Source organism: Megalobrama amblycephala, linkage group LG2 (assembly GCF_018812025.1).
Source record: "Megalobrama amblycephala isolate DHTTF-2021 linkage group LG2, ASM1881202v1, whole genome shotgun sequence".
Classification (NCBI taxonomy): domain Eukaryota; kingdom Metazoa; phylum Chordata; class Actinopteri; order Cypriniformes; family Xenocyprididae; genus Megalobrama; species Megalobrama amblycephala.
In genome coordinates, this window is record NC_063045.1 from 21,220,665 (window position 1) to 21,281,612 (window position 60,948).

General features: G+C 36.4%; 2 protein-coding genes and 1 long non-coding RNA gene across 4 annotated transcripts; all 3 read left to right on the plus strand.

The window, feature by feature from the left end:
- The first annotated feature begins 25,529 nt into the window (after window positions 1-25,529).
- Window positions 25,530-35,643, plus strand: cfhl3 (complement factor H like 3). Its single transcript, XM_048166595.1, has 10 exons — window positions 25,530-25,675; window positions 28,491-28,673; window positions 28,753-28,926; window positions 29,016-29,192; window positions 29,362-29,553; window positions 30,058-30,237; window positions 33,426-33,605; window positions 33,695-33,877; window positions 33,970-34,013; window positions 35,402-35,643. The coding sequence occupies exons 1-9, from the start codon at window positions 25,600-25,602 to the stop codon at window positions 33,987-33,989; spliced, it is 1,365 nt and encodes a 454-aa protein (XP_048022552.1). The 5' UTR covers window positions 25,530-25,599; the 3' UTR covers window positions 33,990-34,013; window positions 35,402-35,643.
- A 2,470-nt stretch (window positions 35,644-38,113) lies between these two features.
- On the plus strand, window positions 38,114-59,593 carry LOC125252944 (complement factor H-related protein 1-like). Of its 2 annotated transcripts, none has more exons than XM_048166630.1 (6): window positions 38,114-38,202; window positions 58,169-58,345; window positions 58,463-58,639; window positions 58,712-58,882; window positions 59,014-59,208; window positions 59,340-59,593. In XM_048166630.1, exons 1-6 carry the CDS (start codon window positions 38,133-38,135, stop codon window positions 59,576-59,578), a joined length of 1,029 nt encoding a protein of 342 aa, XP_048022587.1. In that variant the 5' UTR covers window positions 38,114-38,132; the 3' UTR covers window positions 59,579-59,593. The 2 variants fall into 2 exon arrangements, with proteins under 2 accessions (XP_048022587.1, XP_048022597.1); XM_048166640.1 differs by having other exon boundaries at window positions 59,014-59,193.
- LOC125253018 lies at window positions 45,715-55,163 on the plus strand. The gene is made up of 6 exons (XR_007181332.1): window positions 45,715-45,853; window positions 45,957-46,019; window positions 46,295-46,367; window positions 46,478-46,531; window positions 50,609-50,686; window positions 53,804-55,163. It is a non-coding gene; the product is annotated as an uncharacterized LOC125253018 (long non-coding RNA).
- Window positions 59,594-60,948: the final 1,355 nt, after the last annotated feature.

Consider the following 60,948-nt stretch of genomic DNA (forward strand, 5'->3'; position numbering starts at 1 on the left):
CGATTGCTCTATAATGAGAAAACAAGGTCTTCGCTAGCTGCCTGAATGACAATTTGAATAGGACCTTACTGAATCCCTCAGCACCACAGTAGGCAACAACAATCGAAAAATGTTCTTTATATCACTCCTTATAATGAGTCTACTGCATTTTAGATGATGGGAGGCACTTCCGGTTTGGGGACGTTCCAGTCAAATGACTGAAACAAATCATTTCAAATCACAGGGCTGTGCTACAAATAATCCATATCCATCAGTTTGACTGAATGGCTATTTATACGCAGGGGCAAACAAGCTTAACAAGTAACAAGACACACCTGGGGAGAATAATCAACATAAAAAACTACAATGAACTACAAATATGGCACTAGGACAGGAAATACATCAAAGGTCCTGACAAGACACGGGGAATATATGACAAGTGGATATGGACAAGAAAAAAAAAAGAAAAATCTTTTTTGCAAAGGAATTGAATCATTGCAATCCACTGGGTGACGTCAGACATTATAAGGTGAGAAGACAGCCCATTAGTGTAAAATTGAATGGGAAGAATCATAATTCCCACCCATTCCGCAGTTAGAATAACCAATAACGTATTTGATAATCAAAGTCCTGTTCTAAAGTTAAAAGACCCAATTGTTTAAGCTAAAAAGCACAATATAATGAAAATATATGACATTTAAGCATAACATTTGTTGTTTTTTCCTTTCAGTCTTTTCATTCTTTGCACTTACATGACTGGAAATAGTTGAACTGCCAAGTGAACTGACTTACCGCCTGAATTGCTGTTTAATCATCCAACGTCAACATTATTCCAATAGAAGTAAAGTTATACTCATTAAAATATCAACCTGTATAATGCAAAGAATATGTTTTCACTCATTCGTTAAATCAAAGAAACCTGATGTGAGATTTCAGATTTCTCCTGTATTCACAATAATACATCTGCAACTGTGCAATAACACTTTCAGCAAAATGCAGGAAAACACACACACAATTAACAAATTCAGACAAATCAAATTACATTAAAATCAATATAATACATAATGTTCATGCACTTTATCGACACATTTTTCCAAATTTTAAAAATCTAGCATACTTGATGTAAATGATTTAAAGGTGCCCTCGAATCAAAAATTGAATTTTCCTTAGCATAGTTGAATAACAAGAGTTCAGTACATGGAAAAGACATGCACTGAGTTTCAAACCCCATTGTTTCCTCCTTCTTATATAAACCTCATTTGTTTAAAATACATCCGGAGAACAGGCGAATCTCAACATAACACCGACTGTTACGTAACAGTCGGGGACTCCGCCCCCAATATTTGCATATGCTCATGATCCAGGCCAGGCGGAACCGCCCAGCGGAATCATCGGAAGTTCTGCAAGCAGAGTGAAGAAACAAGCCAAGCGAGGATAACAGCGAAAATGGCAGATCATGGAAATAAATGTTATGTTCCAGGCTGTGAAGGGGATGTGAAAACTTTTCATAGTCTTCCTCCAGAAAAAAACTGTCAAAAGGCATGGCTGATGTTTATCTATAACCGGATACCGGAACAATTTAACTCAAAGTTGTTAGTTTGCTCTGCCCATTTCACCACGGACAGCTTTTCTAACCTGACAATATCAAGCAGGCTTCGCTCAGCGTTTGACACTGAAGAAAGGGGTAATTCCAACTATATTCCCGCAAGCAGTAAGTAGTGCTTTTATCCACATCTTGGCTGTAGAAACTATTTCTGATTAAATGTAAAGTTTCTTAGTGAGCTAACAACATTAACGACCATGTACCCAGTGTTGTCTAGATCTAATGCAAGATGCTAGTACAGTAACAAATAGCAAAGTTTACGTAACTACTATTAACGGTGAGGTTAAAATTTATTACTGTCTTTGTTATATAAATCTATAACATAACCGTAGATACATATGCCAATTCTCTTTTGTCGGATATAATTATAATTTGACCTATATTTAACCAACAACACATTACACCGAAGCTAACTATGTTAGTTTATTTGCTTACAGATAGCTACAGATACTCGATCCTTCTAGCTAACTTTCTACACCGTTCAAACTGAAACGATAGTATTTGACAAGACATTTAGTCACTTTTTTTCAAATATTTTTATTTTTGAGAACTTGTATGACTTGTATGCGTACACCTGTGGAAAAAGATATTTATAGACGATGTAAGTTTTTGTTACTAATAGCTACATCGTAATCACACTACGGCAGCTGAGTAGTAAACATGACACTGCTTTTTTGGAATGTCTTCTATGCTTTACTTTGGTCGGCTAAATAAATCAAATTTAAAATCATATCGGTAATGTCAATATATTAGAAACAAATTTTCGTTCGTTGTTTAGAGTTGTTATTGCAAAGTGAAGAAGCTATCATTGTAAAACCATACAGCGACACATTATTACAATTTTTTTTTTTACAATGCTAAAAACAAAGTTGCAAATACTGACGTTATGAGTTATAGTGTAAAGTTAACGCTATATGCTAGTTCCATTGACGTAACAGTTACGTTTTGCAGGTGCATACTGAAAATAAAGACTAACTTACCACTCAGAAACGTCTATGGCCAATCGCAACAAAATTGGTTGTTCCTCTACATCTGCATCTTCGTCAGAAACAGGCTCAAACATATAAGGTTGAATACCAAAACTCTCCATCGTTCACGCCGTACAGTACAGATTTGTTCGCTATCAGTGTGAGCTACTGGAAGGAGCCGAACAGTGAAACAGCCAATCAGAGCGGAGCACCATATTACTATTCATAAGCCTTCCAAATAAGGCAAAAACAGACCTTTTCATTCTAGGGGCTATTTGTGGGGTTATAAATGGAGCTGTAAAACCATATCTGGACAATTTTCGGCCATAAAAAAGCCACATACCCTCTATGTAGATATCAGGGAACAATTTAAAATGTTTTTTCAAATCACTCAAGGGCACCTTTAAATATAAATTTTAATTTAACAATGGTTGTTTTTTTGTTTGTTTGTTTTGCTTTTTATAGCTAAATGATGGTAATCATGAATTCATAATGTATATAATTTAATATTTTATAATCAATCATCAGCTATTGGTCTTATTTTTCCTCTTCAGCCAACATTTCCGTCACAGGATTAATCAGTAGAGAGAACATAAAGGAAAACATCTGAATTTCTTGAAATAAAATCCTTCAAAATAGTATCTTCTAGTGCATACTTTTGAAATTAATAATTGAATCTTTTTCTCCTCATCTACTCTCCTCTGCCCTAATCACTCAACTCAACAGGTGTCTTAGCACTTTTCTCTCAACAAGATGGCCGCCAACTGAGCACAACAGGACCACTGTACAAAAAAAAATAAAAACTCGCCCTCTAGAGGTAAATAGGGTTACTGCATTTTCTTCCCCTCTTTGCATCTATTTGCTTTGAATCCAGATTATCTAGTGCTCTCCTAAAAGTTAAGAAACTAATATATTGCAGAAATAGACATGTATTTTGATGTCTTGTTTTGTCCAATCAGAAAGTCATTCTCCCTAATACTACCTGCATCTGACTAACAAGTAGCAAACCATGATGGTTCATGGCTGTGCCTGTGACCAAACTTGGTAATCCCTTCTAGAAATCTGCACTCATCACCTGATTTTATTATACATTAATGCTTAGCAGAGAATAGAGAAAGACCAGAAAAGAATTGTGTATTAAAATGTCATATACTGCTGTTGGTAAGCCATCTCCCCAATGTTTGACTGCAGGCTATTAATAATGTGTTGAATAAGACAACTTTGTTCATTAATTCATATGTTGTTGCCATGGCATATGTCTTGTGGGATCAAGATTTTGATAATTATTTATTTTATTTCTTTTTTAGAAAAAAAAAATATAGAAAATGGACAAAAAAAGGTTTAGATATGGGTTAAATCTTAAACTTAAAATATAATATACAGTCAAACCAAAAATTATTCAGACATTTTTTATATTTTTGATATAGTTTTACTAGTGGGTGCAGGACACTATTTCATTTATGTAAGTGAGGATAGCAAAATAAAGCGTGACATATTATACCCAAAAATTCTACATACAGTGGACTATCAGTAAAATTGATACAAATTTGGGACCAAAAATTATTCAGCCACTTTGACCTGACTATGTTTTGCTTAAGTGTTATCTGACATAATTAAGATGAATTATGCATATGTATATATATTTATAAATAAACAATGTTAAAATGCAAATTTCACTGACTTTTGAATAAAGCACAATCTATAATACTACATGAAAAATGCTGCACTTGTGTAGTGTATTTGTGTGTCTTATTGATTTTCATTGATTTCAGTTTGCCATTTAACACAACACACACTCAGGCAACAACAAATATAAACCCTACAGCTGAATCCTATGAGCAGCAAAGAATCATTGTCCATATAGGACTTGTGTTCTACCATTCTTTGCAATGAGTCCCCCAGGGCTCTGTACTAAGTCCAGTTCTGTTCACATTCTGAATGCACTGCTCAGCATTAAAGCATACCATCATTAACATTTCCTTTCCTTTCCATCACCTAGAATGAGATGTTTACTGCACTACTCCTGAATTTCAGCAGTGTGGCAAAGGAAATGCACATTATTTCAAAGACATGGAATAATAATAATAATAATAATAACAATAAAAAGGAAGTAAATTTCAAACATTTATATTCTACTAGAATATAATGACATATTTGCAATTCAAAAACAAACAAAAAAAACATGGATACTTTTGAATAGCGTCAGCAATCATAAGCAACAGAAAATGTAATCTCCAACAAATGACACTAATTGGTTAGACAAACACTAGACCTGCCCCAAAAACTAGCGGCACTGGCAAAGCTAATAGGTGTGTTCAACTTGAAGCGGGGCCGTCTGCTCTCTAATCGCTCTAGTGGTAATTTGATGTCATACACTGATCAATCTGCAGAGTGCCACTTCAAGTCAAACACATCTATAGACTGCGTTTAACTCTACTTTTACGCTCGCGAACTTCCCTAAGCATGTTCCCTCAGGGGAATCCCCACTGACATTTTGAAGTGCATTCAACTTCAACTTTATTTGAACATACCCTCGACTCCTCAATTTTGAGGCTACTCAATATGTTCACTTCAGGCAGATCCATAGACCACAATGCAACACGATTGTGATGTCACAGTAGATTGCACCTAATTTACCCCCACCCCAAAGAACTCTACATGAAACTGGAGTGATTTTGACATTTAACTACGTAATACTTGTAGCTACCCAAAGCTGACTGTTTTTTTACACAGTTATAGTTTATTGTATTGTTAAAATTTTTGTTTGTGTATTTTTTTTATATTTTCTCCAAGCATACAGGTCTATAGAATAGAGCATAAAACAAATTCATAAGGAAAAAACAGTAAATGATAAACTACATTATGGATTCCAAGTGATCAAGGGCACTCGTGCAACATAAATGTGATAAACACAAAGTATGTATACAATTGTTTTCTTTTTCCTTTTTCTCTGAATATGTATAAGTTCAATGATTGTATTATTTTATTATGCTGATGTGAAAATTAACAAAAAAACTGACCGTAGAAGGATTGACGCCTTTGAATTATGGTGTTGGAGAAGGGTACCATGGAGGATACCATGTACACCGAGGGTTTCCAACAGAGGAGAGCATCAAACCAGAGATGTCACTGGAGGAAAAATTATCAAGCTGCAGCTCAACTATTTTGGCCATGTGCTGCGAACAGCTTCTCTAGAAAATGCAATGATGCTCGGCATGGTTAGCGGAAAAAGGAAAAGAGGCCGCCAAAAAACACGTTGGCTCGACACCATCAAAAGTGACACTGGCTTAGGCATAGAACAGCTGAAAAAGAAAGCAGAAGACCAGAAAGTATGGCGAGAGCTGGCCCATCGGATCGCCAAGAGTCGGATTCGACTGAATGGCTAATCATCATATTGATTTATATGGACAGAAATAAAAAGGACTCTTATTTTGATATTCTGTCTGGAAAGTCACAAACAGACTGGTGAACGGTGCATGCTCCCTCATATCCACAGAGGTAAACTGTAATCTGTCTGACAGGTCTCCGTAGGTGGGGCCTGCAACAGATTCTTGGGGGCTCGTCCGGGATCCACTCCACGTGACACTAGGAGGCGGATCCAAAGATTCCAGATCCGTTGGAACCAGGCGGTGTTGGGGCTAGAGGCCGGCGGCTGCTACATCCACGGGCAACGAGACAACGGGGCATGTGCCAGGCAATCTGTGGGGCGGCTGTCTTCATCCTGAGGTCGAGGCTACCATGGAAGAGACGACAGAGAGCAACAGAGGAAGCGGCTGGAGTGGGGCATTGAGAGATTTAATTTCCTTACCTGCAGACAAACTATTCCGCATTGCCAAGGTTTTTGGACCAATACCTGGACACGGCACCAGTGAACAGGATCTGTCTGACAGGTCTCCGGAGGCAGGGCCTGCAACATAAACAATGACGTACATGCGAGTGAACCAGGCGGAGGGAAGGGCATAAAAATGGACTTAAACGCAGCCCTAATGTCACTGGGTTGGGTTGCAGAACAATGATAGCACTATAATGCTTAAACACAACCTACAAATTGCTTATACACTGTTGACTATGGATATTGAATTGTGATAGCCTACACAAAAATATTTTAAACACGGAAATGACAGACTTCAAAATTAAACGTTGGTATTTAGACCATTTTGCTTGAGAGGTTAAAGAATTTGGCAATGAATCATTTTAATCATTGAATCATTTAGAACCAGTTTTTACAAGATGTAATATAAGTCTAAGGTGTCCCCTGAATGTGTCTGTGAAGTTTCAGCTCAAAATACCCCATAGATTTTTTTTAATTAATTTTTTTAACTGCCTATTTTGGGGCATCATTATCTATGCACCGATTCAGCGCGCGGCCCCTCCACGCTCCCTGCCCATCCACAAGAAGGAGGAAACAATGGTGTTTGAGACTCACTGTATGTCATTTCCATGTACTGAACTCTTGTTATTCAACTATGCAAAGGTAAATTAAATTTTTGATTCTAGGGCACCTTTAATTAAAAAATGCTGAATCAAATAATAAAATATATATAGTACAAATAATATATTTTGCACAAAGTATATCTTGGGAAATATGTATTTCTTTTTTTTTTTTTTCTGAAGAATTAAATTATTTTTTCACTGACCTTCTTTCCTCATTTCCCTTCACGTGACCTGTGATAATTAACTACACACAGCCCTCCAGAGACATACAGATGTACGCTGTTGATTTCGCACGCTTGTTTTTTGCTTGTTCTATTGGTAGTGTGGAACTGGCTGTAGGCGGCCGGCAAATTAGAAATCCTCTGTAAGCTCAATAATTAGCTGTACACCCTTGAACCTGAGGAAAACTCCTCAGTGACATGAATGAATTTAAGTTATTTCCAGAAATCTTACCCAGAGAGTGTGGTGCTCTGCGAAGTAGAACCAACAGATGCCAGTCAAAACTAAGCTCATCGAAACATTTCAAGGACATCTGGACACAGTGGTATGTGCTATAGCAGCTTGGAAATGCTATATGGAGTGCATTGTTTTAACAAACAAACAAATGGTTGAACAGAAAATATAACCTGTAGTTGAAGCTTTAGAAAAAAAAATTGCCCTATTAGAAATATTATTTTACTCCGTCAGAAAGGAGAGGATGGGATTTACAAACCTTTGGTACAATTACCCAAAAATGTGAAATATATAGAGAATATTAAGAAGAAAACATGCTCCAGGTGGAAGTTTAATATAATTCTGAATTGGATTCCAATATAGAATTACACGAGGAAATGTAATGAGGGTTACATACTGCAAGCTAATAAGATAAAATCAATATTTCATGTTTAATTTATTTGGTAGGCCTAGTTATCAGAGGGATAATTGATCAGATTGATCATGTTTTGGTTAATTCATACAGTCAAACTGTTTGAATAGCAACCCAGCTAAGATGAATTTGTTTTATAATAATAATAATAATAATAATAATAATAACATATATTCCACACTCATGTAATTTAAAGACTCAATTTTACATCATTTCAATTTAATGGAATTTTAAATCGTTTCATTTTAGCCCATATTTTGCTATCCCAGTTCCATATATTCCCTTAAAGCTTCCTCAACTGTCCTCAAGTAAGGTAGTTGTTAGAAATCACTTTTCCTATATCTTACCAAAATGCCACTGTGGTTTGCTTAGGGTTTTATTGTACCTCTTCATCAATGCTGCCTCTTTGAGATAAGTTGCTCTCAAGGTACTCAGTTTAACAGTAACTTTCCCAATTTTCAACCCTTTTTGTATTGTTACAATCTCGATAGTATATGTAAATGAACAATGTTTACACACTCTGTGTTACCTGGACCAAGAAATGTTAAGTTTTCAGCAAAACTTTTGACAGCTCCAAGGCTTTCGTGAAAACTACATTTTGTATTTCCGCATTTTTTGTATACCTGCCCACGGACAGTCGGATTGACAGAGGGTTATCAACAGAACAGTTATTGTAAGGGTAGGTTTATCTCTGAAAATTGTAATGTACTATGTCTATTCTTTAAACAGCATTACGGAACAAATGGTACGCAACAGCGTTTTGCTTCAGGAAGTTGTGTGGAATGACGGTTTCTTTCTGTTTTTCTCCTATGTGTGGCCTAAAACAGTGTTTGTGGTCATTCAGTTTGACATGTTGACTACAAACACAGAGGTTTTTCAGATTTTCTGTCACGCCATTTTCTCTTCTATTTAAGATTCTTTGCAGCTTTTAGCGCGCTGGATCCTTCACTAAAAACTGAAAGTAACACACTCCCGCTAAATGTTTACACATTGATTCTTGCTCCCAGGAACAATACAAGTCAGCACCATTATGACTAAAAGTTTGCTAAGAAGTATTTCCTACTAAAGCAAGGCGTTATAGAGTGCCTCAGGGATGACGCATTTTTGTAGGCAAAACCCGGAAGCGAGTTAGCATTTTAGGACTTCTGACGCCGTAAAGTCTATGGGTTTTTTGAATGGGTTTTTGCTAAATCGCCTGAAATAAGGTCTGTGGTTAACAAAGCCTCTAAATACTTTCACGTTTTGATCTATGACACAAAACACACCAGTTATAACCCACTTGTGATTTTTTAAACTTTTACTGTGTCTTAAAATCGGCGGTTGCTAACAAATTGCTAAAAGGGACTACTTCCTTTGGCGGGGACTTTAGACGTCATCATTAAAAACGGGACATTTGGACAGCTTCAAGTATTCATAACAGCACAGATCATAATCAGCGCGCATGTTTATAAATAAAGTTGTTTTTTAAATACAGTTTGAGAAAGCTTGGTGGTGACGACGTTGATCTGCGACCATGGTGTGCTGTAGCCCGTTTATAGCCTACTGTTAGCCTTTTATATCTGACGACTTTATTTAGGCTTCAAAATCTATAAATGTTGTGTTAACTTGTAAAGATTATCTTGATAGACAAAACGTGTAAGTGTCATAACCCTTTGTTAAACACAGAGCTTATTTTCTGCGATTTTCCAAAAGTCTATGGGAAAAATGCATAGGCTTTCAATCGAGGGAACCCGTGCGCCGCTAACTTCCGGGTTGGCCTACAAAAACACGTCATCCCTGGGGTACTCTATTTGACTCTGATCAAGCCTATCCAATAGGAGCAGACTGGTGGGATTGGCCTTGAATGGCAACATGCCCAGTGCATTATGGGTGTTGAAGTTTTCCTGCCTATTTGGCAAAAGGAAAGACAACAGCCTTTCTTTTTCTCTCCATTATCTCTAGTCAGGTAGCACTGATTTAAAAAAAAAATTATACAGGTTTGGAACAACTTGAGGGTGAGTAAATGATGACAGAATTTTTTTTATTTTTGGTCGAACTATTCCTTTAAATGGAGTAACATATGTTTCTTAATATGTAGAAGACAAGCAAACTCAAGACATGAGAGATTATGAAAAAATGTTCAACATCAGTTTTAGCTGAAGCACAAGAAACTCTTTGGATGATTCTCAAATGATGATGAACATGATCATCAGATTTTATGCAAATTGTTCATACAGCTTGAGTGCTGCTGTCATTGAATTAAAAAGGGGAGCAAAACAAATACATTCTGAAATGCATGTAAAATTCTCAATTCAACAATATAATTAGCATGAAATCATTTGTATTAAGTTAAAAAGGAATGCAAAGTAGCAGCATTTTCACTTGACTTTTGGACCCCACTGTAAATAAAAATGCATCAATATGCTGAAAATATAAAAGATCCTGACCTCATGAATCTCTATTCTGCTGGAGATAGAAGAGCAGCCCTGCTTTAGCTCTGGCTCTGCTGATACCTTCGCTTTCTAAATTGCAGTGGTGATAATGGGAGCGGAGACAGTCGTTTTCAAATGGACTTGCACTTATCATATTTTCGTTTGCTCGGGATGTTGCTTCTCGCATTGTCATTCACCTCGCGCGTCAGTCTGGTGGGCTTTTGATCGCTGGGCTGTGGGCCAGGTCAGAGTGTGCTTTAAGGTTTCTTTCAAAGTTTAAGAACTCCCGGTACATTGGATTTTAGTGTGCCGAGAACTACTGGAGGTCGTCCGTGTGAAGAACGTGCTGTGTGCTGATGTATTTATGCCAACTAACACATCATTAGAAATGCACTCCACACGGATGAACTTTGATTGATGGTTTTAATAAGCAATAAGCTACTCGGAGCCATGCATTACAGTGAATTTTACCACAGTTTAGGGCTGTTAAAACCCCCCTTAATCATGGTAAAAATCAATGTAACATACGGGTTCAAGTGCCTTATGGCTTTCATTAAACAGAAGCAATGGCAGCATGATAAAAGACATCGATGTTCAATAAACCATTAAAAGAACTAATAATGCCAATAAACAATTGTTTTTCCAGACTGTTTGTTGGTGTAACTAGGCTGTTTTCAGTTGCCAAGCAACGTAGTAACTTGGCACATTAATATAGACATCAACTGATATGCTCACAGTTGTACACCCTATATATATATATATATATAAAAATTTTTAACATTAAAATTTTCCTTTATTATCATTTTCATGTTCATTCACATTTTCATTAAAATCCTACAATTCTTTTAGAGCTCCTTGGATTCAAGTTAATTTCATCTATTTGGAAATATTGTATTATACACTTATATATTGGATATGTAAAATTATTTAATTTTCAATTGTCATATTTGTGAATCTTTAATTTTTTTTTTTTATTGTTAAATTAGTCATGTGGGTTGTAGATTCTGACCATTAAATCAAATCACACTCATAATTTTATGACATCAATTACTGCTTTATTTATTCAGAAACAGCAGTAACTAAATGTTATTCAAATATTTTGCTTTTTATTTTATTAGTCTAACATCACCCCCTACATAAATAAGACCAGTTTTTGTGAATTTGTATTATACTAAATGTTTTTAGGCTACTGTTTTTCATACAAATACCACAGAAACCACGGTAGTGAGTTGCAATGCGTGGTTTTACCTGTGGTTAACATGATCCAAATACTATGGAAGACCAACTTTTACCCTATAAAATTTTAACCTTTTAAAAATTAGGTTGTTAAAATTTTTGCAGATTTTTTTTGTTAATGAACATAAATTTACATCTACATCCCAGCTAAAGCTTCTGCTATTGTCAACTCAAGGTGCTGTCAAATGTGCATTTCTGAGAGAAAAAACATGTAATATTAATTTGTGAATGTGAATGAACATATACAGGATAGCTTTTTCCAGACAATTGTATTTTTTATTTTAAAATTTTAAATTTGAAAAGCATGACACATGAGTACAAGAAATACTATGATGTACTCTACATCTCAAAAAAAAAAAAAAAATACTTTGTAAATATAAATCATCATTTCATTATTGTTCATATTATTGCACTTAAGTTTATATCACATTTTTTTAAATTCATTTTAATTAAAAGTAATTGTATCAGAAAAAGAGAGAAATTAGCTTTTTCACATTATTGATAATTAGGGAAGATAGGGGATGTGGTTAATTGTTATAAAAATAATAATATTTATAAAAAACAAAAACAAAACTTTTTGCCCCTTCTTTTGTTTTTGGGGTGAAATGTATCTGCCTTCAAGTCCTCTTGGGAAATCATTATAATATTATGTATTATATACTGTACCTCAAAAATATGCAAACTGAATACAAAATTTATGTTAATGTAATTAACATGATTGCAATTGCAACTTCACAACTGGCCTGTGTACTCAATTCATAAAAAAGATCATTCCTACGATCAAGGCAGCATAAGAACTGGACAGTTTAAAGGGTTAGTTCACCCAAAAATTATTACTCACCCTCATGTCGCTCTACGCCCGTAAGACCTTTGTTCATCTTTGAAACACAAATTAAGATATTATATAATATAATATTATAGAATTATATAATTACGCCTCCATTGCCAGTAATGTCACTGAACCTCTCAAGATCCAGAAAGGTACTAAAAACTAGGGGTGGGAATCGGAGGGTACCTCACGATACGATACGATCACGATAAATGGCTCACGATAACGATAATATCGCGAGTCAGCGATTCTGCGATAATCGATATATCACTAGACAATCCTATAATGATATATCGCGATATTTGTCTTAATATGAAAACAAAATGCAGGTGAAAAGGTTAAGTGCAGGTTAACGGATATATCCGATCTTATATGTAGATTTAATAGAGTTCACGTCACCGAAAGCAAGAAATATGAGGTGCATTTTATTGACCATCAGTTAATTTCAAAATCAAAGACTGCAATAGGAGAGAGCGGCAACAGCACTGGTAATGTCTCATTACTTTTAAAGAAGATAATTGTGTGTTATGCGTCTGCGACTTACTTTCACTTTCATATGCGGCAGTTTGCGCGTCAGTTTGCTGAAGAGATCTGCGGCGATGTGTGATGCAGTAGCACTGTCATATCTGACTCTCACATGTTTCAGTTTTAGTATTTTTGGGAGAAGTAAAATTTACATATGTAGTTTCAACAACCAGATGCATTTAGACTGATGCATAGACAGTTTTGACTGGAATGCGTCCCAGACGATCTCCTGAAGTGGTTTGAGCGATCGGATTTAAATCCGTCTCAAATGTGTTTCGGAGGGCATTTAGACCTGGTCTTTTCACGATCGGATAGCTATCTGATCAGAGAAAATGCATGAAGTGACCAGGTGCAAACAGACCCTTAGACGTTCTTCAAGCGCTTAGATATACACAGGAGCGTTCGAAAGCAGGCATCTATCAGCGGATCCCTAATATATGCTTTCAAACGCTCCCGTGTATATCTAAGTGCTTGGTGAAGAACGTCAAAGATGTCTACGTTTGTCACATCAACAGAATAAAAGTGCGTCAAGACTTTGAACTTAAACGTGGCTGGGGCATCTATTTTACTCACACTGCTGCATGCCATCCTGTTAATAACCTCTTTTTCTTAGGCTAGTTACCCAGCCAACACAGCATGGTGGGGCCCAGATGGGTGTCACCTGGGCTGCCTAACTGGGGCCCAAACATTTTTGTCCACGGTTTCCATGGAGGCCCCACATGGGTTAGCCCAGATGAACTGAACACTACTCAGTGTCCACACTACAGGCTGTTAAATGTAACACAGACACATGCTGGAGTTAATGAGATAATTAGGTGATAACGAGCAGAATCACCGAAGGACAGAGGAACAACAAGAACTACGACTTCAGCCACAGCCTTCGATGAAATCAACTGAAGATAAAATACATTAAATCACTCAAGATCTGATTAAACATCTCCACAAACAGCATTACCAGCTTCACTTATTACTAACCAGACTGACTTTATCTCTGTCACACGCTCTTATTGAGAATTACCAGAGGTTTAGAAGTTGATGATTTGTTGAAAATAAGTTTGGTTTGATATCACCGTGATCAAGGGCAGCGCTTACTTCAGTTAGGCAGTTTGACTCTTGCCTGTTTTGGTGTTAGTATTTCTCTGGCTGTTCTTGCTGTTTGTTATGGTAAGGGAAAATGTGTTTAGCTGTTGTCAGCTGTTTGATGATAAGAATATGATTGCTATTATGTAGTGGCTTTATTCACTGATCTAATGATTGATCTTTATATGAAAAAATGTGATTAACTTTGAGCTGGATCTCTTTTAGAATAACAACAACAAAAAAACATCAAAATAATACAACTGAAAAATACAATATACACTAAACTCTTCAAAACACCTGCAAGATTTATTCACACACAGACATCAAGAATCAGCGTATGAATCTCAACAATGGTGACATGCTTCATGCCGCAATGCATTCTGGGTGCCTCATACAAAACTCATCCATGACTCCCAGAATGCATTGCGGCATGAAGCATGTCACCATTGTTGAGATTCATACGCTGATTCTTGATGTCTGTGTTTAAGTAAATCTTGCAGGAGGTTTGAAGTTTAGTGAACAACGTGAGTTTTTTTTTTTTTTTTTTTAATTTTCTGATTTAGACGTTTTTATTGTAATTCAAGAAAAGATCCAGCACAAAGTTAAACACACTTTGCTCATAAAAAGCTCAGTCATTAGATCAGTAAATTAAGCCACTAAATCATGATTATACTCTTATCATCTAACAGCTGACCACATTGTCTCTTTCTTTTCTTTCCATAACAAACAGCAAGAACAGCCAGAGAAACACTAACACTTAAACAGTCAAGAGTCAAACTGCCTAACTGAAGTAAGCGCTGACCTTGATCACGGTGACAAACCTATTACCAAACTTATTTTCAACAAATTATCAACTTCTAAACCTCTGGTAATTCTCAATAAGAGCGTGTGACAGAGATAAAGTCAGTCTGGTTAGTAATAAGTGAAGCTGGTAATGCTGTTTGTGGAGATGTTTAATCAGATCTTGAGTGATTTAATGTCTTTTATCTTCAGTTGATTTCATCGAAGGCTGTGGCTAAAGTCGTCGTTCTTGTTGTTCCTCTGTCCTTCGTTGATTCTGCTCGTTATTACCTAATTATCTCATTAACACCAGCATGTGTCTGTGTTACATTTAACAGCCTGTAGTGTGCACACTGAGCAGTGTTCAGTTCATCTGGGCTAACCCATGTGGGGCCTCCATGGAAACCGTGGACAAAAATGTTTGGGCCCCAGTTAGGCAGCCCAGGTGACACCCATCTGGGCCCCACCATGCTGTGTTGGCTGGGTAACTTAAGTTCACGTTTCCCTCATTCATGTGTTGAGCGCTGCCTTGAAGTAGTGACGCTTTGAGCAAAGAAATCTATTTATAGCGCTTTATCTTTTTTATTAAAATATCGATATTTGGCGCAGCGATACGATTCTCGTATCGCACAGAGAAGGACGACGATATATCGCCATATCGATATTTTGTCCCACCCCTACTAAAAACATATTTAAAACAGTTCATGTGAGTACAGTGGTTCAACATTAATATTATAACGTGACAAGAATACGTTTTGTGCGGCAAAAACAAAACAAAACAAATTAACAACTTTTCAACAATATCTAGTGATGGCCGATATCTAAACACTGCTTCAAAGCTTTACGAATCTTTTGTTTCAAATCAGTGGTTCGGAGCGCCAAAGTCACGTGATCTAGTGGCGACTAAAGCTTCGTTTACGCGATCCATACCTAACCCTTTAAGAGAGATTCAGCCAATCATATCAGGTAGAGCTGATAAATGTTGGCAGATCTCTGAATGGTGATTCTATGAGGAGAGGGTCACTTTAAAGAGCGATAAACAAAAATGTGAAGCAGTCGCTGACAGCTTTGAGTAGGTACGTCTCAAGATGAAGTTTTTGTCATGCTACAGACCATAAAGCCCCAGGGACAGGAAGCCCAATGAACTACTCAGCAGGCCAGCATCATGTTCAAAGAGCAGTTATCTCACTTATGCTCTGTAACATGCTGTAAGCAGACACATAGCTGTCAAATGGTTTGACAGTAATCCCCTATAAGAGCCACTATGTGCGTGTGTATCAGGAGCTACATATGTCAAATGGTAGAAACTCCCACTGTGTGTGTTTATGTTGCTGCACCTCATGGACTCCATCCATGTTGGGAATTAAACCAACACTGCAAACTATTTTAATCACATGCAGCCAAACTTTCACATGCTCTGTTAATCTCATCAACAAAATGATACCAAAAACTGCAATGAGTGATTTTAAAATGTTTAAATCTTTTTTTTTTTCTTTTTTTTTTTAATGGTTTAATTTTTCAGCTTTTCATCAACTAAAAGGACCATATATCTTCAGTTGATTTTCATCAACTGAAGATATATGGCATGTTAGAGTAATATAGACTCTCATGGCAAATCGTAATTATTTAACATTTTGTCAAATTATTGGCTAATACAAGCCACTTTCATGGATAGGTTTTGGGGAGGACATTAATGCTTTCTTTCTTTTTTCCTAAAAATTGTACTTTTGAATCATAATCACACCGTGTTTGTTCGTTAGCCAGAGGAGAACTTGTTCCCTGACGGAGCCTGGTTTCTCCCAAGGATTTTTTTCCTTTTTTCTCCATTCTGTCAGCTGATGGAGTTTGGGTTCCTTGCCAGTGTCACCTCTGGCTTGCTTAGTTGGGAACACTTAAAGGGTTAGTTCACCCAAAAATCATTTACTCAGCCTCAAGTACTTCCAAACCTGTATGATTTTCTTTGTTTTGCTGAACACAAAGGAAAGATATTTGGAAGAATGTCAGTAACAGATCCACCCAATTGACTATCATAGTATTTATTTTTCCTACTATGGTAGTAAATGGGGGGGGGGGCGAGATCTGTTTGGTTATTGAACAGATTATACACTTTATTAAATGTTAGGCACTTTATTTCCACTTTTCTAATATTTTCTTCATTTTTATTAAATAAATGGCTTTCTGATCTGATATGTGATGGGAAAACGTCGATCGTGTCAAAAGATACTTCCACGAACCACACTCCCTATGGCCTATGTCACTGCAAATGCTGAGTGGCGTGTGTCTTTTCTTAATCTTGTGTCCCAACCAGACATTGGTGGGTGGAGTTAGTGTGACTAGCCTTTTTCAACAAGACAAGCTATTTACACGTATAGACCCCTTAATTGCCTACGTCACTGTGACGTCACCGCTCTAGCTGAAGGCAAAACATAAGGAAGAACTCATAGCAGACGCGCTAAAAGTTTGAGGTTTTAAAGGTGCCCTAGATTATGTTTTTAAAAGATGTAATATAAGTCTAAGGTGTCCCCTGAATGTGTCTGTGAAGTTTCAGCTCAAAATACCCCATAGACTTTTTTTTTATTATTTTTTTTAACTGCCTATTTTGGGGCATCATTATAAACGCGCCGATTTTATGCTGCGGCCCCTTTAAATCCCGTGCTCTCCGCCCACAGAGCTCGCGCTTGCCTTAAACAGTGCCTTAACAAAGTTTACACAGCTAATATAACCCTCAAAATGGATCTGTTTGTCATGCATGCGTCGGATTATGTGAGTATTGTATACTGTTATATTGTTTACTTCTGATTTTGAATGAGTTTGATAGTGCTCCGTGGCTAACGGCTAATGCTACACTGTTGGAGAGATTTATAAAGAATAAAGTTGTGTTTATGAATTATACAGACTGCAAGTGTTTAAAAATGAAAATAGCGACGGCTCTCTTGTCTCCGTGAATACAGTATTAACCGATGGTAAATTTAACCACATTTAACAGTACATTAGCAACATGCTAATGAAACATTTAAAAAGACAGTTTACAAATATCACTAAAAATGTCATGTTGTCATGGATCATGTCAGTTATTATTGCTCCATCTGCCATTTTTCGCTATTGTTCTTGCTTGCTTACCTAGTCTGATGATTTGGTTGTGCACATCCAGACGTTAATACTGGCTGCCCTTGTCTAATGCCTTTTATAATGTTGGAAACGTGGGCTGGCATATGCAAATATTGGGTGCGTACACCCCGACTGTTACGTAACAGTCGGTGTTATGTTGAGATTCGCCTGTTCTTCGGAGGTCTTTTAAACAAATGAGATTTATATAAGAAGGAGGAAACAATGGAGTTTGAGACTTACTGTATGTCATTTCCATGTACTGAACTCTTGTTATTTAACTATGCCAAGATAAATTCAATTTTTCATTCGAGGGCACCTTTAACTTTAAAATGTCGTCTTGTTGTGTTTTTGGCTGCCAGAATAGAAGGAACTACGGTGACCGGGAGGGGACATGATCGGTTCATTTAGTTTTGTCGTGGCCACAACATATTGATCAATGATTAGTGGGAACGTGATAATAAGTCGTTCCCTCACCATATCTCGAGGCCACGACATAAGGATGTTGTTACCTCAACAAAACGATCTTGTGGCCACGCGATGTAAAGTCGTGGCCTCGAGATCATATGGTGAGGGAACGAGATATTTTTCTCATGGCCACGACTTCATTATGTTAAAGGAACGACATCTATTTCTCATGGCCACAAGTTACAAGTGTGAACAACGCGCGCAATGTGCATACTATCCATCCTAAATAGTATGTGACATTAGTAATATTCAATACTATATAGGGCGGATAGGGTGGATAGTATGCACATTGGGATGCAGGGTAAGTGAACCGAACATGTCCCCTCCCTTCATGCCACTCCCGTGGCCGTATGGCATACGGGTCAAGCAGCCTGCTTCCATCCGCGAGAGTTAATTTACAAAAGTAGCTGTCACAGTCCTGCAGAGTCAGTGACTGTACATATTCGGACAGTTCCGAACCTTCTTCTGCATCCATGTTTAATAAATCCCGTGAAACGTGCTAGCTTACGCTTGTCAACATTGCGTCCAGCGCCTCTTTTTGCCTCCAGCTAAGTTGCAATGTTTACAAACTTTTAAGGGGTCTATATAGACACTCCGTTTCTTTTAGAGCTGCTGTACAGTCAACGAATCATTGACTTGACTTGACATTTCTATATGAATCACATCTTTCGAATTTATACGAAATCGCCTTCTCCTAAAATAGTTATGATTTCTCATGAGATTGGGTTGTCTTGGAAGCCATTTTTGGCTTAGACTGTTTCTGATTTACTTAGATGTTCTTTTGCTTGTCATAAAAAAGCAACGTTTCACTCAAAAGTGTTCTAAGTACCAACAGATCTCTGTGCATTGTTCATAGCATTTTTCACGTTGGCTGCTTTTCCTCTGTTACTGGTTTATAAAATTCAGTCGTGTTTAGCTGCAGCTAGCATGTGATTTTTCCTGTACCTAGAATCAAAGGCTAAAACCATCCACAGAGGCCAATTCAAGACAGTAGGATGCAGCAAGAGGATGGACAACGTCTTTTTCAGACTCCAGGTCTGTCAGATGGCCCCATGTAATCTGTTCGAATGAGGCTGCTGGGGAAAACAACAGTGCTGGTAATAGTTTTAGCATTAAAAATGTGTTATTATGATATTATAATGTGAAATAATGTGATATTATGATATTATATAATGTGATATATTGTCATTGTGAGACAGAAAGATATTTCTCTGCGTAAAGTTTCTGCTGATCTTATGTTCCTGAACGCTACTGCAACTTTTAATGGTCTAGATTAAGCCAAATACACTTTCAATGTCCACACGCTCATCAAACAACCAAACAAACTGGATCAAACCGGATCCAACTGAATCATTTTCACAATATACCTCTTGTCTTTTACCCGTCAAGCACTTTTATCCTAGTGGCGAGAAGTGTGGAATGTAAATGGACCGAATGGGACAGATTGAATTTCAAATTGAACTGCTGTTTTAATGGTTGGTTAGAGCAACTCTTTTGGTTGTGGCTAAAAAAAGTATGTGTTCAAGCTTTAGATCCGCACCACGGAGGGAAATGAGAATAGATCCTTTGAACACAGCTGCTCTGTCATAGTTTATTGCTCCACATCGCTGAGAACAATTTGATCACATCAAGCACAGTAGGTTGACTGAGGAGTTTTTAGTAAGCCCAAATGAATAAATTTCCATTTAATGTGACCCAATAATTGAGTTTAATAGCACAGATGGAAAAAAAAGCATATGAGATGCTGTGAGGAAAAAAAAAAAAAAAAAAAAACAGAAAACAAAAAAATTTTATTATAACCTTATGCATCAGCGATCAAATGTGAATTTGAAAGAAGCCACACTTGCAAGTTTGAGGCAATCTTTCATTTTGATTTCACTCTATTTCCAAGACATTTGTTGCATATTTAATGCATGTCCTCATTCTGAATGAGGGGAATAGCTAATCAGGATATGAATATTTAATTCCTTCAGTTTATTCACCTTGAATCCCAATTTACAGGGCATGGAAAGACACTGACGTGTCTAATAATTTATATAATTCCTGATTTGTAAAGAGAGAGAGAGAGGCTTTTTGTTGCATGTTTAGGTTGAGATAAAGAAAAAAAATATATAACAGAAAGCTATCAAGATATGTTTCTGCAAAACAGCCAGGTTACGAGCAGCTTTCCTCATGCACCTGCTGTTTCCATGGTGATTGTGATTGGATAGTTAGCACTAGGCCCAATCAGGGTCTATTGGTGGGGAGGGGTGCTGTAAGACAGTTAGCCAACACGCGGTTGACACTTCGATAAATCAAACGCCGGGCAATCAGAAAACGATCTGGAACTAATTGCTCTTGGTGAAGAAGAGACATGGAGAATCAATGATTTCTAGCAGTGGATGCAAAAAAGCCTTGTTAGATCTAAGTGAGGTTAGCTTAGCATGATTCATATGACTTCATTATGAACTTTAGGTTAAGTCTGTGATGAAGAGCATGGAAACCATCATAGTTTAAGCAAATAATTAGAAAAAAAGCTACAGAAGTGGTAGAAATTTGAAAAAGGATACAAATTTATGTTTTCATTTTCACACTGCTGTTTCGAGAAAAAAAATAGGGACATTTTCCAGCCTACGTCTTTGCCGATTAGATGACCATGTTGAAATATCATGGCTGTGACTGAAAAGAAAAGCACAATTATTTAAAAATCATTATGATTAATTTTTTTCTGCATATTGCAGTAGCCTACTTACACATCATGTTTTTTTAAAATTCATGTCCCTCCTAATCTTTCATCAAAATAACAACCCCTCTTCGCTGATCTGATGATGCGTTTACTGGCACGAGGGCAGGGCAAACTGTCACTCACGTGAAATCGACCAATAGCAAACCGCAACCATTCAAGCAATTCAATCAGTTCCTGATGGACAAAATCAAGGCCCGCCCTACATTTTTATTTGTTCCAGAAGCTGTTTCACTTGGATATGTCACAGACACAGTATATGTAAAAATTCATATTTTGAGTGCAGCTGAACTCATGGCAGAAGAAATATAGGGGAAAAGGACCTATAAGGAAGATGGCTGACTTCAATATTGCCTGATTTTGTTTGAAACATTTACATAAATATCTGACCAAATTTAAGGACACTAAGTTTTTTTTTTTTAAATATACCCCTTCCTTCTGATAGAACAACAGGTGGTTAATTAATTTATTATTATTAATAAAAGTTTATAATAATAGTTTCAGCTCAAAGTACCACATAGATCATTATAGCTTGTCAAATTTGTCCCTATTTGGGTGTGAGCGAAAACACGCCGTTTTTGTGTGTGTCCCTTTAAATGCAAATGAGCTGCTGCTCCCGGCCCGCTTTCCAGAAGAGGGCGGAGCTTTAACAGCTCACGCTTTGGTTGCTCAACAACAGCAAAGCTGGAGAATCTCACGCAGCCAAAATGACGATTGTGAGTAACATTCAGCCTTACATTGTTCAAACCGGAGTCGGACACTGATGGAGATACTCAGGAAAAAGTTACAACTTTTAGAATGAAACTGGACGTTTCTGAATGGTTAGTGGATACATTTATGTAGTTGTTGTGGAGTTGATTCAACTCATCGACTAGCATGTGCCATCATCTTAATCTTTTGTGCATATCCAGCATTGAATTGATCCTCATTTGTGAAGCATTTCGGCGTTGCGTTTCTGGGGGCAGGGTTTATGTAAATTTTAGGGTTTGTGATGTCACCAACTTAGGAAGAAGCTTGTTGTAGTCCCTACCAGCCGTTTGTTGTAGTCCTGAAAAAGCGATTTCTGTAAAAGAAAATATCTCCCTTTGCATTGAACTTTGAGCGTCGTAACTTTGCAGATGTTGTTTATGCTCAAACAGCAGCAGTACACACTAACTAAAGTTAAAAAAGTGAAATCATAATCAACCACCCCTTTAAAAGTTATTTTATTGTTCTTTTCCAATTTATTATGTATTTTAATCTACAACAGCTGGTGGTAATTTAGAAAATAAACAAAATACAATGTTTCATTTGTGTGAAGAACATTTCAGTGACCATCTCTGATTTCAAAGCTTAAATGTTACTATTTTCATATCTTAAAGGGATAGTTCACCCAAAAAAATGTAAATTCTGTCATCATTTACTCATTTTCAAGTTGTTCCTGTATGAATTTATTTTCTCTGCTGAACACAAAAGAAGTTCTTTTGAAGAATACGGGTAACCAAACAGTTGACGTCCATAGTATGGAAAACAAATTATATGTAAGGGCCCATTAACTGTTTGCTAACTGACATTATATCCCTCCATTGAACTATCCTTTTAAACTTGCTTTTCCCCCATCTCAAGAAAACATTAGCAGACCTTTGTAAAGATCGCTCCTGATCATAACTTCATAAACCCAATAGTAATTTTATCCATTTTACTGTAGTGTTCTCCTTTTTAGTGGATATATTAACTGAGAGCCCCAGATAACCGATCTGTTTTTCTCCATTCTTACTAAACACAAAACATTCAAAGTCTAAAATTACAATGATCATAAAAAGTAAAAATAACTGCTATGGATAAGATGGGCTTATCCAATGTGCAAAATCAGATGGTAGAAACGTTCCTCTGAGCACACAGAGAGACCACTGACCCATAGTGGGCTCTGATATCACTTTAATGACAAGCTTCCATGTCAACAGCGCTGGAGAGCACTTGACTGTGAGGGTGACTAAGAGATGGCCTCGAGGCCTGCGCCAGCACTGTGTTTTTCATTTATCTAAATGAGTGGAGGATGCATCGCGCTTCTGAATTTGCATTCCTGCCCCTCTCTGCTGTTCATTAATGGCTGATAAATGCAGCTGTGTACAAAAAAGGTGTGTTAAAGTCCTTTAGCGCGGCTCATGAATACTTTCTCGCTTTCATTTTCTGTCTCCTCCTCCTCTCATGGCGGTGTCTAATGTAGGTCATCTGTCAACCACCCACCCATTATTCTCTCTTACCTTTATGGCATAGAGTGAAGCAGGAGTTTTCACTCTGCCTCCGGCCAAAGGAAACCTTTAGAACGGGCCTGACGCCGAGGACCATCGTAGCCCAAACAGTGTGCAAATACCTCCCACGTCTACGGCTGCCTGGACTTTGATGGAGCTATTAATCTCGCCGTGCATTTAGCATTTGGCTACTGTGCATTACTTAGGCCATTGTTTTTAATTGCAGAAATGTAGAGTCATACAGACAAATAAAATGTAATCTAGGATTTCATTGTTAAAAATTACACTTAAAACAATTAACGACTCTTCGGTAATATTCCATGAGGGAAAAAAGACAGAACTTGCTATTATCCATTGAGAATTGAACAAAAATCTTCAATATAGGCTTTCAAAAGTAAATGCAGACTGACAAAATAGCTAATTTTAAATAGTGCAGTTTTGTTTTAATATATAATACAGTTCACTTTCAAATCTACACAATAAGAGGACATATACATTCACAACATATTTGTATAAACTGTGAAACATTTTATGACATGCTATTTTCTGTCTCAGATACTGTCAGTTCTTGTGGCATCAGGACAGTTTCTGAGGAGCCGATTCCAAAGGTCATTTCTGCCTTCTAGTGGCGGATCTAAAGTACTACAACAACAGAGAAGACAAATTAGCATTCCTCAGAGCATTCATCATAGTTAATCAACAACTAATTAGCATTACATTTGGGGACATTTATAAATGCAACATGGATAATAATAATAATTGTACAAATGTGTGTTTTTTTTTGTGTTTTTTTTAAAGAAATGTATTTTATTCAGCAATGTAGGGGCATTTATTACATTTTTCAACTTCAAATAACTTCTGTTCTACTGTATAACTACAGTTCATCGAAACAATCTTGAAAAAAAAGGAGGGTGGGTTTACATGGAGCATTGTAGGGATAAACCTTTCTATAAACCGAACACAATAAAAATTCTGCCATGTAAACGCGTTAAACCGATTACTTTGCGTCGGGGGTCGAATGCAAAATGGCGGCGGCAAAATCAAACTGGAGTAAAACCGAAACAACACATTTATTCACTGAAGGAACTCAGTGTATCATTACTAGTATGGACTTTCATCCACACGCTTCTGCTTTTCGAAGGAGGAAGGGGTATTGAGATGCTCCGAGGCACCAAAGCCACCAAAAAGGTCAGTTTCCAGTGCCCGTCTTTTCCTTATACCTTCCAGCAGTAATATGCTACAAATTCACGCTGTTGCTTGATTAAGAGCAACACTTTACATAAAAATAGCGCGCATAAGAAATAATGGAACTCCATGTTGACAGGAATAAAAGGCGGCAAACAGGACATATAGGCTAATGTGCGCATGTCACAAAGTCATTCAGATTGGAAGCGCCGGAGCTTGTAAACACCATATCGGATTAGATAACGTCTCATATAAACAGTCCACTGAATCTTTCAATCGGAATGACAAAAAGTGTAAACGTGGCTGTTTCCATAAATATTAATCAGAACAACTGTTCTCAACATTGATAATAAATGTTTCTTGAGCAGCAAAACAACTTTTTAGAATGACTTCTGAAGGATCATGTGACACTGACTGGAGTAATGATCTAGAAAATCACCGAAATAAACTGCATTTTAAAATATATTAAAATAGAAAATGGTTATTTCAAATTGTAATAATATTTCACTTTTTTTTTTTTTAGGCTACTGTATTTTTTGATTAAATAAATTCAGCCTCTGTGAGGACTTGATGATTTTGTTTCATGTCTTACTGAAGCCAGCAAAACATAATCAAAAATTGATTGCATCTTTAAGCGAGTGTCATTTTAAAAGTCAGTTGGACCAAAAGGGCCAGTAGTTGAAACACCCTTATATTTATGTAACAGTGGGTGATGCAACAAGTTTAATGTTTATTTGGTGTGGATGATCTAGGGCATTTATCAACACAGTATAATGGGAGAATTTAAGCCCCCTTACAATACTTTCTGCTGCCGTTAGTCAAAATCAATGAAAACAAAAAAAAAAGAAAGAAAGAAAACATATAGAAAAGAGAAGACAGACATTATTTTGTAACTTGCCCTTTGCTTTCTCTTCTGTTATTTTGTAATATGAAAATGTGAATCAAGAAGCTTGATTTCTCTTTAAGAGTCTTTTTGTGTGTCCCAACTGACAAATGTAAACATTAGATAAAACTTTATTTTCTTTTAGTCAAAATATTTCTTGTGCATGGCCATGGAGTAGGCTAGTCTGGTATATAAAAAAAAGTCCTCCTTTGGACTAAGTAAATGATTAACTTTTTGATCCCCCATCATACAACAGAGACCAAAACCAGAAAACAAAGCTACAGTCATTTGTGAGATGAAAATGAGAGTTCCAGTACAAATCATCTGCTTTTCCTGTTTCTTATTTTCTGTTACCTCTGTGCAAGGTCAAGGTGAGTTTATTATTTTTACTATGTAGAATGTTGTACATATTATATACACTTCCAACACTTTTTAAATGACGTAAAGTGGTTTTAAAGAGTGTTGACTCATACATCTTTGTGTGCGTTTGTTTGTGCTTCTCAGAATGTCTTCGATTGGATATTATAGGCTATATAAAAACATAGAACTAGTTGTGAAAGCTTCATACAACAATGATGAAACAGTGAACGTGAACTGCATGACAGGTTAAACAGGCTTTTATAGGATAAAGTGTAAAAATGGACAGTGGCAGACGTTCATTGCACTAAGCTGCTCAAGTAAGAAAATTGTCAATATGATGACCACATCATTTCCTCTCATTTAATTAAAATGTTCACTTTTAGAGTAAAACTTGTTTGATTTCTGCAGGGAAAAAGTGTGATCACCCAGGGGAAACATCAAATGGTTATTTTAAACTTAGAGAGGGGAGAGATTATACTTATAGAGCAACAGTGGAGTATACTTGCCAGACAGGGTAAATGTGAAAAAAACAAAAAAACAAACGTTTTCTTTATTCCCATCTGTTCTCTTTACTAATTTATAAAGTTCAAATGTGTCCTGTTTGATATGACACTGTTTCCACTAAAAAAGTTTAAATGCATCTGTTCATAGGTATAAGATGGCAACCAGAATGAACCAGAATCAGAATACTGCCTGAAAGATATCACTGAAATAACTGTTCTGAGAAATCACGTGATGACATTTGACTGTTTACATAGACTAGGGTGACAGCCATAAATAGGCTAAATGAAAGTAATGGAGCATTGGCCAAATTAGTCAGCAGGACACCGGGATTTTTCCTGACTGACTGTGGGGCTGCAGGCTGTGCACACATCAGTGCCGTTCATGTTTGGGTCCAGTCAGGTTCAAAAATAGGCTAGGCTAAATGCCGTTGGGTCGGGTTGGACTTGGGTCTAATTTTATCAAGTCTGCCTTCCGTTGGGTTTTTCTTTAAAAAAAAAAAAAAAAAAATTATGCACGTCAGGTTTGGGTAAAAAATGTTTTGGGTCGATTCTGGTCAAGTACAGAATTTAGGACCTGAGAAGACCTCTAGTGTAAACAGGGCTTAAAGGTGCCCTAGAACCCTATTTCACAAGGTGTAATATAAGTCTAAAGGCAGGAACACACCAAGCCAACGGTCGGCCGTCGGGCAGTTTTTCTTTGTCGGCCGACTAAGTTTTCTCAGTGTGTTCCGCACCGTCGGCTGAAGTTGGTCCTCGTCGGCTTTTTTCAGCCGATTCGAAATGTTGAATTGGCGTTGGAGCTCGTCGGTCCGTCGGGCCATCTGATCATTCTGATTGGCTGTTCAGCTACTGCCGCCTGCGTGAGATGAAATGCCTTTCCAAACCAGCAGGCGGGAGTAGCTGAACAGCCAATCAGAATGATCAGATGGCCCGACGGACCGACGAGCTCCAACGCCGATTCAACATTTCGAATCGGCCGAAAAAACTGACGTGCTACTTGGCCGTCGGCTGTTTAGCGTCGGTTTGGTGTGTCAGGGCAACTTTGGACACAGATGCTGCCGACGTGAGCCAACCCCGCAGTCTGCTTTCTTCGCCACTAGTTTGTCGGCGTCAGCTTGGTGTGTTCTGGCCTTAAGGTGTCCCCAGAATGTGTCTGTGAAGTTTCAGCTCAAATATCCCATAGATTTTTATTATACAATGTTTTAACTGCCTATTTTGGGGCATAATTAAAAATGCGCTGATTCTGTGCTTGTCCCCTTTAAATGCTCGTGATCCCCGCCCCCAAGCTCGCAACTCTATAATACATTGCATAACCAAAGTTCACACAGCTAATATAACCCTCAAAATGGATCTTTACAAAGTGTTTGTGATGCAGCATATCAGATAAGTATAGTATTTATTTGGATGTTTACATTTGATTCTGAATAAGTTTGATAGTATGCTGCGGCTAATGGGGCTAAAGCTAACATTACACACTGTTGGAGAGATTTATAAAGAATGAAGTTGTGTTTATGAATTATACAGACTGCAAGCGTTTAAAAATGAAAATAACGACATAGCTCTGGTCTCCGTGAATGCAGTAAGAAACAATGGTAACTTTAACCACATTTAACAGTACATTAGCAACATGCTAACGAAACATTTAGAAAGACGATTTACAAATAACACTAAATATATCATGTTATCATGGATCATGAACTGTTATTATCACTCCATCTGCCATTTTCACTATTGTCCTTGCTTGCTTTACAGTAGCCTACCTGCATAACTTCTGATGATTCAGCTGTGCAGCTCCAGACGTTAATACTGGCTTGTCTAATGCCTTGAACATGGGCTGGCATATGCAAAAGTTGGGGTCGTACATATTAATGATCCCGACTGTTGCGTCACAGTCTGTGTTATGTTGAGATTCGCCTGTTTTTTTGCACAAACCAAATTTACATAAGAAGGAGGAAACAATGGAGTTTGAGACTCACTGTATGTCATTTCCATGTACAGAACTCTAATTATATAACTAAGATAAATTCAATTTTAAATTCTAGGGCACCTTTAAGATATATGTAGTCCAGCTTTAATATGCAACTAAATGCAGTCAATGTGTGAAAATAGTTTCTATATTTGGTTTGTGTTGTGAGTATTTGCAGCACATGTATTGTCAAACTGATGAAGATGTTTTTTTTTTTTTAAATTTGCTGGTGTTTTTTCTGTTTGCATGTGTTTTCTTCAGTTGTAGTTTGAGCTCTTTAGCTCTTTACAGTACTTTTTGCTATACAAAACTGGTAATGTTACAAAAAATATGTTTTGAATCACTATGTCTTTACAGTAACTTGCCAGCTTGAGTTGACCGAATCTGAAGCAGTAAGAACCATACCAGAGGGAAAAACAATTTTCAAAGCTGGAGAAATGGTGGAAATGATCTGCTCTGACAAAAATCAGGTCTTTTACAAGCAGGAGATATTTACATGCACAGATAATGGAAAGTGGGATTACAAGCCAACTTGTGAGGGTAAGAATGTAGAAGAACACTTCTGGATTTGGTGTTGAATTCCTTGTACATTATCAAAAGCATGTGAGTCTTGTTTCAGAGATTAAATGTCAAGTTCCACACAACCAGCATGTATATCTACCAACATATTACTTCCGTGGAGATCTGAATTTGAATGTAAAAAGATCTTACAATTGTGAATCTGGATATCGTAAAATGACAGTCCAGGCCACATGCAAACGAGACGGGTGGACACCAAAACCACTGTGTGCTGGTATGTTTTACTGTAGAGCATTAACATCTTCACTACTCACAAAATCACTTAATATAAATTCTATGATTATGTGAATGTTTGTTTTCTAGAAATTATGTGTGACCAACCAAACATCACAAATGCAGAGATTGTGGGAGGTCAGAACCAAAAGTACAAAATCTCTTCAAGAATAGAATATAAATGTCGTCCTGGATTTGAACCAGAGGAGCTTGTACGAATCACCTGTGATTCCCAGGGCCAATGGACAGACATACAGACCTGCACTGGAAAGTTACAGCTTGATTTTGTTTTGTTGTTTGTTTTGATTTTATTGTATCATACATTTATATAGATATTTTAAAAAAAAATAATGTTCATATAAAAAGTAAGACAGACACTACAGTTCTGTTAATATATTGTTGAGTATTCAAATATAAATTATCTTCTTATATACAGATGGTACTTGTCAGGAACAAGAACTCAAAAATGTAGAAATTCTCTTTGGACATCCAGGCATCACTTCACCTTATAAACCTGGGCATATCTTAGTTTTTCGATGCACTAATGTCAACATGAGGTTTTACGGCCAACGGGCAATTGAATGCCAACCAGACGGGAGGTGGAATTATCCATATCCACAATGTGGAGGTACAGACATATATCGACTACAGGATTGTATTTATATTAGTAAAAACATTTCTATAAATCAGAATCAAAGCATTAATTCAAAACATTTGAAATCTTTATAATTAACTAATAGTATTTTTTAGGGCTGGGCGATATATCGCATGAGATTGTCACGTGCATTTCGTCAGTAAAGCCGGTTCCCTGATTACCGCTAAATTGCCATCACCTGCTTTCAAATGGAGCGGCATTTAATAGACAGAGCCGTATAGTTCACTGACAAGCCACGCAATATCACGCTCATTATCGAAGGCGATTCATCTGCGATATGAACACGATATTGCGTAGCTTGTCAGTGATCTACGGCTCTGTCTATTCAATGCCGCTCCATTTGAAAGCAGGTGATGGCGATTTAGCGGTAATCAGGGAACCGGCTTTACTGACGAAATGCGCATGACAATCGCATGCGATATATCGCTCAGCCCTAGTATTTTTCATATAATTTTTTGTATTGAATTGTTCCTCTAGGAATAGTTCAGTGTTCTCAACCAACAACGAACTTGGAATTTGTGACACTGTCAGATGAGAAAAATGTGTTCAGCAACTTTGAGATACTGACATACAAGTGCAATGAACCATACAATGAAAATGCAGGAGGAGTTTTGATGTGTCAAAATGGAAAATGGAACGCAACGTTTTTCTGCAAAAGTGAGTCCCCACAAAATCTTGCATTCACATTTAATTACTCGGCAGCAAATCCAACTTGAACTATGATGATTCAATCCCAAATGTGGATTATGGGTGCATCAAAAAGCATTACAATGATACAATTGTCAGGTTCATGTCTTGTTTGTCACAACACCGTTTTCAACTAAAAACGAAAAACTTTTTTTATATATTCAATGATAATGCCATTTTAGGGGCTTTAAAACACAAACTTTAAAACACGTTTAAAGTGCAAGTTTTCAAAACAATACTTTTGTTGTCTCCATGTAAACTAAAAATTAGTGAATTTGTGAAAATGGTGATCATGCGCATGCGTATTATGTGTTCATTCTATAGGTGCATAGTGTTTCCTGACAAAGTGACATCGCCAACTACTGGCCTAGCAGCATAATGCAGCATTTTCAGTCATTTTTTTGTGTTTCCGTGTGAATGGGGATTGTTTTGACAAAGTTGTCTGTATGCGAAACTTTTCAAAAACATAAAGGAAAAACATTGTTGTCATGCAAAAATGCAAACAAAACGTCAACAATAATGTACTTAAAACAGAAATGTTTTTTCCTTTGCGTTTTTCATGTACAGATGACAACTTTGTCAAAATGATCTCCGTTCACACGGATCCACGAAAACGATTGAAAGTAGTTGGCGATGTCTCTTTGTAAAGAAACACGTAATACGCATGAGCATGAGTCACTGTTTTCACAAATTCCCATTTTTGTAGAGACAGAGACAATCACAGTATCGTATTCAAGAACTTGCACTTTGAAACCCGTAGGCGCGTATTTCTTCTTTACATAGTGAAATCACTATTTACTGACAGCATAATATGTGTGAACGGAGATTGTTTTGACAATGTTGTCATCTGTATGCAAAAAACACAAAGGAAAAACGTTTGCTTTTATTACATCAGTAGCCACATTTACATACACTTTTTTGTCATTCCGATTAAAATCATTCCGATTGAAAGATTCGGTGGACTGTTTGCATGAGACATTATCTAATCCGATATGGTGTTTACAAGTGCTGGTGCTTCCAATTGGAATGACTTTGTGACGCACATTATATGTCCTGTTTGCCGCCTTTTATTCCTGTCAACATGGAGTTCCATTATTTATTATGCAAGCTATTGTTATGTATAGTGTTGCTCTTAATCAAGCAACAGCGTGAATTTGTAGCATATTACTGCTGGAAGGTATGAGGAAAAGACGGGTGGCTGTGCATCTCTAAGGAGCAATGCTACCCCTCAATACTCAATACTACCCCTCCCTCTGAAGAAAAGCAAAAGCATGTGGATGAAGGTCCATAGTAATGATACACTATGTTGCTTCAGTGTATTTAAAGGTGCCATCTAACGTTTTTTTACAAGATGTAATATAAGTCTAAGGTGTCCCCTGAATGTGTCTGTGAGGTTGCAGCTCAAAATACCCCATAGATTTTTTTTAATTAATTTTTTAACTGCCTATTTTGAGGCATAATTAGAAATGCGCCGATTCAGGCTGCGGCCCCTTTAAATCACACGCTCTCTGCCCCCTCCCGAGCTCTCGACTCTATCACTGCATAACCAAAGTTCACACAGCTAATATAACCCTCAAAGTGGATCTTTACAAAGTGTTCGTCATGCAGCATGTCTAATCGCGTAAGGTATGGTATTTATTTGGATGTTTACATTTGATTCTGAATGAGTTTGATGGTGCTCCGTGGCTAGCGGCTAATGCTACACTGTTGGAGAGATTTATAAAGAATGGAGTTGTGTTTATGCATTATACAGACTGCAAGTGTTTAAAAATGAAAATAGCGACGGCTCTTGTCTCCGTGAATAAAGTAAGAAACGATGGTAACTTTAACCAACAGTAGCCTACATTAGCAACATGCTAACGAAACATTTAGAAAGAAAATTTACAAATATCACTAAAAATATCATGTTGTCATGGATCATGTCAGTTATTATTGCTCCATCTGCCATTTTTCGCTATTGTCCTTGCTTGCTTACCTAGTCTGATGATTCAGCTCTGCACATCCAGACGTTAATACTGGATGCCCTTGTGTAATGCCTCGATCATGGGCTGGCATATGCAAATATTGGGGCGTACACCCCGTAACACTGTTACGTAACAGTTGGTGTTATGTTGAGATTCGCCTGTTCTTTGGAGGTCTTTTAAACAAATGAGATTTATATAAGAAGGACGAAACAATGGAGTTTGAGACTCACTGTGTGTCATTTCCATGTAATGAACTCTTGTTATTCAACTATGCCGAGGTAAATTCAATTTTCAATTCGATGGCACCTTTAATAAATATGGTGTTTTAGTTTTAATTTTGCCGCCGCCATTGTGCATTCTGACGACCCCTGGCCTCTTGACGTGATGATGTAGAAGCAAAGTAATCGGTTTAATTTTTATTTTGTTCGGTTTATAGAAAGGTTTATCTCACCCCTCTAAAACCGATTACAATTTAATTCGGTTTGGGCATTTTTATTCCGACTGAGGTGTTCATATGGAGCATTTTCATTTGGATTGGACTTTCTTTTAAACTGATTACAATGCTCCATAAACGTGCCTATTGTTGTGTAAGCACATACCCTCAGTTTTATAGTCCTAATCTGTTTAGTTTGTCATGGTTTTCCCTGTCACTGTTTTATCTGAGTTCTAGTTCATAGTTTGTTTCTATGGTTTCTGATTGTTGCACACCTGTTCCCTGTTTCTTTTATTAGCATCCTTTGTGTATTTAGCTCTTAGTTCCCATCAGTTCATTGTTCAGTGTTGTTAACGTTTGTGGTATATATTTCCTGAGTTAATTAAAGTCTCAGCATGATTCACCAGTGTATTGTCAAGGGAAGTCATCATTATATACAAATATGACATGGTATGTCTGAATACTTGATTCTGTTTGGGTAAATGTACATTCAAAACATGTAAAGCACAGGTAGTTCCAGTCAGTTTAATCGCCGTTCTTTATTAATGTGCTGCTTTAATGAAGCACAAACACACACACACATACACACACACACACACACATACAGTCACTCAGAGACCAGAGATCATGCTTCGAACACAGAAACATTCAGGAGCACAGAAACTTGTTGTGAAAGCTGCCCCAAGACTTTTATAAGTGCAATTACAGACACTAAACTCTGTTTAAAGATGTATGTAAATGTAATATTTTTATTTGTTTAGGTGAGACCTGTCCACCACCTCCATATCTTCAACATGGAGATTACAGCATCATCAAGAGTACGGAAAAAAAAGTGATTACAGAGGTATCTTACACTTGCCAGTCTTACTATGTATTGGATAAGCAACAGGAATCTTATAAGTGTGTGGATGGAATATGGGAGGCTCCTCCGAAATGTCTGAGTGAGTCATTATAATATATAACAAGTAAACAAGGGGCAAGTATCTAATAGTTTTCTACAGTTTTTCACTGGATGTTGTCTCTGTCATAGGACCTTGTGAAATTAATGACATAGTTGAGAAGTACAATATGCAGCTCCCTACAGAAAAGGTCTATATAGCACATGCTAACAAGTATAGACTGAACTGTACAGCTGGATGGAATACTGGAAGTGAGATGAGAGCGTATGTGGACGTGTCGTGTTCTAATGGAAATCTACAGATTGACAAAAGTTGTGAGTATTTGTCTCGTTTTCAGAACCTGAATTAGTCATGTTGGTGTTCTGGACATTTATATATTTGTTTGTTTGTTTCTTTCTTTCTTTAGGTGATACACAAAATAATTGAATGTAAACTGGAGTAGTAATTGAGGTAATGAAACCCAGTAAGATTTTAGGAATGACTTCTAGTATTTACTTTCAGATGTTTTTAGCACTTAATGTTGATGTAAAAAAATTACTATTGTCACTGTCAAATTTTTTCAGTTTCCTAATAATGTAAAAATGCAGAATGTAATTATATTTGTGAAGACGGAAACACACACACGCACGCACACACAGCTGGTACATACAGTACAGTCCAAAAGTTTGGAACCACTAAGATTTTTAATGTTTTTAAAAGAAGTTTCGTCTGCTCACCAAGGCTACATTTATTTAATTAAAAATACAGTAAAAAACAGTAATATTGTGAAATATTATTACAATTTAAAATAACTGTGTACTATTTAAATATATTTGACAAAGTAATTTATTCCTGTGATGCAAAGCTGAATTTTCAGCATTGTTACTCCAGTCTTCAGTGTCACATGATCCTTCAGAAATCATTCTAATATGCTGATTTGCTGCTCAAGAAACATTTATGATTATTTTCAATGTTGAAAACAGTTGTGTACTTTTTTTTTCAGGATTCCTTGATGAATAGAAAGTTCAAAAGAACAGCATTTATCTGAAATACAAAGCTTCTGTAGCATTATACACTACCGTTCAAAAGTTTGGGGTCAGTAAGAATTTTTATTTTTATTTTTTTGAAAAGAAATTAAAGAAATGAATACTTTTATTCAGCAAGGATGCATTAAATCAATCAAAAGGCAGTAAAGACATTTATAATGTTACAAAAGATTAGATTTCAGATAAACACTGTTCTTTTGAACTTTCTATTCATCAAATAATCCTGAAAAAAAATATTGTACACAAATATTTTGTACAATTGTACACATTAAATGTTTCTTGAGCAGCAGATCAGCATATTAGAATGATTTCTGAAGGATCATGTGACACTGAAGACTGGAGTAATGATGCTGAAAATTCAGCTTTGCCATCACAGGAATAAATTACTTTGTGAAATATATTCAAATAGAAAACAGTTATTTTAAATTGTAATAATATTTCACAATATTACTGTTTTTTTACTGTATTTTTAATTAAATAAATGTAGCCTTGGTGAGCAGACGAAACTTCTTTTAAAAACATTAAAAATCTTAGTGGTTCCAAACTTTTGGACTGTACTGTATATTATCATTCTCATTCATCTACAAATTCTATAAATCTCACAGAAATTATTTGTATTATATATATATATATATATATATATATATATATATATATATATATATATATATATATATATATTTTTTTTTTTTTTTTTTTTTCAACATTGCTTTAACAACCCTTGTGATTAAAAACATGTTAATAATTAGACCGACCATGGTGTGGATATTAGTTCAACATATTTCTTTCTTTGCATTATATATATGCATGTAGTCATATGTCCCACCGGACATGGAGTGGAGTAACATCTCACAACAAGAACTGGCAAATCTGGTGCAGTCCATGAGGATGAGATCAACTGTAGTACTTAAAGCAGCTGGTGCCATAACATATACTGACTGCTATGTTGATATTGCCAGCCTGAGTTTCCTAGTCATATACGACTAGAGAGGCTGTTGACGTCCATGTATTTAAACTAATATTTAAACTACTCAATAAAAGAAAACCAACCAATATTTAAATCTCTTAATTGCCTTGAATGCTCTGATATTCAGCATCACAGTAAGTGAAATTTAAATTTGTTTTATCAATTTTTACAAATATTGTAGCACTGATCATATTCTTTAAGTTTTGCCTTCAACCCTGTTATCCAAGTTTTAAGAAAATGTGACTTAATCAGTGGCGTGCAGTGGTGTTTTGAAATGAGACAACAAACAATGTCCTCAATGATACTGTTTATGTGCTTTATTTAATGTTAAAAGCCTTAACTTTACCTGCAGGTGTCGCTGTTGGACAGTATTCCTTTAGAAACACGAGACACTTGAACACTTTTTATTGACACATTTTGTAATATTTGCATTGTTTTATTTTTGTAATATAGATTACTATCTCATCCTAATTTTTGAGAAGCCGCTGCCTCCCTTGCCTCCTCGGAGGAAACACCCCTGGACCAAATAAATTTGTTTTTCAGATCAGGTCATTACAAATCAACCTTTTGTACAAAGCTACTGTGAGGTTTAATTGTATGCTAAATGTACAGCCCTGTATCATGGAACATGAAGTCTTATAAGCATGAACAAACTAAGGGAATTAATGAGTTCATTAACAAGACACAGGTGAATATAATGACAAATCAGACAACTCAGGAAAACTAGGACAGTCAATGGGGCAAACTATCACAGAAGACAAAATAAAAAAAAAAAAAACAGAAAATATGATAGGCTACACATTACACCCTGTTGCTCATTCTGGATTATATTTATTTTTATCTTATGAATTTTGATTTTATAGGCTATATATATATAAACTCTGTTTTTTAAAATGTTTAAATTTATTGAATATGCCAAAACTTAGCTTCCATATGACAAACATTTATGTATAAAGTTAAAGACCTTTGAGTTTAACATTTCAATGTTTACCAAAAGTCCACACTGTAAGATCCAGTAAACGACATCCAGTATTTACGGTTTAAAAAAGGCATTTTTTTTTTTTTTTTCAGTGTGAGATAAGGAGGATCATCTAGGTCATTTACACAACTTGTTTTTTCAGTTTTAAGCATGTTCGGATACTTTAAACTGTTTGTCTATCTCAATGCAGTGGCAGTTATATATTTTGCAATGTTTGAAAGGTTGATTTGTGAATATTTTGAAACTTCTTACATCTCACTCAGTGTAGTTTTTTTTTCTTTACATTGTCCCAAGGGACAGATTAATTCATCTAATAATTTACTTCTTTAAATGTAAATAACACTAGTCAGTAAAAAACGTAGTGAACACATAAAATATTTTGGAACTTTCTTTTTGCTTCCTGGTTACATATAAATGTGATTTAAGAAGTTTGTCTTTTTGTCCTTTAATTTGTCCGAATGACAAAAAGCTACTTGTGATGAGATTTCTGTAAACATTCTTGGCTTTTGTCTTTTGGTTGTTTTCCTTTATTTAGTTTATTTATTTTTGATGATGTTGTTGTTCATCTTAATGTCCTATTCAGTTACATTTAATTAACTTGAATTTAAATCCCATACATATTATAAAGCAGGTCCAAAACTGAAATCCATTTGTGAAATAGACTCTTGATGAGACTGAAAGTGAACTGCATGATACAGTAGATTATCACTGTATTTTGATGTGTTCAGTTGACAGCTGTAAACATCAGACAAAAAATACTTTTCTTTTAAAGGTCCCGTTCTTCGTGATCCCATGTTTCAAACTTTAGTTAGTGTGTAATGTTGTTGTTAGAGTATAAATAAAATGTGTAAAATTTTAAAGCTCAAAGTTCAATGCCAAGCGAGATATTTTATTTAACAGAAGTCGCCTACATCGAACGGCCAGTTTGGACTACATCCCTCTACTTCCTTCTTTAATGACGTCACTAAAACAGTTTTTTGACTAACCTCCGCCCACAGGAATACACAAGAGTTGCGTTTGTAGAGTGTGTTTGTCGCCATGTCGTCGAAACGCTGTTATTTTCATCCCGCAGTCCAATCACCGGGTCTGATTCCGGCTCAAATTGATAGGGTAAAATTAAAGACGTGTTTACAATAACACTGAGCGCGTGCATCTCCACGTTATGGTAAGGAGGCGTGACTTTTCCGGGCACGGTGCGCTCAGAGCTGTCGAATCACAACACAGGAACCGCTGGCACAATCAGAACTCGTTACGTATTTCTGAAGGAGGGACTTCATAGAACAAGGAAGTCATCAGCCCGTTTTTATGACAGTGGAAACAGCGGTATACAGATAAGTAAATTATGTGAAAAATACTGTGTTTTTTTACACGTGAAACATGAACACATGTTATATTGCACACTATAAACACAATCAAAGCTTCAAAAAACCACGAAAAACGGGACCTTTAAACAAAATATCCTTCTGCATGACCATAAAGTGGTCTGGTTTAAAAGAGTCCTCCTTTTGACTTAGTAAATGATTAACTTGTCGATCCCTCATCAAAGAAAAAGAGACAGAAAACAAAAGTTACAGTCATTTGTGAAATGAGAGTTCAAAATGAGAGTTCCTGTACAAATCATCACCTTTTCCTGTTTCCTATTTTCTGTCACTGTTGTGCGAGGTCAAGGTGAGTTTATTCATTTTTAATATGTAGAAAGTTATCCATATTATAATCACACCCAACATTTACCTTAAATGGTTTTAAAGAGTGTTGACTAGTACATCTTTGTGTGACATTTGTTTGTGCTTCTCAAAATGTCTTTGAGAGAAGCCTGGTCTCGTTGTTAATACATAGGTATAAATGTGTAACTTTCAAAGACACAAAATGTAAATTTTTGTACATTTAGAAAGGTGCTGAAACGTACAATATCGACGTATTTATAGAACTAAAACATAATAATACTTTTTTTTTTCAGCGAAAAAACAAAAAAAATATTATGACTTTTTCATGTCATAAAGATACACTGTTAAAAAAAAACTGTCAAATTTACGGTAAAATACCGGCAGCTGTGGTTGCCAGGAATATACCGTGAAAAAAATGTGGAATCTGTAAAAGACAATACGGTATACTGGTTTTGTAACCCTAAATTTTACAGTAGACAACGTATTTTTTTTTTACCAAAATCATGGTAGAAAAAAACAAATATATTTGTCAATTATACAGTAATTTTATGTAAAAAATGCAACTTTCCATAGCTTTTTACGGATATTTGCAGTAAAAAAAAAGTTATAATATAATAATATATACAGTAATTTGTTGTTAATTTAACAGTAATACACTGTAAAAAAATCCCAGTAAAATTTACGGTAAAAAAACGGCAGCTGTGGTTGCCAGAACGTTACCATAAAAAAATACAGTAGCACCGTAAAAAAAAATTGTTAAATTTACGGTAAAATAACGTATTTCATTAACTGATATAATGTTAATTTACTAACCTAATGAAGTACTAATATCTGTTTTGTACCTTTATAATACACTGACAGTCACCAAACACAGTGGTGATAAGAGTCACATGATGAATCAAAGTTCATCACAAGCAGCTTTTCCACAAGCTGAGGAGGACAATACTAATATATAGAAGGTGCACAAAGTGTCATTCACACACACACTAAACACCATCAAGGTAACATGCATGAAATTTTAAAAATGCAATAAACATTAATTTAATAACATTAGATGTAACATAAAACCCTAATGTACATAACTGATTAGAAAAAAATGAGAAAAACTAAGAAGAAACAGTTATTTCAACGAAAATATATCAATTGTGAAGTGTCATGCAGGGAATTGTGGGAATGTCAATTTACGGATTTTCACTGTAAATTTTACAATGAATTGTTATTTTTCACTTCCAAAAACTGTGAATTTAACGGTATTTTACCGTAAAATTACATTAAATGTACCGTTAGATCTATTACAGTTATTCACCGTATATAGTACAGAAACTTTCTGTAAACCAATTGACAGTTTTTCACTGCAGCATTTTTAGTCTTTTACTGTTAAAATCATGGTAATTTTTTACAGTGAGGAGTTCACTTTGGACTGGCAGGATCCCCTCTGCAGCAAAAAAATGGATAAAGTTTCAAAAGTTTGATCAGTGCTTGAGCAAAATGCACAGAAATGAACAAAACGTGCTGTCAAAAACAGATCTAATGATAAATGATTTCTTAGGTGTAAAGTATGCAGTTCTTAAAGGATTAGTTCACTTTAAAAAAAACTTTTGCTGATAATTTACTCACCCCCATGTCATCCAAGATGTCCATGTCTTTCTTTCTTCAGTCGAAAAGAAATTAAGGCTTTTGATGAAAACATTCCAGGATTTTTCCCTATATTATGGTCTCCAATGGGACCCAAACGGTTCAAGGTCCAAATGACAGTTTCAGTGCAGCTTCAAAGGGCTTTAAACGATACCAGACGATGAATAATGGTCTTATCTAGCGAAACGATCACTCATTTCAAAAATAAATAAAAAAGTTTAAGTTTTATGAGCACAAATGCTCGCCTTGCTCTGTTCTGTGATGCGCGTTCGTGACGTCACGTAATACGCAATTACGTTGAAAAGGTCAAGTTGACGTGTTTACAAATGTGCGGAAGGAGGACCATATACACCACATATTCAAATGTATTTGTGTCAGTTTATCGTTTAAAATGCCCATTTCGTGTGTGTATCCTGGGTGCTTTAATATTAAAAAGCCTAAAAGAAAATTTTCTTCAGGACAGAAATTTTTCAAGCGTGACCTTTTCAACGTAATTGCGTATTACGTGACGTCATTTCACTATTTTTGAAATGAGTGATCGTTTCGTCTATCCTATTACTGTTAAATTAACAACAAATTACTGTATATATTATTATATTATAACTTTTTTTTTACTGCAAATATCCGTAAAAAGCTATGGAAAGTTGCATTTTTTACATTAAATTACTGTATAATTGACAAATATATTTGTTTTTTTCTACCATGATTTTGGTTAAAAAAAAATATGTTGTCTACTGTAAAATTTAGGGTTACAAAACCAGTATACCGTATTGTCTTTTACAGATTCCACATTTTTTTCACGGTATATTCCTGGCAACCACAGCTGCCGGTATTTTACCGTAAATTTGACAGTTTTTTTTTAACAGTGTAGGCCTAATATATGCTACCATGAAATTATTTTCTGAACTATAATGTCCCACAAATTGCATTTCCAAATAAATAAACAGATACATGCAAAAATACATATGCATAAAGAAATAACTTGATTAGGCTACTTTAAATAAACCAGTTAAAGAAAAACAGGAAAATGTAAAAAAAAAAAAAAAAAAAAAAAACATGGCCTGAAATAATAAATAGGCATTCACATAATAAATCATGTTTGTTTCTAAATAATCTGTATGTGAAGAGTTCAGATGCAAAAGCCTCTAAGTGCCATCTGAATTTCTTCTAGAATGATCATTTTTATAAAGCAAAATCCCCAGTGTTAAATTAACACCCAAAGTGAACATATGAGTCCATCTTACCGGGTGTTAAAAAGTAACACTGAAGCAGTGTTAAAGTTAATGAGATAATTGATTGATGATTGAGTGATGATTGACAATTAGTGGAGACACCTGATGATAATAAGCAGAATCACTGAAGAAACAACAAGAGAAAAAGAGAGAGACACAACATCTACAACTGACTTCCAGCCATTAAACATTATTACACTTATTATTAACCAGTTTGATTTGATTTCTGTCATACATCAACAAAAGTTCTTATTGAGAATTAACAGATGTTTAGATGTTAATGTTTTAATGAAAGTTTAGTTTGAAGTCACCATGATGGTGAAAAGCATTTCCTTTAGTTGGGCTCTTGACTCTCTTTATTAACATTAATTTATCTCTGGCTGCTCCGACTTTGTGTTTCTAAAGCACATTTGTTATAGTCAGAGAAACTATGATCTGGGGTGTTTCCCAATCGTAATGTGAACCAAAGATTATCAATTTAGGTTTACAATGCTTTGGGAATCACAGTCATGATGATTTTGTTTTGATGATGATATTCTCTTTGTGAAATGGTCAGATTCATTGGTGACATCCAGTATTGATGGTCATATAGAGGTTATATTATTTCTTTTTAGTAAACGTGTTACCGCTTGAAATCCAGAAAAGCTTTTATAATCTGAAGACCCAAGAAAAAAAAAAACACACACACACAGACATCAAGAGTCAGCATATGATTCTCAAGAACGGTGACGATAAATAAATACAAAATACTGACAAACAGATCAACTCTGAACATCACAAAACAAGCTACTGTCACAACAAAACAACAGAGAAATAAAGCAAACATGAACAATCTACGAAAATTACAGGACAATTCAGCTGCATAATTTATTAATGCAGCAATGCATGATGGGAGCCATGGATGAGTTTTGACTGGTGGCTCCCATCATGCACTGCAACATGAAGCACTTTGTTTGATTGTCACCATTGTTGAGGGTCATATGCTGATTCTTGATGTCTGTGTTTTGTTTTGTTTTTTTTCTGTTCTTCAGATTATAAAAGCTCTTCTAGATTTCAAGTGGTAACAGATTTACTAGAAAGAAATAATATAACATCTATATGACTGACAATACTGGATGTCACCAATGAATCTAACCATTTCTCAAAGAGAATGTCATTATCAAAACAAAACCATCATGACTGTGATTCCCAAAACATTGTAAACCTAAATTGATAACTTTTGGTTCACATCACTATTGAGAAACACAGCCCAGATCATAGTATCTCTGGCCATAACAAATGTGCTTTACAAACACAAAGTTGGAGCAGTCAGAGATAAATTAATGTTAATAGAGTCAAGAGCCCAGCTAAAGGAAATGCTTTTCACCATCATGGTGACTTCAAACTAAACTTTCATTAAAACATTAACATCTAAACATCTGTTAATTCTCAATAAGAACTTTTGTTGATGTGTGACAGAAATCAAATCAAACTGGTTAATAATAAGTGTAATAATGTTTAATGGCTGGGAGTCAGTTGTAGTTGTTGTGTCTCTCTCTTTTTCTCTTGTTGTTTCTTCAATGATTCTGCTTATTATCATCAGGTGTCACCACTAATTGTCAATCATCACTCAATCATCAATCAATTATCTCATTAACTTTAACACTGCTTCAGTGTTACTTTTTAACACGCGGTAAGATGGACTCTTATGTTCACTTTGGGTGTTAATTTAACACTGGGGATTTTGCTGTATAGTTAAGTACTTTCACTTAAATGACAATTAATAGGTAATTTGCATTGCCATTTAAGTGAAATTATTGAACTTAAATATACAAGCTTGATAAAAATGATAATTCTAGAAGAAAATTTCAGATGGCACTTAGAGGCTTTTGCATCTGAGCTCTTCGTGTATTAATCATGTTGATAGGCCCTATAAAACAAATATTACATATTAATCATGTCAATTTCCTGCATCTGTTATTGACGTCCAAATGACGTCCAAAAAAATTACCCCGTTCAAGTTGGGTCATGGTTGGACGTCCAAATAGTGGACCTGTATAATTGACAAATATATTTGTTTTTTTCTACCATGATTTTGGTAAAAAAAAATACGTTGTCTACTGTAAAATTTAGGGTTACAAAACCAGTATACCGTATTGTCTTTTACAGATTCCACATTTTTTTCACGGTATATTCCTGGCAACCACAGCTGCCGGTATTTTACCGTAAATTTGACAGTTTTTTTTAACTGTGTAGTTTGGACGTCGAATAGATGTTCAGAAATGGTCATGGACCGACGGACCTAATATAGACATGATCTGCATGTCTATCCGACGTCCAGTGTTTAGTGGGATTTTTTAACATCTTGCTTCTGTAAAAATGAACGTTTTTGTTTGCTTAAAAATCTACAGATTTATACTGTGAATTCCAATGTGCACAACCCCAAGAGATGTAGTTTTACTCAAATAATACCATAAAATCTAAGGTTTTTAGACATTTTCAACATTACAATATTTAATTGTAAAATGTATGCATATTTATTTGTTTTCACAGAAAATATTTATAATTTCAACATTTTATTACAGTAAAAAACAAAATTTTATCCAGTCTCACAATTAACGGTTATTCAATCTATTTAATACAGTAAAAGGAAGTTTTTGGTTTTACGCTCCATTACCGTTGGAATTTCACGGTGTTTTGCTGTATATTTTACTGACTTTTTTTACAGTGTATGTGTAATTTCCCTTTTATCATTTTGTGGATAAATGTAATATCCCTAAACCCCATCTTCTGTTGATTTCAGGCTGTGTAGTTTTAAGTCAGTTGTAGTTGTTTCATTTTCTGAGAGTGTTAGCATGATGTTGAACCAATGTCACATTGTAACATTGATTCAATGCCATTACCATAATTTTTTTTTTTTTGAAATGTCAACATTTTTTCAACATTAATTGCGAGTACAAAAGTGATATTGATTCAATGCGGTTAACGTTGACACATTAACATTGATTTAACATTATTTTGATCATTGCTTGCTATCTGGGAATGACATGCTCTTGTTCCATTGAAAACAAATTTAGTCATCCTCAACTTAAAGGTCCCGTTTTTCGTGTTTTTTTTGAAGCTTTGATTGTGTTTATAGTGTGCAATATAACATGTGTTCATGTTTCGCGTGTAAAAAAACACAGTATTTTTCACATAATTTACTTATCTGTATACCGCTGTTTCCACTGTCATAAAAACGGGCTGATGACTTCCTTGTTCTATGAAGTCCCTCCTTCAGAAATACGTAATGAGTTCTTATTGTGCCAGTGGTTCCTGTGTTGTGATTCGACAGCAGCTTAGCGTACCCAGAGCCATAGAGAGAGCGCACCTTGCCCGGAAAGGTCACGCCTCTTACCATAACGTGTGCTGCACATAGTTTTACATGTGGATTATTGTGGTGTCGTGCCAAATGAACACAAAAGACAATAATTCCCGAGAGACTGAACTCTTTAATCTCCACAAGCAGTGTTACGTCCCCCTGGCGTCTAGAGGATATGGAGACGTAACATGAGAAAAGATTAACTATTAAAAAGCTGTTAAAAGAATGGACTCATTTATTAAGGAGATGTGATGTGTGTAGTAAAGAAACAGGCAGAGAAGAACTAAATTTGTAGTTGCTTTTAGTAAGGGAAAATAATTCAATGTAACAAAACACCCAATGATACAAAAAGCAGTGAACCAAACATACATCCAAAACAAACAAATACCTATTTACAAATTATATACAAAAGTAAAATAAACGATAACAAAGCGAGGGACGAGAGCGGTGCTAAAACAAAGAAATCAATAAAACAAAACAAGTTAACTAAACCCCAACAAATTCTAAACTAATCAAAAGAAAGCAAGGAAAATAACATCTTCAGTGTAGAACACCGCTATCTACACTAACTAACAAACATAAATACATAAATTGGCACCCGCTCCTAAACTAGTGTGTTTAAACAACTTTACTCTAAGTGCTGCGAGGTGTAAGTCACGTGACATACTAACCCAACAAACATGAGACGTCCGCCCGACGTGCAGATCAAGTCTATATTGCGTCGGTCGGTCGGGACCATATCTGTACGTCTACACGACGCGCAAATCCGGTGCGGTATCCGGACGTCTTTTTACGACGTCTCTCGGACGTAGATATTAAGTTCAATATTTACGTCCAGATTGGAGGTTTATTGGACGTCAGTGGACGTGCAAGACTGGTACAGAAACTTGGCAGTATAACGTTGTGACACACTCTACATTATATTATTATAAGTATATTATGCAATATTATTATAATATCATAGTATATTACATAGCCTAACATTATATAATATTAAGCTGACTTCATTGATTTACATTCAATACTGCTGTCATATTCTCATTTCATGTATAACTTGTACATACAAGTTAACACTTGATTCAATCCACTAAAAAACTTTTTTTTAACCCCAAGTGCTGAGTTACACGTATTGGGTCACTGTGTTGAATTATTTTCTAATATTGTTTTATAGGTACATTAGGTTATTTCAGCTAACAGTAACAATATCAGCCTGCCAGAGTTTTTTGGGTGGCACAAAATCAGCGGCTTATAATTATTTAAAGATTTTAAGTTATATGTTTTAATTCCTATATGTATTTATTTATGTAAATGCTGCATGACTTTGGCGTGATTTAATGCGCGTGCGCGTTAAGCGGAGCACGGAGTTGCCATGGAAACGGGGAAACAACAACGGACAAGCAAGCAGCAAAAACTCCTCCGTCTCTCGCTGTTGTTTTCACTGCTTTCAGGTGAGTTTAGTCCATAAAATCACACAAATAATACATACAGCTGTTCCTGACACTTTTCTTACCTGTAATTGATACGCTTCTGTTGAATATTTTCTTTTTATAGAAATGGTTTAACATTAGTGTCTTCGAAAAAAGTCCGTTAGCATCTCAACCATTTTCAGAGAAGGTATGCTAAAGCTATCGATTGAGCTCTTGTTTATTAATATTCGGCCTTTATATCACATCTTATGTGTAGATTAGATGTTTTGAAAGTTTTGTTAAGGTTTTGCTGGTAATTTGTCAATGGGTGATTGGAAGTATGCTAATTTATATGACAAAAGAATGCGCTGTACTCTGTACTGTTAATCGGTGACGTCACTTAGATGAAGCGCGAAAAGACTCGTTCAAACATGTTTAATCTCTCATGGTAAACTATTAATACAAATTGTTTTGTGGTTTTAGGAGCGACAGAAAAAAAACCTCTACAACAAAGGGTGATTAAGCTCCACCCTTGCTGCTGACCTGAAGGAAACAGGTGAATTGAGAAAGCTCATTAAATAACTTCATATGCAATTTTTCATGATATACTTCACCTATATCACCATGTATATGTGCTTTTTTCAATTATATATTTCTATGTATTAGTTTTAAGAAGGCTGTGACATCCAAATGTAAGTGACACTGTATGAGCAATACTAAGTAAGTTAACCTAAAAAAAAATAATCTTTTTTTTAATATATATATATATATATATATATATATATATATATATATACTATATATATATATATATATATATATATATATATATATATATATATATTCTGTATATTCTTCTTTCTCTTTTCTGCATTTCACATATGCTCAAGCTTGTTTACAGTGCCAGGCAAAAGTTTGGGAAACAAAAATTAACAAAATAACAGGGATTATACAAAATGCATGTTATTCTTATTTAGTACTGTCCAGAGTAAGATATTTTACACAAAATGTTTACATTTAGTCCACAAGACAAAAGAAAATTGCTGAATTTATTAAAATAACCCCATTCAACCATTGGTTCTCAATACTGTGTGTGGTTATCTGGATGATCCAAGACTGTTTTTTTTTTGTTTTGTGATGGTTGTTTTTGAGTCTGTTTGTTCTGAGCATTTAAACTGAGCTCTGTTCTTCAGAAAAATCCTCCAGCTCCTGCAGATTCTACAGTTTAAGCATTTTTGGCATATTTGAACCCTTTCCAGCAGTGACTGAATGATTTTGAGATCCGTATTTTCACACTGAGGACAACTGAGGGACTCAAACCTATGACTCAAACACAACTATTAAAAAAGGTTCAAACATTCACTGATGCTCCAGAAGAAAACACGATGCACTAAGAGTCAGGGGGTGAAAACATTTTGAATTTGAAGATCAAGGAATATTGTACTTAATTCTGTGGCAGTACTAAATGAAAAAAGAAAAAACCTCAAAAGAAAAATTTGGACATCATCCCGTTCGTGTTTTCTTTCTGGAGCATCAGAGAATGTTTGAACCTTTTTAATAGTTGTGTTTGAGTCCCTCAATTGTCCTCAGTGTGAAAAAAAAAAAAAAAAAAAAAAGGATCTCAAAATCATACAGTCACTGCTGGAAAGGGTTCAAATTAACAAAAACAGTCGTAGATCGTCCAGGTAACCACACACAGTATTAAGAACCATCAAACAGGTTGCTTGCACAGGAACACACAAACAAAGTTGATTTTTAAACAAGTCTTTACTTAGTAATCCAACAGGAGATAATACAGGAACAGGTAAAACGCAACAACACAAGGAACACACGAGACCGGACACTATGGTGAGGATGGTGACTGCTTATGAAGGGAGTGCTGAAGAGTGGTAATGATGGTGATGGTCTTCAGGTGCGGGTGATTGATGATCGTGTGCAGGTGAGGAACAGGAGGGATGCTGGGAAACGTAATGCCGGTGCAGGTGACTGTGACAGTACAGAGAAGGACGGTCGAGCTGGAGGATGAGCCAGGTGGTGGCCCAGTCCCCAGTCAGGATGGTGGACCACAGCGGCAGCACTGGAGGGAGGAGCCATGGTGTTGACAGCTTCAGTGCCACCTTGGGGACGAGCGATGACGGAGGAGGAACCCACGGCGCAGATGGAGGGCTGATGGAGTGGATCGACGGCAATGACCCAGACGACCGCGACAGAGCCGCAGCGACGACCCCCCCCCTGAGATGGATGCAGGGATACCGAGGGCAGAGGCGGAGCCTGAGGGAGGGCGGAGCTTGCTGGAGCAGTAGGGGTGGAGGGCCGGAGAGCAAGGGCTCGCCGATGAATGGGACTGCCGACTCAGACCTGTCCTCAGATGGAAACCCCTCAGGCTATGGGGTCTAGTGATGTCCGGTTCGCGAACGAATCGTTCTTTTTTAACCGGTTCTTTTCAGTGAACCGGTTGAACCAGTTCACCAAATCGGTCTGAATCGTTCCAAACAGTTCGCATATCCAGTTAGCAAACACGAATCCACAAATTACTAAAGTTATTCACTTTTTGACGTGCCTGACACTACCTCTCGAAATAAACCAACATCCCAGGAGTTATTCGGTTACTCCAACAGTACACTGACATAACCTGTTATAAAGAGAGAACTGATGATGATGGGAACGAGCTGCAGAGCAGCTGATATGAGTGCGTGTGCGCGGCGTACACGAACGAACATACACGGCCTGTCACCGTTCTCGTTCTCGAGTCAAGAACCGGTTGCATCATCAGTACACAACCGAGAACCGCTTCTTTCGGACATGTCCGATTTGAGAACCGGTGAGCTGATGATACTGCGCATGCGTTTAACTTTTCAAGAGAACGCAAAGCACGTTGGTCAAGTTTTGTTGAACATCGGACAGTGTGATAATATAAAACATACTGGAAATATGTTTATGACTTAATTCAAAATACAATTTTTTTTTTGTGCTTTTCCAAATACACCATAGCAGATTGATAGCATATAATACTGTACATAATACTGTAAACTACATGCCAACATGAACATAATATTTTGTACATAGATCAAACTAATGTTCAGAAATAGTTCTACAAATTTATTTTTCTATATTATTTAAAAAGCAATATAGTGAAAGTTGTGCAGCTGTGCTTTCAAGTTATTTTTTTTAAAGATTCGAAACATTTATTTGTTTCATAAATAATCCATGGACAGTTTATTAAATTTCTAAACAAGGTGATATAAAGATAACTACAGCAAGAGCAAACAAGCGACTCCTTTTGAATCGCTCTCGCGGTTCTCGAATCTCAATCTCGTTCTCGAGTAGAATCGGTTGCAACGGTTTTCGAATCACCAGTACACAACCGAGAACCGCTTCTTTCGGACGTGTCCGATTTGAGAACCGGTGAGCTGATGATACTGCGCATGCGTGATTCAGCGTGTGATCTGAAGCTACCGAACAGTAACATCACAGCACCGGTTAACTAGGACAACTGATGCTATGAGAGGACTCGGATGAGGGGCCAATTCTGGCGAAACGTAAGTTTATTTAATTACAAATAAATCGTAATGTAAGAGGATCATGGTTTCTGCTCTGATGAAGACAAATGTATTCACTTTATAACTGTAAAACTTTGTTTGCACATCACTGCCTGTATATGTCATGTGTTTGGATGCTTTAGATGCAAAACTAAATTGTAAGAAACGCTTCAGATTATAATGTTTTAGTTGACTGATGTTATGATTACTGACTTTATTTGAATGTGTTAAGTTTTTTTCATCCCGGCCCGCAATAGACGACGTCATCACGGATGACGTCATTACGTCGGAGTGTAAAAGAACCGGTGAACCGGTTTTTTCAACCGGTTTATTGAATCGAACTGTCCGAAAGAACCGGTTCGCGGAAAAGAACCGAACTTCCCATCACTAATGGGGTCATGCTCGGCCGCTCCTCCTGATGTGGGCTCTGACGTCACGGCGGAGTCGTTCACTCCATCTGCGGTGGGTCTCTGACTGGGAACTGGGCTGGGCACGTTTCTGGATCGGGGCTGTTTGCTCTCCAGACACTTCAACAAGGTTTCCCTCCAGTTCAAAGCCGGTGGTATCTGGGAGGTTGCTGGAGCCGTGGAAGTTTGCCCTGATCCAGAACAAGGTCTTCAGGGTTTCATCCTCCAGGAGGCCGGTTGATGGCAAGGTGAGAAAACGCAGATGAAAAAGACAGGAAATTGTGGCTCTCCTGTGCCACGGTGATGAATTTTTCCCATTCATCCATTTGGGAGGTCCGGTCTTCTGTAACGGGTTGCTTGCGCAGGAACACACGACGAAGAAAATGATTTTTAAACAAGTCTTTACTTAGTAATCCAACAGGAGATAATACAGGAACAGGTAAAACGCAACACAACACAAGGAACATACGAGACCAGACACTGTGGTGAGAATGGTGACTGCTTATGAAGGGAGTGCTGATGAGTGGTAATGATGGTGGAATCAGGTGCAGGTGATTGATGATCATGTGCAGGTGAGGAACAGGAGGGATGCTGGGAAACGTAGTGCCGGTGCTGGTGACTGTGACAAACCAAGGGTTCCCAAACTTTTGAATCAGGTTATTTTAATAAATTCAGCAATTTTTTTGTCTTGTGGACTATATGTAAATATCTTTGATCTCTCTTATTTTGTTAAAATTATTCACATTTTCAAAGATTCTGCAAGGGGTTCCCTAAACTTTCGCATGGTACTGTATTTCTAACAAACCTAACATTATATAATAATATTGTTGACAAATCACTTATGTTCCTAGATTCTTCCATGCTGATGCCAGCAGAGTTGAATGGACCTCCTGTCAGATAACATCTCAAAGTTATGAACAATATGGCTAGTAAGTAAAATCTCAAACTTACACTGTCATTCTGTGTCAAATCAATTAGAGGTCCCCAGCTCAAAATTTTGATTTTGTTAATTTTTTTATTGTAGAAAGACAAATATAAATAGTGATGAAAATAAGCAATAAGGTACTCGAGGCTGTGCTGTATCATGACTAAGTCACAGCTGAAGGGCATTTGTTAGGCACGCCGTGAAGTAAAGTAACCCCTTCAACCGTGACTTATTCATGATACAGCACTAGCCTTGAGTACCTTATTGCTTTTATAAAACGGATACCACACAATACAAATATTAAAGCCAAAAATATGTATCAATGCAACTTTTATGAAGTAAACGTTCACTAAAGCATTCCTTCCGATGGAAAAAATAGTCCCTGACCATGAACTCATTACTCATTTACTGAAGTAATCCACTACTTTGTAGAGGGGGTCAAAATAACAATTTGACTTCAGCAATCTTTGTTTCATTATATGCCAACAGTGACCAATTTCTACAATGGTAAAAAGCACTTCTTGTGTTTTTTGCCTCAACTTTTCATGTGAACCGTGCCCCATTTCGAACTAAACTGCCAGAGTGAAAGCATCCTAAGAGTATTCAAGATATCTTAATATCCTTCTAGATTCTTAAGGCCTGTACACACCGGGACGAATATCGCACACGCTTATCGCCAGCATTTTTCGAGACGTTTTGTGTGATCATACCCAAGCGATTTGACAGTATGTGGCGCTTGTGCTTAAAGGAACACTCCACTTTTTTTGAAAATAGGCTCATTTTCCAACACCCCTAGAGTTAAACAGTTGAGTTTTACTGTTTTCGAATCCATTCAGCCGATCTCCGGTTCTGGCGGTACCACTTTTAGCATAGCTTAGCATAGTTCATTGAATCTGATTAGACCGTTAGCATCGCACTTAAAAATCACCAAAGAGTTTCGATATTTTTCCTATTTAAAACTTGACTCTTCTGTAGTTAAATCGTGTACTAAGACCGACGGAAAATAAAAAGTTGTGATTTTCTAGGCTGATATGGCTAGGAACTATACTCTCATTCTGGCGTAATAATTAAGGAACTTTGCTGCCGTTCCATGGCTGCAGCAGTGCAATGATATTACGCAACGCCCGTGAGCCCCTGCTTGCACAGGGAACGTGCCTTGCAACCATGGAGACGTTTGTAAGAGACGCTGCGTAATATCATTGCACTGCTGCAGCCATGATACGGCAGAAAAGTTCCTTGATTATTACGCCACAATGAGAGTATAGTTCCTAGCCATATCAGCCTAGAAAATCGCAACTTTTCATTTTCCGTCGGTCTTAGTACACAATGTAACTACAGAAGAGTCAAGTTTTAAATAGGAAAAATATTGAAACTCTTTGGTGATTTTTAAGCGCGATGCTAACGGTCTAATCAGATTCAATGAACTATGCTAAGCTATGCTAAAAGTGGTACCGCCAGAACCGGAGATCGGCTGAATGGATTCGAAAACGGTAAAACTCAACTGTTTAACTCTAGGGGGGTTGGAAAATGAGCCTATTTTCAAAAAAAGTGGAGTGTTCCTTTAACGTTAGTGCAAATAAAATATTTATGATATTAAAGGTGCTATAGAGGATGTTTTGTTTTATACACTGCATGATTGGCCAAGAGGGCCAATCCGCGCACGTCTCTCACAAGGAATATAATGGCAGTGATTGACAAGCCAGAGGGCCAATCGTTTATGCGATGAACGCGTAAACAATTGGCTGATGTTTTTAAGGCCCTACCTCATGCACAGATGATGTATATTGATATTAATCCTTTCAGTGCACCTAATAAATAGTCTTTTATCAGTTAGTAAAGACAGTTTCAAGTAATATTGCAAAAATGTATGAAACAAAACATCCTCTATAGCACCTTTAATAAAGTTAAATAAGATAAAAATGCAGATATAAACTGGCATATATATAACATATGAGAGATGGTAGTCAGAAACGGTAGTGCAAATAAGTCACAATGACAGTAGTGCAAGTGAACGGTAGTGAATAGACATTAAATAAACGTTCTCAACATTTTTTTTTGAATGTAAAAGAAAAAAACAAACAGTAAAAATACAGAAATAATACACTTCTATTGGTGTGGCCAAGAGCTGGCAGAGCACCCATAGCGTGTGTCTCAATCAGCTCCCTAGTTCAGTAGTTAGGGCACTGATCAGGGAGTCGGCCACATTCATTTACACGGTATACTGATACACGATCTAGGAAGCTAGGGAGCTGATTGAGATGCAGGGATAGTTTGTAGGGGTCTTCCTTGTCTACTTACTTTCTCTTTGTCTCTTTCGCAAAGTAAAGTTTATTAAGAATGAGAATCTAGAAGGATATTAAGAAGGATATTAAGATATCTTCAATAATTTGCAGGCATGCAAACTTTGGAAAAAAGTGTATTTAGGGCACTCAGGTATGTTATATGCAACTGAGATAATAGAAAATCACAAGATACATTTCTAGTTTCAACATTATTTGTTCTTCAGACATTGCTCTTTAAAACAAAAAAAAGTATCAGCTGTATGGAAAGTGACCCACATTTGGTTTTTGACCACTGAAAATGTGTACATTTTACCAATTTACTCATGGAGCCACATTAAGATCTCCATATCTCTGGGGTTGAACCATTGAGGGCCTTTTAAGTGAAGATACCAAAAGGAAAGTTTGTATCTTTTGCTCTATTGAATTTATTTGTGCTGTTGCTTGTAGTAGATTGTAGATTCTTTGTTCTTATTTTCTTTATTTGATGGTAATCCTTTTTTCCCTGAATAGCACATACAGAACTGTACTGAAACCACGATACAAACCGAACCGTGAGCAATTCTAACCGTTACACCCTTAATAGCCACTGACACTGCCAATACAGACTGGATGTGCCACTAAGACGTGCCATTGGCTTCTGTACATCGGATGTCATTATTGTAAATAAAAATCATGAGGCAAAGGAAAATAGAGTACAGTTGGTGCAGTGCTGCAAAAGCTATGAATTTATGAAGTGATTTCAAACCTTGCCATTTTCTTAATATATAAATGTGTACTTGGTGTATGACAACAGGCTGCTTTTGCAAATTTATAATTTCTGTCTTTCCAATCCTATACAGATGCAGTAATGAAATGGAGTCAAGATGCAACTGAGAGGAGATGATAATGCTGAGATGAACATGCTTCTGAGCACCTTCATGCACAACAAGAAAGGAAGGAGTGGGACGCACACAAAAATATTTTTAAAAAGACTTCATAAGAATGTTATGGATTGTTGTTTGTTATTTGTTATTTATGTTGTTTCTAAATGTTATGTACGAGCAATTCCAGCATTATGGATGAGACATTTGCAGGCATAACTTGAAATATAAATATTTATAGAATGTATTCATTACCAATATATTGAATCATCTGTTTATATTTTTCTAAACCCCTGAAAATAGAGTCTAGACATCAGAAAAATTTCAGCCTATAACTGTGTTTTATATTTTAGATGAGGGAAATACACTTGCTTTGCGGACATGACAAAAAACAGACAACATATTTTGTTTGACTTAATGTGCATTACAATGCACAAACCTAAAGCAACAGTATCTACCAAATGGAGAATGGTTGACTCTTCACAGAACATAAAATATCTATTTTATTTTGATTTGCGTTTTCGCATTTAGTAAAGATCAATGTTACAGACGTGATGGTTTTGAAAGCGGAATTTATCTGACTATAAAAATTTTCTAGTTGACTATACATTACATTTAATATAATAAACCATAATGAGCCTTTGATATATATAGGCATAATTTAATACGCGCTCAAGCGCATGCAGAAAGCTTGCTGCAAATCACCGACAAAAATAGCCTAATAATTATTGTGTCGGGGAAATGTCAGGAATAAAATGCAAGTGATCTCGCCAGGTGCCTCCATGTCATGTAAGTGCATTAATACTTAGCATAAAAACGTGCACATTTATCTAGGTCAACGTTAAAGTGTGCGATCCATATTAAAATAAATCTTCATATCAGAGACAGACGCACTTGCAACCTATAAGTTGTGGCTATCGAAGTTTTAAAATGATCTAACTGACCGACACATCTATTTCGTTGTTGATCATATGTGTTATTGATCAAGATCATGTAAACGTATGCTGTCATAAAAAAAACTGATCATTAATTTATTTATTATATAATTAAGGTACAAATATTTATCTAAAAATGCAATATTGGATAAAGATGTAATTTTGCTAAGTGTACCCCTCACATGTGGTGGATAATAGCGATTTCCTTCAAATTTCTATTAAAACACAGCTAATGCTGTAAAATACAGAACTAAATGCACAAAAAATGTTTCAGTAAGATTGATATTTGCATGGAATTGCTCATAAAATATGTTTTTTTAACCCACTATTATATGTTTTTGTTATTTCTGGGTATACACACAATCACATATGGACTTCACATTGAAATAAATGTTTTGATTGAATGCAAAGTGTAACTGTTTATTTGACGCAGAAGCAGTATAAATGATGTCTAAAGTGAGTCTACAGTTGATTTTGTAACACATTTTAACTAAATTTTAACCTTCTTGAGACATCCTATAGATGTCAATATTGGACGTCCAAACGACGTCGTAAAAAGACGTCATAAAAACTTTCATTTCTGGCTCCTCATGGGACGTCTGTTCAACGTGCAACAATGACGTCCAAACGACGTCGAAAAAAGACGTCCAAACGACGTCGAAAAAAGACGTCATAAATTCTGGCTCTTCTGGGGACGTCTTTTCAACGTCCGACAAAGACGTCGAAATTACGTCTTTTGGACGTCCCTTTGCTCAGTGGGAACCTGGTCCCATCACTATGTATCGGAGAAGGACTTGAACAAACTCTGGAAAAACCGAGAGTCGAGTCACGCCAGAATCACAGTTTCAGTAGTAAAGCATGATGAGCAAAGTTTCAAATGAAGAAAACACACAATAAACAAATCAAACTAAACAAGAGCAAAAATACAACAGCAAACGCAGAGGAGAGCAAACAAAAACAAAGCAAGCGCTTCTCCCGCGCTCGTGTCACATCCGGGTCTTTATACGCGCCCACTAGCATCTGATTGGTTCTCAGGATGTCGCGAGACTCCGATGACTGGCAGCGACGTCATCCAATTACGGGACCTGTAACAAGTGAGAGTGAAGGAGAGAGAGAGAAAACACTACGGGACGTAACAAGCAGCGACAGAAAATGTACAACGTTAGCACTCACTCAGAAGAGTACCTCATACAGAAAACAGCCATATACATAAGCATAGTCCCCTCTTGTGGCCATTATGTGCACTGCAGTCCAACATTAACTATTGCAGTAAGGATACCACAATTATAATTTTCGGGAACCGAGTTAAACATAAATTGTAACCATTGATCTCTAAGTACAGCGTCCCTGGGAAGGCCAAACAAAGGTGATTGGACTGCGGGATGAAAATAACAGCGTTTCGACGACATGGCGACAAACACACTCGGGTGTGTCTCATACGTTCTGAAAAGTGAAGCCGCGGGCTCTTTGATCGCCCCCTGGAGGCTGGATGCAGTACAGGTCATAAATCCCGCCCTCTCAATGCAGTCGAATGAGACTTCAGTGAAAACTTAAAAATAAATTATGCTTCAAATAAAACTTTCTGAAAGATGGTTTTGGTCATTTAAGGTAGTTGTTATCACGCTGATATATATTCAATTGTTCGTTTTTGTGATGATTTAGATTTTAGCTAGCAATTTGATGCTATAAAAACGGGGCGTGTCGTCGTGATTCGAAGTTGATTGACAGCTTGTCTGAGGACTGTCGGAGCTTCGAGGGGAGTTTGAAGATGTATTAACTAACTGTTAATTTTCGATTTCTTTGTTATTTAGCACCAACAAAATGAGTTGTTCAGCAGTAAACTGTACTAACTGACCTACAGGATCTGACGGATCACTGAACTTTTTTCTGTAACATTAAATGTGGGCGTTATAAGCTAATTAATAAATGTTATTAGTTAAGATAACACACCTAATGTTAACCATGTCGGGAAAAAGCAGGTGATCGTTATCTGGCAGTTACTTATTATTTTTATGGGTATAAAATAATAATTAGCAGGACAAAACTAATGATAGCTTACTCTAATTACAGCAATCGATCTCCTGTAACGTTAGTTGAACTTGATTTAAAATGGCAGGACCGTTTCTGGCGATTTAGAGTTGTTTCTAGTGGCATATTATATTGATTTTATCTACTGAATTTGCTGTTTCAAAAATATTATTGCTCTAGAAACAGAATAGCCTATTATTTTATAGGTAGACTTTTAAATTGTGTATAATTTTTATAGTCTATTTAAAATACATGAATGATGACGCAGTCGTCTGGGCGGAAGTTTGATATCGCGACTCCGCCTCCGGCTCCACGACGATTCCTTCTGCGCATGCCCAGGCTCCAAACTTTTTTTTTTTTTTGACGTATTGCGTAACGTGTCAGCGCCCATTCATCAGCCCATTTTGGCTTCAGTTCAATACAATGGAAGGAAGCGGCGTCGCGTCGTCCATCTTTTTTTACAGTCTATGAACACACTCTACAAACGCAACTCTTGCTCTTCTCCGTGGGAGCGCAACAAGACCACGCCCCCTTTTTTGTGTATTCCTGTGGGCGGAGGTTAGTCAAAAAACTGTTTTAGTGACGTCATTAAAGAAGGAAGTAGAGGGATGTATATAAAATATCTCGCTTGGCATTGAACTTTGAGCTTTAAAATTTTACAGATTTTATACTCTAACAACAACATTACACACTAACTAAAGTTTGAAACATGGGATCACGAAGAACGGGACCTTTAAATTCTAAGAAATGTTTGGACATTTACAAACCTTACCACTCTAAAGCTGACTCAAATCTACAAATGCACACTATCAGCGATCATAATCCATATTCGCACAGGATTAGCATTAGTGATCTCTAGTCATTTGTAGTAATTGCGGAGGTTGTCTGTGTTCGTAATCCAGTGCGAATTGGCCATATCTGTAATTTGTAAAGAAAAAATTACCCTGCAAATGACCTACCACATTTTTGCAGAATACCAAGGTCTTGTGATAATATTAGTCCTGTGTGAATCGGCATCTCTGTGATTTGGACAGGATTTGGCGGGGTCGTATATCATTTTTTCAAGGTTTTTGTTTCCTGTGTGCCTTTTATCCATCTTTCATGAAGAATGGAGGCTGCAGTGGAGTGTTTTTATAGTATTTTGGGTGCTGGATCATATTGCTATACAACATACAACTATACAATTTGCAGAAAGAGAGAGATGAAAACCATCAAAAGAGCAAAAACAAAAAGAATGATAAGTCAGTAAATACTTTTTTTTATTTCACTATATATATATATATATATATATATATATATATATATATATATAGTGAAATAAAAAAATAAAATTCATCATATAATATTAATTCTAATTGATATGATGGATATTTGTTTGCAGAAAAAACGTGCGCAGCACCAATAATCCCAAATGCAGAGATTTTGGGAGAACAGAGACCAGAATACAAAATCGATTCAAGGATACAATATAAATGTCATTGTGGGTTTGAACCAGAGCAGCCTGTAGAAATCATCTGTAACTCCCGGACTGAATGGACAGGCATACGGATATGCACTGGTATGTTAGTTATATGACAGAACTTTTTCAATATTCAAACAAATCACTATATCTACACAATGATGTCTCAAAAACATATAGTCATAATTTTGAAGTCTTGAAACTGCTTCCTCACAGCAAAACAAAAATTGTGCCCTGTTCTATATGTGGAAAATGGGTTGATACACACCCTCACCTCCAATAAGGAAGAAATCTTTTACACCTGCGACACGGGTTATAAACCATTCCGTGGGAACTGGTGGGATTCAGTGACATGCAGCAGAGGCTCTTGGTCTGAAGAACCTCGGTGCATCCGTGAGTTTAATTATTGTCAGTCTCAGGTGTTAGACGAATGACAGGTTACTGAAATATCATCTGTCTTTACAGGGGAGGAAGAGTGTGGTGCTTTTCCCAGTGTTCACCATGGAAAACTAAAGCAAACAAAACAGATCTTCAATAATGGAGACGCAACAACATTTGAATGTGATCCAGGGTTCAAACCAACTCAACGCTTCATAAGATGTGTCAATGGTACATGGGAGACACCAGTTTGTGAGGGTGAGCTTCTCAAACTCTTATTATATTTTTGTGAGGAGCAGCGACAGCATATAGTGGACAATAGAATCTATTGATAATGTTAACCTCAGTCTTACTGGAGTTCATGAATTTCCATACATTTCTTTTTTTAGTGGATGTACGTTGTGACATTCCTCCAAAGGTGGAAAATGCATTCATAACATCTAAACCTGAAGAATTTTATGGAGATGGATCTAGTGTAACATACGCATGTCGAAGCTCATTCTTAATGAATGGGAAAAGCACAGTTTTCTGCCGCAGTGGAACTTGGGAAGAAGCGCCAACATGTAAAGGTAAGATTCTGATTGGTGATGATAACTGTCTTTTAAAACTTCTTACAGATTAGTAAAAAACAACAACAAAAAAACAAAGATAGATCAAGGATAGATCTGTTGTTCACATGGAGGATGCTTTATTGATCCGATCTTTCTGTTTTTAGAGGTAATGTGTGTTGCAAAGCTGACAGAGAACATGAGATCAGACGTCACTGCGGACGGACACCCAGGGCCTGAGATTTCAGTTAGAGCTGGACGCACAATAACTCTTAGCTGCCTTGGAAAGGGAGTGAAATTACTAGGACAGAAAAAAATCACTTGTCAGTCAAATGGAGAATGGAGCAGCCCTTTTCCTAAATGTAAAGGTAAGACCACAAACGGTAAAAAACTTCCCATTCCGTAAATGTGCAGGAGGTCATTTCACATGCATAATGATTGAGATTTACTAACAGTGTTTACAAGCATCACTATTACTCATATTAAAATAAAAACTTAACTTTGGTACATAATTCATGAGCACACAAATCTCTCTTGACTTGGGCCAAGAAGCAACATCCTAACAACCATCAAGAATAACCTAACAAAAGCATAGCTACACACTAGCATTGTGACGGTGAGTTTTACATGGATAATATGTATAATATATTCTATCAGCCTGGTCTCATTGTTAATACATAGGTATTAACACATAACTTTTACAAAGAAAACATAAGTTTTTGTAGACTTGGATAGATGCTGAAAGTACAATATGGACGTATTGGCAACATTTAAATGTAAGCATTACAGGGCTCCAGACTCCGCCTAAAACGGTCGCATTTGCGACTAAAAATATTCATTTGCCAGTAATGTTTTTGCTGAGCAAATTCACACATTATGACTGTAAAATTTGCATGTTATTTGCGTGTTCCTTGACCAGTAGCCTATCACATCATTTGCTGACGTAATTAAATGATATGCTGCGTGTGAATGTTTCACTGAGTTAGATCGGCGAAATATGAAATTTCACACACCAAACAGACGTCAAAGAACTAGAGCTGATGAAAGCCGACTGTGTTGTCGCCTGTGTCGATGCAAAACAGCTGCGTTTGAACACACCTTTCTGCTCCTGTGTAAAAGAGAAAACTGCCTATTTCTTCATATAAATTTGTCTATATTCGTCATTCAAAAGGGGAAACCGGCTCTACAGACTTCAGATACACAATGCAGCGCGTGCTTACCGTTTTGAATACAGGGTTCGTACACATTTTTACCAATAAAATTCCATGACTTTTCCATGACTTTTCCATGACTTTAAGTAAAATTTCATGACCTAATGTTTCATGAAATGTCTATGTATACATGTGTTGTGTGGGTGTTTACACTCACCACAAGGTACTCCACTTTCTTAATAAATATTTCTTTTATTTAACAAGGGTTCCTTTTCTTTAAAAAAAACCTTTTAGACACTTAATTACACCAAAAGAAACAAAACAACCTACAAAACTGCAAATAACAAAGAAAATTCAAAATAAATCAAACCCAAAATATAACCACATTAAATCAACGAACTGGGACAAATTAAATCAAAACCGAAGCAATCTGTTACAAAAAAACAAAATTATACAAAAAAATATCAAATCACACATCACATAATTCCCAAAGAATAATAATAATAATAATAATAATACAAACAAATAATTTCCAACTAATTTCATACCTGTTACAAAAAAAAACCCCACTCTTACTCTATCCACTCTGGTTACTAGGATTCTCAGGGGTGCTTCCGATCTACAA

Bases quoted from the DNA above. Each gene is read 5' to 3' on its own strand.
- cfhl3 (XM_048166595.1), top strand. From the start codon at position 25,600: ATGAAAATGAGAGTTCCAGTACAAATCATCTGCTTTTCCTGTTTCTTA. The intron at 25,676-28,490 runs GTGAGTTTATTA...ATGTCTTTACAG, and splicing joins TACCTCTGTGCAAGGTCAAG to TAACTTGCCAGCTTGAGTTG. The intron at 33,606-33,694 runs GTGAGTCATTAT...TCTCTGTCATAG, and splicing joins GGCTCCTCCGAAATGTCTGA to GACCTTGTGAAATTAATGAC.
- LOC125252944 (XM_048166630.1), top strand. From the start codon at position 38,133: ATGAGAGTTCCTGTACAAATCATCACCTTTTCCTGTTTCCTATTTTCT. The intron at 38,203-58,168 runs GTGAGTTTATTC...ATTTGTTTGCAG, and splicing joins CACTGTTGTGCGAGGTCAAG to AAAAAACGTGCGCAGCACCA. The intron at 58,640-58,711 runs GTGAGTTTAATT...CTGTCTTTACAG, and splicing joins TGAAGAACCTCGGTGCATCC to GGGAGGAAGAGTGTGGTGCT.